At 43.3% G+C, this 72,089-nt stretch overlaps 2 protein-coding genes across 8 annotated transcripts in view; one reads left to right on the top strand and one right to left on the bottom strand.

Annotated features, from left to right (window-relative positions):
* The window catches only part of LOC132833688 (paired box protein Pax-7), a 214,967-nt gene extending 201,599 nt beyond the window's left edge, over nt 1-13,368 (bottom strand). For 2 of the 6 annotated variants that reach the window (XM_060852164.1, XM_060852165.1), the window contains exons 1-4: nt 12,954-13,368; nt 11,195-11,430; nt 9,661-9,790; nt 8,541-8,669 (exon numbers count right to left, since the gene is read on the bottom strand). In XM_060852164.1, coding sequence (XP_060708147.1) covers nt 8,541-8,669; nt 9,661-9,790; nt 11,195-11,430; nt 12,954-13,038 — 580 coding nt within the window. In that variant the 5' untranslated portion in view covers nt 13,039-13,368. Of the gene's footprint in view, nt 1-8,540; nt 8,676-9,198; nt 9,208-9,635; nt 9,791-11,194; nt 11,431-12,953 lie in introns of all 6 variants that reach the window. The other 4 variants (XM_060852168.1, XM_060852163.1, XM_060852166.1 and 1 more) reach the window with 4 other exon arrangements.
* Nucleotides 13,369-28,092: 14,724 nt separating this feature from the next.
* On the top strand, nt 28,093-53,587 carry LOC132833619 (sphingosine-1-phosphate phosphatase 2-like). 2 transcript variants are annotated; one of them, XM_060852023.1, is made up of 5 exons: nt 28,093-28,364; nt 33,109-33,267; nt 43,693-43,872; nt 48,726-48,815; nt 51,973-53,587. In XM_060852023.1, the coding sequence occupies exons 1-5, from the start codon at nt 28,152-28,154 to the stop codon at nt 52,513-52,515; spliced, it is 1,185 nt and encodes a 394-aa protein (XP_060708006.1). In that variant the 5' UTR covers nt 28,093-28,151; the 3' UTR covers nt 52,516-53,587. The 2 variants fall into 2 exon arrangements, with proteins under 2 accessions (XP_060708006.1, XP_060708007.1); XM_060852024.1 differs by lacking the exon at nt 33,109-33,267.
* Nucleotides 53,588-72,089: the final 18,502 nt, after the last annotated feature.

The raw sequence follows: 72,089 nt of genomic DNA, 5'->3' as shown, positions 1-72,089 counted from the left end.
AAGTTTAAACTAGCCTTCTCCTCTCACCTACAAAGATGTGCGCATAAATTCCGCAGTTCTCTGTTCTTTCACTCTCTGTAAAGGAAGCTTTACTTTGTACCTAATCCTTGTTGGGTCTGACCTGGGAGTGTTTGATGGAGACAATGTAGAGGACCTAGCTTTATGTCACATCGAACTTTTGATGTACGCACTATGGAAATGTTCGATGCAGACAATATAAAAGGAGCTTTACGCTGTATCTAACCTTGTGCTGTACCCGCCCTAGAAGTGTTTGTAACTATCACTGCCGTCCTGACATTAACCGGGTGCGCTCTCTCCTTCATCTCATTAACTCTGAGTAAAGGTGAGCAAGTAAAAGGCTGGTGCGTAGGAAGCAATGTTGCTGTAATATACATATTTAAATTAGGAAGTCTTCTAAATATTCAACAGATCTGGCGGTATGTCACATTGATCTCGGAATGTTAGCTCTGTTTCTCTCTCTCAAGATGCTGTCAGGCCTGCCGAGTTTCTCCAGCACTATCCGTATTAAATTCATCCCGTATCTATGTAGCATCCACGGTTTACGTTAAAGAGCAAAGTGGACGGGATTAAAACCCACAGCAGCGTTCTCAGGCTGCAGCTGAAACCTGTCCTTGCCCCGGGCGACCGTGCTCCACAGACCAGATCAGTGCTAACCCATAACACACCGACCGCCTTAACTTGGGGGGGACTAGCTCAGCAAAGGCACTAAAGACAGTGTTCACTTTCTGGCGGGAAATGCGCTAGGACCCACAGCTGTCCCATTATGGGGCAGCCAACGCGTTTGCCTCTTGGTGACCCTGGCCGTTTTTCCAAGAACCGGCGAAAATTAGTTTTACATTTGTGTGGTTGGAAAGTGTTTAAATACAGCTGCACATTTAGCAAGGGGCGGGGATTTATTCCGCACACTTTAATTCTGTTAGCACATCCTTCTAATTTCCTCACTGCGATCCTCCCCTCCCCACACAAAAAGGCCACAGATCCCTCTTTCACTGCGCACAAATAATGTGTGTGTGCTGAGATCGAGCCTGTCCCCAATGCAGACTGTCCTTAATGAGCTGAACACGGGAACCCCGCACGAAAGCGTGGTGAGACTGTAATATGATGAACTCCCTTTGTTAGAGTGTCACCATAAATGTTCCTGATAAGAAGCGCCAGTGGGATCAAAGGCAGTAAGCTTCTCAATTTCCTGACTCCGTCTCCTACTTTTCCTCACCTATTTTCCCCCCTTTAAACAACACTCGACAATCCGTCCTGTTCCTTGCCAACGAGAGTTCAGGGGTCAGCCAAGCACTTGCAAATAATTGCGAATTAATATCCTCCTGAAAAGACTTACCCTGGGCTTTCCTCGGATGACAAATGTCTTGATAAATTCACCACGAGATGACACCCATTTTTTATTATTTTATTTTGGTCACAAAACCGTCTGAAACCTAATCTGTTCCGGACTTTTGCCTCCCTTTACAAAGCGCTGAAGATGGGAAGCTCCTATTAAGTATTTCTCAAAACACAACATAATCAGTCTCTTCCCCTGCTCGCCCGTACACTACAGCAGGAATGAATGGGTTTAGATGCTTCCCTTATCTTTCTTGTTTATTAAAACTATCCTGAGCCTGTGCTTGGAGTTGGCTATCTGTTAATAACCACGTTTGCGGATTCTTTTATTTGGGCTGCAAGACCAGAATACTGCACACTTGTAGGGCCCAAACACACACACACACGCACCAAAAAAGGTTCAACTCTATTCTCCAAAGTAGAACGGCAAATGCATCCTCCTTTCTAAGCTTAAAGGTGAGACTTGGTAAATGCTCGAATGCAACTCATACCGAGACAACCTGTTGGCGTCTCTGTTATGTTAAAGTTATTGGGCCCATCACCCATTTTTCATAAACTCAAGCAACTCGAGATTCGTCCACCATCTGCCCAGTGTCCAGCTAGAATCAGACATTCGGCCTTTTCCTATGAGGGATTCCCTCAGATTGGACAGACCTTCGATTCATCCATTCCTCGTGGGACGCCCCCTCCTGAACACAGAGGCACCTCACCCACCAACACCCCACATCTGGGATCACCCCTCAGTCCTGTCACATTTCACTGAAAACGAGATGCAGAGCTGGCTGAGACATTGAGTTGAATCGATTTACCAGAACCGCTGCACTTCCAACGACAGATCAGTCCCGTGACTGTGATTCTGCCAAATAGCTAATACAATAATCCAATTAAAAACTAGAAACCCCAAATATTAAGAAACGCGATGCCATGGACGAACCAAGTTGCTAACTTTTGTTTTAGAGAACATTGAAATAAACAAACATCACCTTTAACACCAGAAGATTCTGGGTAAGATGTAACTAGTATTTTTTTTTAAAAAACGTCCAACTTAAATTCCGAAGTGTGGCTCTCGAATCTGCCATGGTTGGAATTTCACCATCGAATTGAAATGCTGGGTCATTTTTATTATTATTGTTATTATTTCATAAATTTGAGAGAGGATTTAGGGTTTTGCTCCATCCCAAAGACCTTTCAGCTTTAAGTTCTGGGTCCTATATGTTCTTTAAAATCCTTTCCATGTAAATTGCAATGAAATATAGAAGGGGTAAGAGGCAAAGCCTTGATGGGAAAGGGGAGGTTAATCCCGGTTTAATGCAGCGATGCAGCTATAGGACCGAGCTGCGCTGATTGTGTTATCTCTGCCTAACATTTGTATCTCGCTCAATTCCTGCAGCCAAATAGCTGGGAGAAAGTGGAGATGTATGGACTGCTGATGCCTCGGGAAAATATGTTATTAATATCTAAATAACGTTGCCATATTTGAGCTAAATCTCTCTCTCTCACTCTTTCCTGGTGTTGGATGAATTCGTTTGATGTGCAGTGCTATCGCTTTCTCTCATCCTCTTCCTTCGTTATGCCTCCTCACTTCTGACACATGAATTGTAGATAGTTTAACTCATGCAAAATATTTTTTTAAATACTCAATTTCCGAAGTCAGTCTGTCCCTTTCTTTCTCTCCTTCAGCCTTTATTCCTATCTCTCCATTTTTCTATCCTTTTACGTTCTCACATGCAATTATTCTGATTTAAATCATATTATTGGTTTCGCGTTTCTGTGTTCTGAAGAATTTCACTCTGTTTCTCAACATTCAAAAAAAAAGATACAATTCTCTTTCTCGGTTCCCTAAGCCACGGTCCTCCCAGCTTTATTAATTTCCACATTTCTGTCCTCTTTAAACCTCCTTGCCCATTACCTCAAACCTTCTCCCATTCCCTGCTTCAAGTTAACTGAATTTGAATTGCTCTGTTTTACTGTCCTTGCTTTCTGTCTCGCCACTTGTGTGTTTATTTATCTAAACCCCGACTAGTAAAGTATTCCGCGCCAGTATTTGCTTTAATAATTGCTCTCTCAGTGCTGTACCTTATTTGTCTTCGCTTTCTCTGACAAGTGTCATTCGTGTGGCGGCTATATCCCTTTCTTTAATTGAATATGCACATTACAATGAGTTGTAGCCCCTCAGTTTGACATTCCTCTATCTGTTCCCTGGCCTCTATTATTACAGCTAATCCCCCCCTCACAAACACAGAAATCCTCTCTGCGTTCTGTTTGATTAGATTCACAACTTTCAGGTGACCCTCGGTCTTCAAGTATCTATTGTAGCCTCTCTGTCTCTCTTTCGCTTACACATGAAGGTTTTTGGTTAACTCTCTGTGGTTACTTTGCCGGCTAGACACGTCAAACCAGGTGTGAAACACGCCTCACCCACCACGTACACACAACAACTCTAGTGGCTCTCTCCTGCATTTTATCTGTATCTCTATTTGACCAACTCCTGTATGTCAGCTTCCCTATAGTCATCCTGTCGCATGCGGTGTTACTACACTCTGCCAGATGCGACTGGCTTGTCTAAATGTTTACATGACCGCAAAATTCAACACTTCTCCACTGTCTATGACTAACTGCTACTGACCGAACACCAAGCTCCTCATCAAAACAAAACGCGGGCAACCAGCAAGTGGCTCCACACTCGATTCTCACTCAGAATTCCCAGTTGCCAGTCTCTGCAACTACAAGGCATTATTACCCTATTACATTGCTTCATTGTTTATTCGTGTGATGCAAATTTCTTCCGTTTAGTATTCCATTGATCTGCAATTTTGACCATTGTTCGTTCCGCAGTCTATCGCCTCTCTCCAGCCTTTTAAACTCGTCATCCAATTTAATTCTCTTGTGTCTGTCGATCTATCTCCCATTTATAATGATACCCGCACCATTTATTCTCGTAACATGTTGCAGATGCTCGCAAGTCTCATCTACATTTCCACTTCCATGCTAATCGATGCCCCGTGCTGTGCAGATTGTCATTTCAGATGCATCTCAGTGTATATTCTTTCATGAATTCCACCGCATTATTTTCTTCATCATTCTGTTTATTTACTTTTTTCCCCCTAATTGTGTAGAATTTACCCACAGTCAAGGTATTTTTGGAGTTTACCACTCAGAAATAAATCGACAGAAATTTGGAGGGGGTGTTGAAGCAGGACTGCTGAACTCCACTCCCTCCCACCCCAGCCCCCTCCCACCCCCAGCAAGTCAGTGGGAGACAGAACTTCATCTTAACCGCTCATTCATTCATTAGCTTTGGACATCTCTTTCTTTTTAGTTGGAGTTTTGTTGAAACAGGTTCCCTCAACTACGCGGTTACATTTTAAAACGTTCATCCCCAGTCTAAGTGATTGCTGTCAGCACGAGGTCGGAGGAACATGTGACAAAATGCTAACTCTGTCCTAAAACGATATATACATTTTATGAAAAAATCACGTCCTATAAAAGGGAACTGAAATCTGGCCAATTTCTGCCCGGAGCTACACAGAGCGAAGCGTTTAAAGATGAAAGTGCAAGAAATAAAAGGACTCAATTTAATCTGCTTTAAAACCCTTCAACATAACGTTTGTGCTTAAAAGTCCCCACAGTGGCTGATTGGGGCTAAATACACTTCTAACCATTGCTAGGAGCTATTACACTTCTCGGAAACACAGTCCCTCATTCACACAGAACAGTTTTCATTACTTTCTGTAATAAGCCTTAACATTATTAAATGTCAGAGAGATGAGAGAGAAAGGAGCAGTCCAGCAAAATCTTTGCTTTTTTTAAAAAAAAGAGAAAGGACATTAGAATCTCAGCCTTGAGTTACCACAGTAAAGGCACAGATTAAGTTAAGATATGTTTGGGCTTCCTGTGGTTCTGGGAAATATAAATAATTATTCAAAACAAATCGCTTGAAGAGATAGGGCCATATATTGGCACACTATACTGAGCTTGTACAATAGACAAACATTGGCGAGGCAGGGTTTAAAAATATAACTTATCTATAAAAGTCACTCCTTGTCAAAGATAGCTGTTGAATCCCCCCCAGATGTTGCGATGGGGTGTGTGGTTACTATAAGTGGGTGTGAGATTCTTCGGCAGCTGTTAACATGGGCTGCGATTGCACTGCGAGGGTTCGCGGTCGCCTGTGCAGTTTGCTACTTGAAGATTTCCACAAACAAAATCCAGTTTGGGGTGAGGGGCTGGACACGAGCGAAAAGGCTCCCACTTGCCCAATGGTTTAAATTAGAGACTCGTCTAAAAAAGATCACAGAGGTCGTCGGCCGTTTAAACATCCGGTCGTTATTAGGCTCAATTTAGAAAGTGAAAGAAAAGTTTTGTCGACTTTTTAAAACTCTTCCTGAAAGAAGGAGTTAGTCAATAAATAGAAACACCATCCTGTCACCCTGCCGTTTTAAGGAAACAATCGGGCATTTTGCTATTACCCAGAGTGAGTCTCGGGTCGCTTTTTAAAGGCGGATTGCTAAACGGCAACAGGCAGAATTCTCTCCTTCAAACATTTTAAAATATATATTAAAGTATTAAGATCCCGAGCTTTCGGCGATGCTATTGACATTTCCTTATTTGGATCAAGCCAAAGCAACTGAAAAATCACCTTCTCTAAGCTCACTCTTACCTGAAACTTAAGGTAAGTTTAAAGAGAATTAAAAGTTTTTGAAAGTTGGAATTCTTTAAATTAACAACTGATTTTTTTTTAAAAAAAGCACACTCCGGATGTTTTGCAAATTAAGCTACACTCCCCGCATCACTGTCCAAAATAAAAACAAACCGTAAATATTTTTACAGCAGGATTTTTGGAAAGCTAATCTCTTTTACCGAGTTAGCGAGTCAATAATTGATGAAATGCCCAGGATAACTGCTCACAAAATTACACAATTCAACATTCTTACAAACTTTGCTTTACCGAGATTTAATTTATCTGCATGGATTTAAAAAAATAAAAAATAAATGGTCCGACGGCCGAGGTCGCGAAGGGCGCGAAAAATAAAAGACATTTTTAAAAAAATATTCAGGAGGACACGAGTTCGGAACATTTTTTTAAAAAAAAACACCCGAGAACGAATTAAATAAAATTTGGCAAAATAATTTTTAAAATTATCTTTCTCCAGACAGTTCACGCAGAATAAAAACGCAAAAACGGGTTGCCCCATTTTCCGGCTGATGTGACTACCTCAGCGTGAAAGTGAAGGTATGTGTTTGTTTTTTTGATTTAAAAAATGAGTTAAATCTTGTGTGGGGTGGTTGAACTGTGAAGGGTGACTGGGGGGAAACTGCACATAATCTGCTTCGCAAATGAATATCGACTGTTTCCAATTTTTCCCCCCCTTTAAATCGTTTAGTACCTTCAGCTAGTTATTCTTTCCCAATGATATTACAAAACTCCGAGCAGCAGGGTGTGCTTGCATTATTCATACATTCCCTTTCTCCATTATTTCCTTGTCCCGCTCTTTTGTTCTGATGGTTTATTTTCCCCCCTCTCGCAGGTTTTTTGAATGAGAATGCCGAACTCTGTCCGCCTCAGAACAGGCTGCTTGTCTTTCTCTCTCTCTCTCTCTCTCCCTCCCTCTCTCCCTCCGCCTCTGTTCCCTTTTATGTTTCGGCTTTTAAAACATTTTCAATGGACTCGAAGCTTTTTGTACTCAAGTTCATCTCCAAGTCTGAAAATGAGTCCGTCTTCGAGAAACCCCTTTGTCAAGCCCAGAAGAAATGTTTGAACATCTCGTTTGACAGTTTTTTGTCCTTTTTTTTAAGGGGGGGAGGAGGAGGAAGGGAGCGAATGTGTTTGCATATTCCCGAGTGGGCCCCGAGGAATTAACAGAACAAACAAGCTTTATTTTTTTCTTCAAAAGTTTGACCGGGAATAATCTTGGGTTGGTACACAAGTCAGAACCAGACCTCACCCCCGACACCGCTTAAAAGAATCAACCGATTGATACAACTTATTGGCACTTGGCTTTGGAAAAGAGCAAGAGAGAGAAAGCAGGACCATGTGTAACAGACGCCATTTACTTAAGCAGAAACCCACTCTCACTGAACTGAACCAGCCGCATGCATGAAACCAAACATAGCACATCGTTTTATATACTCAGTCTGGCCAACAAAACAACAGCCGCACCACATCCACGATGGTCAGAACTTTCCCGAGTTACATTTTCTATGGTCTCCCTGCAGGTTCCAATTGATTCGCTGACGAAGTGATGGTGTTCGCACTCTCTCTCTCTCCCCCCACCACCCCATTTCCCACCCCCCAGTCTGTCTGTCCCTTGATCATCCGCCCACAGTCAATGCCCCCCTCTTCCTCGCCCTTTTATCGGCCGGCTGCACTCATCTCCCCCTCCTAATTGTTACTGATTGGCAGAGCGGGCAACTGTCAGCCCTGGTTTCAAGGGACCGTTTAAGAAACTCGGAGAACGATCTGTCCCACAACACAAATTAATTTAAGCTCCGACACTTGCCCTGAAACTCCATGGTGAATAATGGGTAGCTGCGGCCTGGGGAAGGGGAGGGAGACCAGCGCTGATTTCCCGCAGCAAAGCGTTTTACACTCGGCACCGTCTCCTGGGAGGGAAGTCTCCCCCCATCGCTGGACGCTGCATTCCCCCAAACCCTACAGAAACACTGAGGTCCTCATACAATAAAATATCTCCGCGAGGGGAGGAGAGCATCCGTGCCCCTTGCAAACATACAATTTGAAACATTGCTGAGGGTGCTTTTATGTGCGCGCTGTGGTAATTCGAAAGACAACAAAGGCCGGGTTGTGTGTGTGTGTTTAAATATCCTTTCCTAGATTTGCAATCGTTGTTAACTCCAGCATGAAGAAGCTACACCAAATCAAACAGGGAGCGCCCCGGAATGCGGTCAGGTGCGAGCAACTGCAGGTTTAGAATCAAGCCCTGTCCCCCCTCACCCCTGAGTGTTTTAAACCAACATCCCAACCGCGCAAAACTGAGGCGGAATTGAGACTTGAGCAGGGAATTTACTCCTCCCTCTTCCCCAGCCACCATTAACGTCCCAACCCCCCCCCCCCCCCCCAAGTCCAGCTATTCCTCCCCCTCCCCACCTCTACCCAGATACTAACAGAATGACAAGAGGAACTCAACTAATCTCCAACTGGGAGGAAACAAACCAAGAGTCAAAGTTACCTTTCTCCCCGAGGATTCCATCAATACTATGTTTAGTCTTTCTGCCCCCTTCTTCCTCCTTCTTCTCCATTTCTTCGTCATCATCTCTCTTTCCAAATTTGGCTCTTAACACCCGACTGATGGAGCTCACTTTCAAAAGGAAAAAAATAAATAAAATAATTATTTTTGGGGGGGGCAATCATTAGTTTGGGTGATTTTACTGAAGTGATGATTCAAAGCAGAGTCCATTTTCCTCAGGCCGATTGTTTACATGACTTCTGGCCAGTTAAAGTATTATATAATGATTTCAGATTTTAAAATAAATTCTCCTAAAATCTTATGAAATTTGATAACATTACAAATAAATCGTGGTGGTTCTTTTCACTAAAGTCTACTGTGGACACATTCAATCGTTTCATTATGAATGTTTTCTGATAGATGTTACTGGGATTTTTAAAAACAAAAAACAAAATGGTTAAAACTGAGAAAAAAAGGGGGTTTCCAGGTGAGGAACGAGCCGTTCCCAGAATTAATTCTCACCCGCCCACCCCACATCGCCCTCAAACCTGTCAATTTCAGCGATTGGGATTGCAACCGACTGCGGGCGCTTCGGCCCCTGGGCTGAATGGGTTGGGGGGGTAAATCGGTGGAACCGACCGGAAGAAAGAAAAATGATCACGAAGAAATGCTGAAAGACACCAAACTGGTCAAGAACCCAACCTAGCAAACACCCCGCCGCCACCCCGGAACCGAATGGTAACACATGCCCGGGGAGACTTCAGAAATCCAACCTGCACCTTGGAGCAGTGTAGCCGGAAAGTCAGTGTGTATATTCTGCCGGAGCAGCGCGGGAACAGAAGGTGACTAAACTGTCTGTGATCGTTTTCGAAATTCAGCAAATTGACTTTATTTTTTGCGTGTGTGCATTGGTGTCAATTTCGATTAAGTTCAAGTAAAAATATTGTACAGAGTTCAACGGTGACACTTCTGCAGTTTGTGTGGCGTTTGGCTTCTGTATGTGCCCTCTCTCTCTCTCTCTCTCTCTTCAAATGAATGATTGAGAAAAGTGTTGGAAATTGTGCACGTCTGACAGGTCCCTTTATAAATAGTCAGGGCAGGGCTGTTGGAAGTTTTCCCTCACCTGAAGGGACAGTGCTCCTGTCACAGATGCCGTCCTTGAGCAGTTTGTCTCTGATCTCCCAACTAAACATCCCGGGGTTTTCTCTCTTGTATTCCTCGATCTTTTTCTCCACATCCGGTGTTGCTACCTGCTTTAGTAGGGGAAACAGACACCGGAATAGACAGAGACAGACACAAGGGGGGGGGGGGGGGGGGGGGGGAAACAAACTTTTAATTTATTTGACGTGAGACTCACAAAGTAACTACAATCAGAGCTTTTTAATTCATACTCTGAAAACCACCACATTTACACTCAGCGGCCCAATTTGTTTTAAAACCAGAAGATACATTTATTAATGAGTTGCCATGCGTCTTGTCTAACTGTGACTCATGACATTGTGAGAGGGCAATATTAAGACTGATGCTCTTCCTCCTAAAGACTAGCATATATATATATATATATATATAAATAAAGAATATTATAGATTGCAATGTTTTGAGACAGGGGTGTAGTTGTTTTATGTCTCACAGAGTTCGCGTTGTAGTTAGTTCAGTGTTTTAATTCCAGTTGAGTTCCCTCTGTTGTCATTGCTGAGATTGTCTAGTTTAATGGGAAACCAGTCTCTCTGCAACTATGTCAGGGAGAGGAACAGAGACCCCTATAGTTTTGGCCCTTATTTCAAAGATCAATCGGTCAGTGCACTCCTGAGTTGAGCTGAATAATCGTGCGCCTACATATAATCGATTTGTTGGAATATACGCCATTCAGAAAACAAAAAGTTATCGTGATAATTTTTTTTTAAAAATCCTTTCATTTTCCGAGAGTTTTCCACTCGGATGATGCGGATTTAATGGGAAATAAATACAATGCATCAGCGAGAGTTGGTGCGGGGAATGACCGGGAAAAGGATCTCTGCTGGACTGAGGGTCACCGCTGGAGAGAGGGTGTCTCCTGGACAGAGGGTCTCTGTTGGGGTGGAGGGCGCACTGGCGCGGTGTGTTTTATTTTGCCCTTTCCAATAGTAAGATAAAGGTTGCGAATGATGATCTTTGTCAGGTTCATCCTTTTTTTTCCCCCTCCTTCTACTATAAATCGCCAAAAACGTGTTTTTTTTGTGCATGCATGTGGCTATGAGTACGTCAGTGTGTGTGTGTGCGTGTGTGTGTGTATGTGTGTATGTGTGTGTGTGTGTGTGTGTGTGTATGTGTGTGTATCTGTGTGTGTGTGTGTGTGTGTGTGTGTATGTGTGTGTGTGTGTGTGTGTATGTGTGTGTGTATCTCTGTGTGTGTGTGTGTCTGTGTGATTAGGAGTGGGGAGGGGAGAAAGTTTATGACCATATAAAGTTGAACTTTAGTGCTCTACATCTGCCGGTGACTGGAAAATGTCAGGATTTGTGGGGTTTTTTCCTGCCCCCCACCCCCCCCCCCCCCCCCCCTTCTCTACGGAGCATCGCATGAATGCTCCCCTTCCAAGGAATATTGCTTTAGTTTGCTCGGTGTCACCATTCTGACCTGTCAGAGGGGTCGCCTCGGCCCAGCTATTTGCTCCACTCACCCTGGGCTTGCTCCCTCCGATAGCCCCGGGTCGGATCGAGCCCGTTTCTTGATAGCGACACAGGATTTTCGAGACACAGCCGTGGGAGACACGCAGCTGCCGGGAGATGACACAGGGCCGGATACCGTGATGGGCCATCTCCACGATTTTGTGTCGAATGTGATTTGGCAGTGGCCTGCCGTTTATAAAAACGCCGCCGAGCTGATTTACTCTCCCCTGGCCCAGAGGTGTGGACACTGGTTAGAGAGAGAGAGAGAGAGAGGGGAGAGAAACTGTAAAACAGGGCAGCAGTCTACAAACCTCTCCCTGGACCCAGTGTTTGTGACTGGGAGATAAATTTCAGAATTCATTGCCCAATAACAGTTGCAGTTTTCAATTTTCATTCTGTTTTTTATTTTAATTAGGGACATTCCACTTCCCTTTAAGATTTGCAGAATCCAGCTCTCCCCACGACTGTCATCATTGTCGAAATCTGCTTTTCAAACAGGTGTGTGTCACTGACTCAGCTCCAGATTTAACTGCGCGAAGTTTAGGGGCTGCTGTGTTCAAAGTAGTGTAACATTAATTTAATTATAACTTGCCATGTGAACCTTTTCCTGTTAATGAGGGGGAAGTGGCGTGTGCTACCACAGTTCAGATGGTCACTAGCTACAGTGGAGCTGAACGCTATTTTAACCAAACAGCCTAGAAATGTAATCAAATTGAAGGCAATTAAAGTCCTAAGTTTTTGAACAAGGTTGACTTGGGGAGATCGGGCACAACACCTTTCTGCAGAGTTGAATCTCATTCTGATCCTAATGGATTGGCTCATTACGAATCGCGGCGGCCTCGCTTCGTAGAAATGCGCGATTTTCCGGTTAAAGGTGGACTTCGAGTTAACGAAATCGTCTTTGAATGAATTCGTTTTCCCAACAAAGGTTTGCTCACCAAATAGAGTGTGTTAGTTGTATTTTAAAAGATAAAAGGCGAGACGGAATTAAAATCCACAGAAGGCCGATGAGAGGCTGGTATCACCCCCCCTCCCCACCCCCTCCCCCCCACCAAGCTGCTTGGAGCTCCCTAGTTTTTTTTAAATCTGCATCAGGCATTGCGAATTTACAGGGATGAAGAGTCGCACATGCGGTTAGTTTGGACACGGCTCGTTCCTCCCAAACGTCGCTAAGTGGCCCATTTCTGCACTCAATGAGCACTAGAAACTGTAGCACTTGCCTCGCTCATTATTCGCAGTCATGTTGTGCAAATATTGGAGTAATCCCCCTTATCCCTTTCCTGACTATTCCTTCACTTCAGTGTGCTGAATGATGCACTTGACTAAATCCACCGAGCTTGTGTGTTTTGCAACCAGCCTGACTGATGGGCTTTTCCCAATTTCTCCTTGGTCACGAAATACACGGATGGAGAGCGGCAGTCGCTCAGTAAGTCCCGTCCCAGACCCTCCAACATCATCACTCTGTGCATGGCGGCACGTGCTTGGAAACCAGATCACAAAAATACCATTAGCTCGAAACGCCTGGTGCCAAATGAATTAAAGATACACGGATGTCTTATATTAAAGCAGGTGCACAGGACTCACACTAAACCCACACCCAAACCCTCCAACATGGTTAAGGAAATGTTCCTTTTTTAAGTAAAGTGATTTAAGTTCTATTCAAGATACACGACTTTTTTTTCCCCCCTCCTTCTACTAGACCTGTTTGCACTCCAGTATTTAAATACATCTTATTGAACGGAGGTACGCTGTTGTTCATAGCATCCATACCTTCCAGAGGGAAACCGGTCCTGTTGTAGCTTTGGCCTGGGCTCGGGCGCATCATCCGCGGTGCTGTCCCGGTTAGAGACGTCATTGTCGATTCGGTATGGAGACGAATGGTACTGGGGAGGGATGGAGGGGGAGTGGGGGTGGGGTGGAATGACTGAGTGGGGGTGGGGGTGGGTGGGGGGGGGGGGAAGAGATTTACACAGAGAGAGACACAAAACTGAGCGAATCCTCCTCTATTCCCTGGTTTCCAGTCTTTACTCGGTGCAGCTGCCTTCTCGGTTCGGGCTGGACTCGCTTTGTGCGCTTCCTGCAGGGAAGAAAAAACTTTCTGAGAAATTGGGATGAGGAGTTTGTAGGCTGAAGGGGGGAGGGTAGCGATAGTAAAGAGAACCCCTTCACTGTTCGCAAGGGAGAATTCCCCTCCCCGGTACAATGTTCTTGCTGCTTGCTAATCTCCCTCTTAACTTCGTTATTTGCTTTAATGCTGTTTTCTCTTTTTGAGGAAAGTTTTTTTTTTAAAAAAAGACAAACTCTCCAGGAAGCGGGGAGATGCCGAGGAGCTCAAGTTCGACGCAGTGTGGTGGAGGAGAGAAGTTTAAACTCTGATAGGGCTGGCGCTGATTCTTTTATTCATGAGGAGGGAGCGGATACATTGACAACTGAACGCGCCAATGACAGTGAGAGACTCTGGGCCCGATCACACATTGTACATTCACTCTTTCGCTGCCTCGCTTTGGACCAAACAGCTGTTTTATTAAAAACAATTTTCAAGAAAAGGTTTTGGGATAAGAAAACGACCACTTTAAAACAAAAGACTGAGAGCTGGAAGTTATTTGAATGAATAGAAACACATCCCGCCTTCTCATCAATGGGACAAATACGAAACAAACCTCATGCCGAAATATCTAATCTTTCAGTTATCCCTCAATGACCAAAGACACTTTATTTAACAACCTCTGCCATTCAACTGGACAACACCGACTCAAGAAGCATAACTCTGACTCCATGGCCGCTGTCCGCCTCACTGTCACTGAGCACCGTTGCCTGATGTTGTAGACAAATATTGGCAATAAAGGCGACCCTAATTTAAGTGAAATTTCACGTTAATTCGCTTTAATGTTGCAGTTTCGGTGACTGCAACTCAGCGAGAGTCAGTATCCCTCAGATTTCGAGGAGAATTGTAAAGGACCATTACGCGGTGGAACTGTATTTAAAGATGTAGTGTAAAAGTGCATGTCTTGATGGTAACAATAAGGGATTTGTTTGATGCTAGGATTTTGTTAGATTGGCCTTTTCTTCCATCGCGCGTCCACATGTCCCCTCGGATCTGCCCTGTCCTCTCTTACATCATTCGATCGTTTTCGCAACTTTTGTTTTGAATAGATTTCAGAATTAATTTGACCAGACAGCGGGAAGATTTTGTTCGGAGGAACTCGGTATCTTTAATTCCTGATGGCATTAACTCGTTAACATGACTTCACTAATACCGGGGGGACAAGGCAAAGGTGGCTGCTTTCAAGGTAAAGAGATCGGTTCATCTCAGAGCGGGGGCGCGCGTTTAGGATTTGCTTTTTTCCATCAGTTGAACCGCAGAAACGTTTTTGGAGAACGTGGTTGTTTTCGGGTTCAAATATTTTTGATGGATTTAAAAAAAATCGTTTTCTTTTCTGAGGAAACTGTGACGAAATCTCCTTCCCAAAGGCACAAACTGGGCATAACGATAGACGCTTCTGTCAAAAATATACTCACACACACAGACCCAAATACAGAAACACTCAGACCCACTCACAGACCCCTCCACACTGAAACACACAGACCCCTCCCCACACACAGAAACACACAGACCCACACACACACCCACACACACTGAAACACACAGACGCCCCCCACACACATCTGAAACACACATAGACCCCCACACTGAAACACACCCACCCACTCATACACCCCCCACACTGAAACACACAGACCCACTCAGAGACCCCCATACTGAAACACACTCCCCCACACTCAGACCCCCACTCAGACCCATGTACACATTGAAACACACAGATCCCCATACTTAAACACACAGACTCACACAGAGACCAACACACAGACCGACACACACAGACCCCCACACTGAAACACACAGACAAACACATATGCCCCCACACTGAAACACACAGACAAACACACAGACCGACACACACAGACCCCCACACTGAAACACACAGACAAACACACAGACCCTCACACACAGACCCCCACACTGAAACACACAGACCCACTCACAGACCCAAATACACATAGACCCACACACAGACTCATGTACACACAGACCCACACACAGACCCATATACACATAGACCCACACACATACTGAAACACACAGACCCACACACTGAAATACACAGACAAACACACAGACCCTCACACACAGACCCCCACACTGAAACATACAGACCAACACATATGCCCCCACACTGAAACACACAGACAAACACACAGACCCTCACACACAGACCCCCACACTGAAACACATAGACCCACACACAGACCCATGTACACACAGACCCACTCACAGACCCATATACACACAGACCCACTCACAGACCCATATACACACAGACCCACACATAGACCCATACACACACACAAACGGACCCACGCACATACTGAAACACACAGACCCCCACACACACTGAAACACAGACCCACACGCAGATCCCCACACATTGAAACACAGACCCGTGCACAGACCCACACATACTGAAACACACAGACGCACACATACATAGAAACACGCAAACCCAAACACACCCACATAAATAAAGAATCAGACACATATATACAGACTCACACACATAGAGAAACATAGACGAATATAAATAGTGACACGCCGATCAAACCAGGTAGGGGCACACAGACCGACACATACAGAAACTCAGAGACCTGTATACATTGACACATAAACTCACGCACACAGACACACAGACACACATACATAAGGACACAAATCCATAAACACAAATACACACATCCCATACCCATACACCACACAGACCGATCCATATGTGAATACTCCATAACACACGTATAGCCACATGCATATTCCTCATATACACGAATACATAGAAACCCCATACACATTCAGAAACAACTTCTCCATGTACACCACTTACAACAGCGCATACTTCCACAAGTACATATAGTCACACACACTCTCACGTGGACACATGCAGACATATAGACTGCCAGCACACATCCACACATGTAGATCACCTGCACACGGAAACACTCCCACACAAACAGACATACACTCCCATAAACACACACACACACATACATTGACACACAGGCGTGTACATGCAGGCAAACACAAAGACCTTACAACAGTAATAAACACACATGCACAATGACACACGCAAAGACAAAGATCCAGCCATCTCCTCCTCTCCCCGACCTCCGACCTCTCCCCCCACCCCTACCCCCGGCACACACACGGAACAAAACGTTGTAAGAAATACCAAAAATGAGTCACAAAAGTTTCTGATTTAATTTCCCCTCAGTGGCTGATCTCCGCAAGCATGTTAATTGTTCTAATGTAATACAAGACTGATCACTGGTACCAGGAACCAATCGATGATCCCTTTATTAAATGTGTTCTGTTATGGCTATTTTACAAAATGTCACCGATGTTAATTATAATAATAAGAATCTTAAAAAGTTGCGCTTTGCTTCACACACCCTCCCCTAATCTTCATTTAATTCGCATTCAGCTCTGCTAATAATTCGCTCGCCTAGTAATAACAGTGCGTGTATTCCATAAATAACTTTCTAAATGAAAATTGGGAACAAAAGGGGAATCTCGCTGTGTGTCAGACAGATACCCAGACCGGACGTGATATCCGTACAACCTCTGAAATCCACACAATAATTAATTGCAAGCATCTTTTCTGAATTATTTCTTTTAAAAGTTATAATTATTTTTGTGGCTCTGTAGTTGAGCATTTGAAAAGAAATCTCCCCAGCACCGGTTCCCTGGTAGTCTGCTGACTGTCCTTGCGCAATGTAAGCGGTGTGCTTAGAGACCGGTCAGTAATTTGAAATTTCATTTCTTCTATTCTCACGCTGAAATTAATTTCCATCCTAACTTTAACTTCACTCCCATTGCACCATAATTCAAACCTAATTCACCCCCAAAATTAAACATCAAATCTAATTCTAACCCCTGTTTTACTCGGATTAAAGCTAACTTAAATCTCATTATTTTAATATCTAAGACTATTCAAAGCACAGTTTCCAGTGTTTAACCTGCCAATTCAAGTACTACACCTCTGTCTTAGTCCTAGGATTCGTTTGAACGAATTGATATAATGAACAATATCTGGAGCCTTTAAAATACTGCAGGAGGAGCGGGGAGCGGAATGGGACTTACCTTGTGTTGGGCAGGAAGAGACTTATTCCTAAAGTTGCAAACCAGATTCCAGCCCTTGCGAGATTATCGTTCCCTTTGTATTCGTTTCCCAGCATTCAGGGTTAGAAAGATAGTCACTTAAAAAGACGGAGCTGCCCAGAAATTAGTGAAGCACCAATCCTTGTTAATATCACCCTTCACCGTCCACTCACTTCTTTCTAAAGTGATCGGTTCTGCTAATCGTTGATAGCAAGTTGTCACCCCAATATCTAATTATATCTGCCGTAAATATTCAGCTTTATGCAGTTTTTAGCTATACCAGGCACACACATTCAATCATCTCAGTCGCCAGCACACGGTAATTTTTTAACCTAATATCAAGTTATGGCATTTCTTAATATTCCAGTTACAACAGTGTGCACCGCTCAGTTATATTGGTTTCTAAAATCCAGCTGCATCAGTTCCTAAAAATTGCTATGTCAGCCTTCAACATATGTTCTGAACAACAGTCCAGTTCAGAGAAGGTTCATTCACTTAATTTTTGGGATAAAGGGTTTATCTTATTGAAAAATATTGTAAACGGGTAAAGAATGGGAATGATCGTATTGGAATATATTTAGAGGATGGAATAATATGGATATATTTTCATATCATGGATATATATATATGGAGGAGATTTTCGGTTGTGAGGGGAACTACAGCCAGCAGATGCAATTTAAGAATAGGAGGTCTCCTTTTTATGACTGAGGTTGGGATATTTCTTTTTTTCTCTGTCATAGAGCCATTAGAGTGTGGAATTCTCTTTCCCAAAAGCAAAGTGAGGCTGAATATTTGAATTTATTCAAGACGGAGTTAGAATTTTGATTGACAAGTGAGTCAAGGGCTGGATGGGGGTGAGGGGGGTGGGGGGGTGGGTGGGTGGGACGGTTTTGGAGGGGATGGTAAGTAGAAAGGAGACCATAACCAGAACAGACATGATCGTACTGAATGGTGGAGCAGGACCAAATGGCCTGTTCCTCTTCGTATTAGTTCCCAATGTTCAGTCACATTAGTCCGCTGTCTCCAGGATATTAACCTTAATATCAATTCCTAATATTCACTGTATCTATCACTAAAATCTATCACTGTATCAATCCACCATAGCAAGTGTTATATTCATTCTCAATATCTTGTTACTAGTTCCAATCCCAATGATTCAAAATGGCGCCTCCTTGAGACGACAAGTGAAAGTTTTTCACTGCATTTTATTGTATTCTTACTGTAAAATACGAGTGACAATTAAAATCAAAATCAAATCAAACTTCAGTTTCGTTGTTGCAATATTGAGTTACATTTGTTCCCAAACTGCAATTTTATTAATTCTTGTGGTTGATTTTATCAGTTTCAATAATCATTCATTCATCTTCACCGTCCAATTAGATCACTTTCAAATATTAATTCATCTCCATGTCCAGTTAGACCAATTTCCAATATTGAGGTTTATTAATCGACATTAACCTATCGAGTTACACCAGTTTCCAGTGGTATTGGTTTTTAGTATTCAGGTGTATTCGTTTCCAGTACTGTATTCAATATCCGTCAGATACACTTATACAGTTGCATTTCCCATTATTCAGTATAACTGTCTCCAATATCCAATTACATCAGGCCTCAGCATCCTGTCATATTATCCTTAATAATTAGTAATGATCAATTTCCAGTATTGTGTTAAATTGCTTTTTAATATGCACGTGCACTAATTGTGGATATATTAGAAGCAATATCATGTCCATCAAACTCCAATATCTATCCTCACTTACAGTCATTACTATCCCTCATATCCTGTTCTATTAATCTCCAATAACTCGTTATAACAGCCCGAATATCCAGTTAGGTTACAGTTAATCCCCAAATATAACAATGTCAGTTGCCAGGATCTGATTATAGCAACGCTCAAAAATCTGAATCCTGCTGAGTATAGCTGGAATTCCCTAAAATACAAACGTTGCTCCTAATATAACTTGAATAGTTGTGATCTCGATGCCCCACCCGTAGGTTTAATAATATTGGCAAAGTTTACTGACACTGGTTGCAGGGAACTTGAGAGGAAAATTCCTTCCTGCTTCCTCAGGTAATTTGTGTGGGCCCCACACAGTCTCTCGTTGTCTGCAATGTCAGTCGTACACCCACAACAGGTAAGAGACAGAAGTGTGGGCTCGCCACAAATCTAAAACTGTCACTGTTACACAAAACAGCCAAATCCAGAATCTAGTTTAATCGCAGTTAATAAACCACCGTGACCAAACAAATGTAAATGTATTTAAACACATTAAAACTTCAGTCAGGCTGTACAGGTGCGGGGTTAGAGCAGGGAATATCTCGAAGGCGTGTGCTCTCATCTGCTTCATCAAGCAAGAATATCAAGTTAGCACTGGGGGTGGGGGGAAGCCGGCTGTGGATGCGGTAGCATTGAGCAACACCAGGCACAAGGGGGTGAGTAGGCAAATTTCCAAAATTATTTCTCTAACACTCAGGTCAAATTGTGTTTTGACATAACAAAGGGGTGAGAGAAAGCAGGGAAGAGGGAGTAACAAGAGGAACGCGGAGTGAGAGAAGATGGGAAAGGAAGAGATGATGTGAGAGAGATCAGGAACCTCACTCCGTGTTCAACTCATGTGACGAGAAAGGCAGGCGAGAGTGAGCACTGAGATGCTGGAGATCAGAGTCAAGATTAGAGAGGGCTTTTGCCCGAAACCTCGGTTTTCCTGCTCCTCGGATGCTGTCTGACCTGCTGTGCTTTTCCAGCACCACTCTAATCTTAACGAGAAAGGCACACTGGGTTGGAAACGTTCTCTCTCCACAGATGCTGCCAGACACGCTGAGTTTTTGCAGCACTTATATAAAAAAAACCCAGATTTCCAGCATACGCAGTGCTTCACCTTTATTTCAATGTTTCGGCAACTTTACTGTGTCCAACCCCACGCCGCCCTGTCCCGGGAATGTTGACGGAGGTCCACCATGTTGAGGAACACATCATTCATAAAGAAGATGGAAATTTTACTTAAAATTGTCTCTCTGACGTCAAATGCCTGTGGTGCAGAACAAATTTTTCAGGAAAATCAAATAGAATATTCTTAAATGTCAAAATCTACGTTTCAAATAGAAACAGAACTATTTAAAGTAGAGACTCCCAAGCGTATCACAGACTGCAGGAAGAATAGAGTTTGAGTTACTGTTCAAAAGTTATTCCAGGTTGTCGTTAAAGGGATATAATCTGGTTGAAAGGACCTCTTAACAAGGTATGTTTACCGTGAAAATGACAATCTTGAAAGAGAAAAAAACTCTCACTGGCATTTTTATTTTATTTTTCAAATCCATCGCACAATGAGTCATTCCGTGAATCGTAACAAATGCAATCGATCCAGGATTTTTCCAGCTCTGTTTAAGGCAAAAAGATGTTTGTAAAATGCTTTAAACGCATGCTCCTTTAACAGACACCGTGCCTCACCATCCTCGCACAACCCGAGCTTCCGTCCATTGGGTGAATAATTATGAGATTAGCAGCAGTGAGAGTCAGATTGCATGCTGTTAAATTGACACACCGAAAATCCACTAGGGCTGTCTATCTGAGTGAGTGGGTCCCAATCTCAGTGAGTTTAACCCGACCCCTCGCACCCCGGGGTGTGAGCCGGGAGCTGAGAGTATACGGGGGTTAGCCCTGCGGAAACAAATGCTTCAATCTCCCACCTGCTCATGGTAAAGAATTAGATTCAGAAATCCAGGTGCGGAGACCCAGGGTTGTGAAGCCCATATAGTTGAATATCATCAAAATATCGGACCGATCATAACCGGAAACATGAACTCTCTCCACAGATGCTGCCAGAGGAGTTTGATGTATGAAATCTGACCTTCCCCTGAGTGGTATATTTTAACCTCCCCTTACCCCAGAGGGCTGGATAGAACCTTACTCCCGTCCTCTGAAAGCCCTTGTGACAATCAGCGATTTCGCCAATGTGGGATTCAGGATTTAATTCGGGCAAGTTTCGGACTGGAACCAAAAGTTGGGAATCTCCACTCGGTTCGAACCTAACCATTAACATGTTTACCAGAGACTGGCTTCCCTCTAATACAGGTCCTTCAGGCCTGACCTTCGACATTGAGCCCGGATCGGCTTTTTACCATGACTGAGTGTACCTCCCTCTAGGCCAGGGGTCTGTGGAATGCATGCACTTGCTAATTCGTTAATTCATTAAAGTGGCTGAGTTGCTGCAGGGTCCTGACCGTCTGGGGCTGTTTGGGCAAACACTTTCCAACTGTGTTTCGTTCCCAGTTCTGAAGAAGGGCCATTGGACCCAAAAAGTCAACTTTGCTTTCTCTCCACAGATGCTGCCAGACCTGCTGAGTTTCTCCAGATTTTATTTCGTTCCCTTATTGGGTTTTCACAGAGTCAGATTCAGCAGATAATAGAGAAGTAACACGTGTCAGGAGAGAGGGATGGGGGGGGGGTGGCGGGGAGGGGAGAGATGTTTGGTTTTGATACTCAGGACAGGAGTGATAGAGCAGGCGGCCTTTTAATGCACATCAGTTTAATATGTTCCCTCGGGGTCTGACTGCAACCACTCCATCCACCAGCACAGACTTACTCAGCACTGAACTGCACTCAGAGATCATGGTGAGAGCCTGACTATTGAATATCACCGAGATGATTGGAAATGGTGCTGTCATCTCTGTTACCACGGTTAAGTGACCGCACGTGAGCCCAGACAATGAGTTTAGTCAGGCTGACCAACTCTGAGAGGCATCACAAGGCTGGGCTGCTTCTGCCTATTTCATAGGATAGCCCTGGGCCCCAGAGACACACTGCAGCGCCCCCTCCTGTCCCAGCTAAGATCAGTGAAGGCAGCACCATCACAGCCGGTTACAGCAGAGCCTTTCTGTTAACACAACTACAATCCATTCTGTCTCTGATAAAAGATGCACGCTGCCCGGGATGGTATGTTTGCTACAGGATGTTCCTAAGTGGAATATTCCTTAGGAACAGTGGAGAATTAATAGATTCAGAGAATGAGGAATTAAAGAGAAGTCAATCTTTTATTCTTCTCTGCAGAGTGGCTCAGCCTATTAGATAATTTACATAGATTTTTAATAACTGGCTTGGATTACGCCAGCTCAATCATTTATGAAGCAATTATGAATTAAAGGTTATAGTGAGAGGTTGAACCCACCAGGAGGTGCTGAATAGGATGGGACCCTTACATCTAAAGAAGAGAATGCTGAGGGCTGACTCGGTGGTGATACTTAAGGCTCAGAAATGTGTTAGATCGGATACATACAAGGAAGATATTTAACAGGTGGGGGAAGATCAAAACTAGAGATTAGGAATTCGGGATAGTCACTAATAAATCCAATAAGGTGTTTAAAAGTAACATCTATATCCAGAGAGTGGGAAGGCATCACGTTGTCGTTAAGGGGAATAATATTGATGCATTTAAAATGAAGCTAGATTATGTACACGATGAAGGAAGGAAAGGAATGCTATGTTGATAGAGCTTGATGAAGCAGGGTGGGGCGGCCCAAATGGAGTGTTAGCTGCAGGATCAAGCAGTGTGGGCTAATCAACCTGTTCTTGTCCTGTAAAGTCTATAATTCTATGTATGGTTTCACAGGTTAGGAAACTCTGGCACACAGACCTGTAGCATATCTATTGCCCCAATAGTGCACAAGTCAGATACAAATGAGAAAGGCCATTCTATTCATAAGGAAAAGGATGGAGAGTCCTCATCACAGCACCTTACACTTAGTTGAGTAAGTGAAAGATTTCACATCATTCATTAATCTGGAGTCAATTCTAAATATTTATCAGCATCTTGGTTGAAACTTTAAGTGATTCCATCCTCTTGTTTGTTTTTCTCATCATGAATTAGTGTTCTGGACTTGCCCTTTGCAATATTGGTTGACAGCTTATATACCTTGTTCAAGGCTAAAACATGTTTCAAGGCTTTCCTCTAATCTTAAACACTTAATGCTGGGGCTCATTCTTACAACTATGTTTGCAGGTTACTTCACTCACCATCATGGTCTTACATTCAAAATGTTTTTCTTCAACCAATTTTTCAACAATGCTTACATTTATTACCCATTCATCGTTGCTCTTGCTGTGATGAGGAGTACTGTGCCCGGATTTTGTGCTATACTGTATGATTAAGTCGGATGAAGAAATAGAGTATTTTATCTACAGTTTGCAGGTAACAGTAAATTAAGAGATACAGGAGGTTGTATGAAAGCAAGAAGAACATTACAAAGAGACATACGAACACTAAGTGAATGTAGACAACAATGACAAAATGAAGTTCAAAAATTGAACGTGTGAAGTTATCCAGTTTGAAGCTGCAAACTATTTTCTTAAAGATGAGACACCAGGAATTGTGAAGGTGTAAAGAGATTGGACATCCATGTAAATAAATCACTAAAGGACAATAGACAATAGATACATACTTGAAGTAACAAGGAAGTAGGGGGATCTGAAATAAGTCAGTGTCTTAATATACAGTCATTTTATTTCAGTTGCACACAGTATTAATCAGATCCTGACTGGAGTACCATTTTCAGGTTTGGACACTGAACCTCAGAATGAATATATTGGTCTTTGTAAAAATAGAATGCAGGTACATTAGAATGATACCAGGGCTAACAGGGTTAAATTATGAGGACAGATTGTACAAAGTTGATTTTTGCTCCCTTGAGCTTAGAGAGTTGAAGGCTAATCTAATCATAATGATTACGATGATAAAAGGATTTGATAGGGTAGATGTGAAAAATAATCCTCTGACAGGAGATTCCAGAAGAAGAGGACCATCTGCAATTTAAAGCTAGGCCATTGTGGAATTGAAAATGACTTCCTCACATAAATGAAGTGGAAATCTAGAACCATCTCCCCTAGAAGACTAAGGATGTTTGGTGCCATTTGAAACTTTCAAGACTTAAATTAGTAGATTTTTGATGGGTGAGAATATCAAGAAATGAGAAGCTAAGGGAGGAAAGTTCTGGGCTGTAGAGCAACCATTGAACAGTAGAAGAGACTTCAAGGGCTGAATAGACCAGTCCAGTTCCTATAGTACAAAAGCTAAAGCAAACCAAGGCCTAGTTTGACATTTCAAGATTAATTACAAGATGAACTACACTTTAAAGTATATAAATGACTAAAAGATACTTTAGGACATTTTGAGAACCCAAAGATGCTATTTAAATGCAGATCTTTCTTTGACAGAATCTTTTGAGGACCAGGAAATTTTAGGGGAAATTCTGCATGAGTTAATAAATGATAGCTACAAATACAAGGGATAAATATGAAGAAAATAGTTTCTCAACTGTGATCACCTGAATTAACAGAGCAATGAGAATTGTAAGAGTTGTTGTTATCATTGGCTGCAGGTTGCAGGTGTGATTGACAGATGGCGCTGTTGGACCCAATTATAACGTTGCGTGCAGTAATCCTTCAAAGTGAAGAGTCTGGAGGGCTCCCTAAAGAAATTGACTGGGCTCCTCTGAACTCCCTACCTTCAGATATACTATGTATGTTTTAGGAGAATTTTATTTCCACTCCTTTTTGCTTTGCATTCCTTTAAAAAATTGTCCTCCCCAGTTTCCTAATCCCTCTCTGGTCCCTCTTGTCTGAAAAATGTGGGAATTTGGCCATTCAGTAAATGGATGGAATACAGTGTAGCTGATCCAATTTATTAAAAAATAAAATATATAAAAATCTTCACACAGTCCTTAAATGAATACTTAGGGTTTCAACATAATAGAACTCTGTCTATAACTCAGCCCAATGTATCTGTGCCAACACTTTCCTGAAGCAATCTACAATGAACCAACTGTCCCACTCTCTCCTTACAGCTATGAATCTTTCTTTACTTCAACTATTGATCTAATAGCCCCTTAAAAGATGGAATAGCATTCATCGGTCATTCCCAGTGGCAAAACATATCATTTTTCCACAACCTGCTATGAAAAAGCTCTTCACTTGAAATCTCCCTTCAATCTAACATCGACTTCCCAACATAAACAATAATAAAACTTCATGCACTCTACCAAGATGTTTCAAAACTTTGAACATCTCTTTTAAATCTTCTCTTGGCCTTCTATGCTAAGCTCCTGTTTCTTATCCCTGGCCTCATCCTTGGGAATCTATGCACCTCTCTTCCTGTGGCTTTAATATCTTTTCCATAACGTGAAGCTCAAAACTACACATAGTCTGTAACACTGGTCTAAATATTGTTGTGTATTCATTTATCAATAATTTTGTTCCTCTCATAACCAATGTTTTATTTTAATCATCTCCATCAATGTGTTAATGATTTTTATGCATCCACTTTCATACTTCTAAGGGAGTGTTCATGTGAACCCCACTGCCAGTGGGAAGCAGAAGTCGTAGATTATGATGCCTAGTGATGACATATTGGGAGTGCTGCAGACACTTATGGGACTGAATGAAGAACCAGCAAGAAAGAGAAAAGAAGGAAGAGGATAGATCCAATTCCCCTCAGCTCTGACTACACCTTCATCTATTCCCTCTGTGGAAGAATCTCAGTCATGGAGAGGCCTGTCTAGCCACTAGCAGATTGGAGATTGAAGACAACTGGAATCCAGGGGAATTTTTTCTTCTGGCTGGCTAGGGTCATGTCAAGCACAACGGAAAATGCTGATGTGTTTACTGAAGGCTGGTATTGTAATTTCAGTGCAAGGACATTGCTGCAGGATGTCCTCAGCTTGAAGTCCTAATCTAAATCTTCAGTAACTTCAATGGATTCCCTCAAATAGAAGGTCTGAACTGGGGATATTTGTGACTCTTCAGATACTGAAGCAGTCCATGCCCACACATAACATAACCCAGACAATGTCCAGGCTTCAGTGGATAAATGGCAGCTGTCATTCGTGCCATACATTTGCAGGTGTTATGGACTAGGCCAGTCCACTCAAAACATTCTTAAGCAGGCAGTCCAAGACCATAACTTTGCAATTTGTTTCGGTAAGTTTACAGTGAAAATTACTCGGAGTAAGATAGCTAGGTTGACTACTAGATTTTACAACAAATAAACATTTATTCACAAAATTACGCAATGAACTACAAAGAACAGAATAAAGTACCCCTACAGAACTTAACCTATCCAACTGGACTTAATTATGCTGTTCCTAATGTACACAACAATATGCAAACTCCCTTTAAAAACCAGTATAAATGGAACACATGTTTACAGGTTGAAGTTGAGAGGCAGAAAACAGAGAGAGAGCTTTCACACAACTCCCTGTTGAACTCTCCAGGTCAAGACTGAACTAAAATTGCTCAGCTCAGCTCCAGATCTGACCACTCCCCTTTCTTTACGCAGGTCACTTCTAAAACATGACCGCTTTGGCCTGAAGTCTCATCTGTTTACATAAATACAAAAGGTCTCTCAAAATCTTTTTCATCTCTGTACCAAAGCAAATGGCCTGGTTTATTTCCACTCTGACAAAATTCAAGGAAAGAGTCTCTTTGAGCCAAGGAACGGCCTTTAGAAATAAAGAGACCAGCTTTGTGACACAGGCAGTGATCAACTCCAACAGTCAAGACTCTAAACATTGCCCCTTGACATTTCTTTTGGTGAAGTCAACATGATCAACATCCTGGGTGTTAGTAGTTGTCAGAAACTGAACTGGACCAGACATATAAATACTGTGGCTGGAATAGCAGGTCAGAGACTTGGGATTCTTCAGGGAGTAACTCACATCCTGAGGCTGTCTACCAGCTATAAGGCACAAGTTGGAGTCCGAACACTCTCCCTTGGCCTGGGTCAGTGCCCCTTTAACAATACTGAAGAAAGCTTGACATTTGATTGATGTCCCTCCAATACCCTCAACATTCCTTTCTGCCACCTGGGATGCACAGTCACCCCAGCTTGTTTCATATGGTAGAGGGATGTTGTGGCACGGTGATAGTGTCTCTTCCTCTGAGCCAGGAGGTCCGGGTTCAGGTCGTACCTGCTCCACAGGAGTTTAATAACATCTCTGAACAAGTCGATGAGAAAACACAATATGTGTTATCTAAAAGATGCAGTGCAGCAACTCAACAATGTTACCACATTGAAGGACAAAGATGATAAATAAAGAAACACACTGTCACCTGCATGTTTCCTTCAAGCCACACACCACCCTGACTTGGAAGCACATCACCTCCTTCCTTGTTGCTGGGTTAAAAAGCTGGAACTCCCTTCCAAACAGCCCTGTGGCTTTACCTACACGAAATGGACTGCCGTGATTGGAGAAGGCGGCTCACACATTCTGCCCAAGGGCACCTGAGGATGGACAATAAAGATGGCCTTGCCTCCTCTCCCCGTGGAGGAGTGAAAATAGATCCTGTAGTGCAGAGGATTCACACAACAGGGTATGACACTGTAATGTATGGAGTTGTTGAACATCTGTGATCTCGAGCTAATGCGGACAGCGCGGCTACAACGCGATCAGGTATGACCTTGTGCCAATATTGGCCCCTTCATTGCCAGGGAATTGGACTCACCTCCCCCCAACCCCAACAGCCCGGCGACTTCTAGCCCCAGACCTGATTGTCAAAGTGACCTTTAGAAAGACACCCGTCTCCCTGAAGGTGGACGAGGCGCTGCTGTTTCCTGGTGACCTGTCAGTCATTGGCTCCTGGGACTGCCCCCCCCCAGCCTGGGAGGACCAATAGCAGCTCTCGGCTAGCTGGCCACGTGATACCTGTACAGGTAAACCCAGGTGAGCTGCCCAGGAGTTGCAGTTGCACTAGTCCCTTGGCCAACATTGACATGGCCGATTTGGTGAATAGACTGCGGGGGCCCGAGCTGGTGGCTCAGTTTCAGAAACTCTGTGGGCTCAGTCTGCTTCCCGAAGGGAAACCAACTCGGCGGCACTTCACAGAAACTGGCGGACAGGCAGATCATACACACCGGGTCCACACTGCTGCCTGGACAGGGAACCATACCAACGCTGCAAACAACGGCACAGTCCCGGGGGCTCCGGTAAGTGCATCGACCCAGTGCCGCCTGTTCTTTGACTTCACTCACAGGCGGACCTCACTCAGCGCTAATCCAATCCGATGGAATGCACCAAGTTTGCCCAAGGGCGTTCTACTGAAGAACACTGTGGAGATGCGGAAGGCCCGGTTTCCAACAATCCAGCCGCCCTGGGTGACTTGGTCTCCTCTGGGTGCGACTGAATTGGCCTCAGTACCCCGGGAGGAGGGAGTTCGGTGAGACTTCACACTCCTGGTCGCTGTTCAGTCACTCCTGTGCCTGGGGCCAGAAGCTGAAATGCTTCTGTCGTTGAAATAGCAAGGTCTGGGTGCAGCACACAGCTCCACAGAGACAGGTTCCTACACCTCAAGTTCTGAGCTATCTGAATAGGGGGATTATTTTTCTGCTTTTTTTTCGTTATTGCTGTCTCATCCTGTGCTGGGTTTATCCTGTCACAGATGCTCAGACCCCACGCCTATCAGAAACTGAATCCTGGGCCTGTCTAGTGTGTGCTGCAGACAGTCTCCTTACTCTCTGAGCAGGAGAAGGCAGCTAAACCACCTCTTTGGAGATGTCAAATAATTCATTGATAATCTGATGATATGGCCTAGTGCATATTCACTAGCTGCCTACCACTGAGAAAATGATCAGAACCTTCTTATAATTCTCCAATAGGTTTCAACAGCTCAGGAAGTTTACGAATTCTTCAAGGATTATTTTGCATTGAATATTAGCATAGGACCAGTCCCTAGATTCAGTCCCTAGAGCCTGTTAGAAATATACAAACATGTGAATAAGAGACAGAAGTAGACCATTTGGCATTTCATGTTTGCTTTTCCATTCAATAAAGTCATGACTGATCTGTTTGTGGTTTGAAACTCACATTCCCAATGACCTTTGACTTGTTTACCTAATGAGAATTTATTCAATTCTGCCCTAAAATTACTTAATGATCCTGCCTCCATCCCCATCTGAGGGAGAGTTCAAAAGTTGCCCAACTCTCAGAAAAGTATTCTCCTCAGCTCTGTATTAAAAAGATAACTCTTGGTTTTATAAAAATGCCTCCTAGTTCTGAACTCACCCACAAGAGGAACATTGTTTCCGTGTCCATTTTGTGATGACTGTTTAGGATCTTTTGCACTCCATCACTCTTTTAATTTCAAGTGAAATTAAGCCCAACTTACCAACTTTTCCTCATAGGAGAACCTGCTCATTCCAGGTATCACTCTAACGAACATTTTCTGCACTCCCTCCATTGTCTTTACATCCTTCCTTAAATAAGGAGACCAAAAATGTACACAACATTCAAGATATGGTCTCACCAATGCCTGTAGAACTGAAGCATAACATCCTTACTTATGATGCTGCCTGAACTGCTGTGCTCTTCCAGCACCACTAATCCAGAATCTGGTTTCCAGCATCTGCAGTCATTGTTTTTACTTCCTTACTTATACGTGCAATCTCTTTTGTCATAAAGGATAGCATCCCATTAGCCCAACACTACTATCATGGCTGATCATCAGTTCAATTGCATATACTTGCCTTTGACTAATATTCTGGAAACTCACCACTTTCTGGAGTAAATATTCTTTAGAACCCATCATGTGGGCGGCACAGTGGTTAGCACCGCTGCCCCAGAGACCCAGGTTCAATTCCCGCCTCAGGCGACTGACTGTGTGGAGTTTGCACATTCTCCCCGTGTCTGCGTGGGTTTCCTCCCACAGTCCAAAGATGTGCAGGTCAGGTGAATTGGCCATGCTAAATTGCCCATAGTGTTAGTTAAGGGGTATGGGTGGGTTATGCTTCGGTGGGTCAGTGTGGACTTGTTGGGCCGAAGGGCCTGTTTCCACACTGTAATGTAATCTAATCATTCTATGGTGTTGACTGGTACCTCACCAGAATAGTTGTTCTTCATTGCAAAATTAGTTACTGAGTGTTAGGAGAATATCAAATACTGAAAGACATCACTGTCAAGGCTGATTTTTTTTCCCCCCCTCAACCAATGACCCTGCTTTCCCATGGTTATCCTGCAGTCAGCTCAAGCACTGATGATGATATTGACACCAAGTTTCCTTGCTGTGTAACTGGAGAGCCTTCTGCACGCTAGGAGTGAATTGTGCCAAGCATTCAGTGTGAACACTTCAATTCCCCCAGATGTATAGCAAATACCTGGTAATATTTCATAGTTTGATCTCAGTCTATTATCAGAATAGAGACATGGAATGAATAGATTCCTATTTCTGATCACAATTGCAGATGATATGATAGAGAAAAGAAAGAATGTGCATTTTAGAGCACCTTTCACCCTTTCCCCCCAGATATCCTAAGGCATTTCACAGGCAGGAAATAATTTTGAATTTTTGTCACTGTTGTAATTTTGGAAAAAGGGCAGCAAGCAGAATAGCAAACTTCCAAACAGTAATGTGGTAATGACCATGATCGTCCATTTTTGTGATCCTGATTGAGGGATAAATATTAGCCAGGACTATAGAACTCCCTTGTCCTTTTGCAAAATCGTACTTGCTTGGGATTTTACTTGCTCACCTGAGAAAGTAGAAGGCAATGGATTAATGCACCATCCAAAGGACAGCAACTCTGACAATGCAGCACTCTGTCAGTATTGCAGTGGGAGCATCTGCCTGGATGATATGTTGTGGAGTGTGCTGGTTTTTCAGTGTATGAAGGGTGGGAATCTTCAACTACTGGTGAGTTGAAGTGCCAGCCGGTATGGATTCATGAATCGCTTTCCACATCCTCACAGGGAAAAACTCCAATATTGTGTAAATATTTTACAAACACAGGAATATTTTGAAGATTGGATGGGTGTAGTTATTGTGCACCTCTGCTGACATAGATTTCACATTTTTGACAATGTCTCATTGGAATGACAGCAAGCTATTGAGACCAGGTTGTTTGAATCAGCTTTTGTTCCTGGTTGAGATCATTAAATTGTCTGGTATCTTGATCCTGATTATTAAATGGTTTTTGAAGTGACACAGTCTTCTGTCTCCCTTTGTAGTCTTGCCCACGCAAAGTTTTGGCAAGAATCTAAAGGTTTTAAAAACAATAAGGTACAATTCATTCATATTATCTGTGCAATTGTGGTTCAGTGGCTAGCCCTCTTATCTTTCAGCCAAAAAGGCATTGTTTCTCTTGAGAATTGGGCACAAAATCTAGTTGGACATTCCACGTGCAGTACTGAAGGGTGTCATACTGTCAGAGGTGAGATATTAAACAGGTTTGTGTTTTCAAGTGGAAATATATATAATATCCTATGGCACTATTGAAAGACAAATAACAAATCTGCCCCCTGTGTCCTAGTAAGTATTTATCCCTCAATCAAGATTACTGAAACTGATTATCTAATTCTTACTATATTGTTTGTGCACAGATTGACTGCCATATTTCCAATGGTATAACAGTTACTGCATTTCAAAAAGTACTTATTAATTGATTATAAAGTATTAAAGGATGCCCTGACCTTTGGAATATAAATACAAGTGTTTGTGCTTTAAAGCATCATTCAAGATATCTTCTGGCTAAAAATGGAGATTGCGTGTGGTACTGAGCCATGCTAGCAGATCTTATTCTCAAGTCATGTTGAAGAACCAGTCTAAGCTTGGGCATTGGTTGGGACACTGAGATGGGAGAAGAAAACACTAATAGGCTTCCTGTACTTGGCCAATGAACTTTCTGTCAGAGAAAGTGTAAATTGACCAGGATTCCTTGTCCTCCTTACTGTCCAGCAACCTCCGTGTTCAGGAGAGGTTAGATTAGGCAGGGCTCCTGCTTGTGATGACTTCTGTGTTTGAGAGAGGCTAGATCAGCCTTGGTTCCTGCTCCTGATCGCTTGCAATGATCCCTACTGGGAAAGCACAAGTGTGGGTTTGAGGTGAGGACAGTCTTGGGCTTCTTACTACTGAACATTCCGCCGACACACTCAGATTCCCATGTGGGTAATAATAATTCAGGAATGTAAAGGTTAAATCACCATTGTCTTCCCAGACCATATGGCTGCTTTCTCATTAGAAAGAGACAAGTGGTGATAGTTGAACCTGAGAATTAGCACATGTTAGGCAAAGGGAGAGGGTGAAAAGGAAAGTCCTTCATGGTAACTGCAGGAATTGAATCTATGCTGTTGGCATCATTCTGCATCAGTGTAGCCAACTGAGTGAACCAACCCCAACAGCTGGAGAGTGGACAGACCCATGGAATTGGACTTCAGGGTTGGAAGCACATTTGGACAAAGGAAGGGAAAGAGTTGGTGGACAGAAACCAGGCTGATAAATTACTTTTGCCGAAAGTATTGGTTGGAAGAAAATATATTATTACTATGTTATTGAAGAGGTGCATTACTGCTGTTGGGGAAGTACGTTATTTGCAGAGAAACTCAGAAGATAGATAATGTTCTAACTTAAAAAAAAACACTAATGTAGATGCATAAATCTCTTAAAGACTAAATTCTTTAACTGAACACTGGATGAGTTCATCTGGAGGTCAAAGATGTTCCTGGGTAGTTCCATTGTACCAGTCTTTTAAATGCAGCACATAATTTTGGGTGTGATCCTTAGAATGCAATGGTTGGGTACAAGGCAACTTTTCTTATGACATTAGAAAAAATGAACATATTTTTACTGATATTTATGTTGCATTTTACCAGGTATGAAAGTCCCTCTCTGCTCCGCTTTTGTATATTCCAGTATCTGCCCCCTAAACTCTGATAACAATATTATGTGTACAATTTCTCCAGGTTCCTCAGAAGAAATACAAGATTGAGAATTACTTCCTCTATTACCTCTTTCTGTTTGCTGCCACCTTGGGCCAGGAAGTTTTTTACATCACCTTCCTTCCCTTTTGCTTCTGGAATATTGATCCATACGTGGCTCGGAGGGTGATCAATATCTGGGCAGTGAGTGACTTCATTTATATATTTGTGTGGGTGGGGGAGCGTGACGATTGAAATTACTAAAAACAGCTAGGTTCTGTGGCATGGTATAGCAAGGACAATGTGCTAAAAAGTTTTGACAATGTTCTACTCTATTATGGCAAAATCAGTCTAACTGAACTTCCTCTGTGGCATGATTTCAAATATTGTCCAACAATGCTGCAATAAAACCACTGTAATGTTTGACTAGATTAAGGTGGTAATGCATCATTCATGTTTGTACAGGTATTGGCAGCCATCCCATTACTTCCTTCAAATGATCAGCCTGGATGTGTGCCAAGAGGCTGTTAAGCTATGGTGTGCAACGCCATCAGTGTTTGATAGCTGGCAATAAGTGTCATTTCCCTGCTCAGACCCAGGACTCTGCAACTCAACTTGCTACTGTGGCTGAGATCAGTTGGACAGAGAAGGGATCAATGTTGGGTAATTCGTTCCTTCCTGAGCCAGGAAGGCAATAGTATTCCTCATTATTAATCCCTTAATCCTAGTTGAGTTGGATCTTGAAAATTGGCCCTGAGCATCTGATACCAGAATGCAACAGAAATGTCAGGGTTGAAGGGCCTGTGGAGTGTGAACTAATTAAGTCCTAGATGCTCCAGTTCTCTGACCCTAACACACGTGAGCCAAAGGAGGCATGGATTTAAAGACAGTATAATCTTCATACCTGATATTCATCGTCAAATGTCCCACAGCAGCTGATTCGTAACAATGATTAGGTAAAAAGAATATGACCTAACATCTCTTTGTGGAGATTCTCTTGCAAAAATGGGGCAAAAGGCAGTAACACAATTGGAAAGGGCAGGGGTGGTGCTACTCTGGAGACAAGAGCACTATGATCTCCACCCAAGTATTTATTCCCGATGAAATGGTATTTTCTGATTGCATATGTTCACACTTGCCTCACTTTAATTACAGTAAACTGCACATTCACCACACAATAATCCCTGCACATGTAGAACTTGTTTACCAGGATATTTCATGAATGGGTCATGATCAATCACAATGGCATACTAATTTATTTCCATATTCTCAATGCATTGAATCAGTCAGTCATAGAGTCATAGAGATGTACAGCATGGAAACAGACCCTTCAAACCAACTTGTCCATGCCAACCAGATATTCCAAATAAATCTAATCCCACTTGCCAGCATTTAGCCCTTATCCCTCTAAGCCCTTCTTATTCATATACTCCTCCAGATACCTTTTAAATGCTGTCACCATATCAACCTCCACCATTTCCTCTGGCAGCTCATTCCATACATGCACCACTCTCTGCACGAAAATGTTGTCCGTTAGGTCTCTTTTAAATCTTTCCTCTCTCATCCTAAACCTATGCCCTCTAGTTTTGTATTTTCCCCACCCCAGGGAAAAGCCCTTGTCTGTCTACTTACCCTATCCGTGCCCCTCATCATTTTATAAACCTCTAAGAAGTCTAAATTATTTATATATATCAAACTCAATATAATGTTGAACTACACAAAATCAGTCAAAGGATTTAATGAGTTACTCTGTGTATAGCGCTTTAGCCAGGTCACATTGCGAGTTCAGGAACAGGAGGCTATTCCCCTATGAGAATGTTTTACTATTTCATTAGATATTGGTTGATATGCATCCAAATTCAATAACCCACGCAATACATGAACTGAAAATCCATCAAATCAAAGCAAAATATTGAAGATAGTCTCCACTTTCCTTGATGGCAGTAGCTCCAACATAGATCAGGAAGCTCGACATATTTCAGGACAAAACATTCTGTTTGACTGGCTCCCAAGCCACCACCTTCAACATTCACTTCCTTCATCACTGCTGTGCAGTGGCAGCAGCAAGTACAATGTACAAGATGCCGTACAGCAACTCCCCAAGACCCCATTGATTGCATCCTCCAAATCTGTGTCCAGTCCAACCTAGAATGCCAAGGGCAGCAGACACATGGAAACATCACAACTTGCAAATTCCCCTACAAACCTATACTATTCTGACTTGGAAATGTCACTGGGTCAAAGTCCTGGAACTTGCTTCCTAACAGCATTGTAGGTGTACCCAACCCAGATGGACTACAGTGGTTCAAGAGAACGGTTCCCCACTACCTTCTCAAGGACATTTAGGGATGGAGAGTACATGCTGCCCAACCAGTGAGACCCATATTCCATGACTGCATAACATTTTCAGGTATCTGAAGCAATCTCCAAACACTCAACAGTTATCAGCCAACATCTATCAATCTCAATTTCAAAATGTTCAATTTCCCCTTGACATCAACAGAAGGCTTTCTGGAGGGCAGAAACAAAGCAATATTTTGCTTTTGATTAATTCTGGGAACTGAACACAACAGACTTTCAAGTTTTGGATGAAGTGGAGCGAACCACTAGTATCATTGCCTAAGACATGGAAAAAGATCAGGGCTTTCAACTTGGGAAGGAGGCAATCTTTTAAAGGGCATGAAATAGTTAGTAGAATGTAATGATGATAATTGTGCAACAGGAGTAGACATATGTTCACAAGTTCATACTCATAAAATAATTATTGACTGAAAAGAAATTCCTCTCCACACAGAGAACTCAGGAGTTGATCAACACATGGAATAAAATTGGTAGTGAAGGAATCATTTAAATAATTGGATGTACATTGGTGGGCCTTCAGTTTTCTCAGGGTGGGTGAGCAGAGATGAGCTGATTGGGCTTTCCATCTGTAATTATATTATACTTTTGCGTGATTTAACAAATGCTTGACAAAGGTTCTGATGAAATATCATCCTGACCTGAAGCATTAGGCTAGATTTTACCCTCATCTGCTGATGGGTTAGAAGGCCAGGAAATACGCATTAAATCCAGTTGGGGTTTACTCACTCCCTCTTGTCCCCACCACCATAAAGCAGCAGGAAGCAATCATAGCAAGTGGCCTGCCAACATGTGGTCCATTGGAAGCCAAGATATTGTCCCATAATATTATCTCATCTAGGTTGCCCTCTACCTATAGCTTCTCAAACCTCAACTCACCACCAATACCTCCACAGGGACCTGCTAGCTTAATACTCAGCAAGGCTCTAAACACATACTCAAACCTAGAAGCATGGCATTCCAACCAGAACTCTATCAAGAAACACATCAAGTTAGACCCCATCTACCACCCCTCTGAGAAAAGGAACAGGAAGTGACTTCACCACTGGAAATAACATCACCAAAGGAAATGACATCACTAACCCAAAGAACCCCAAACATATAAATAGAAAGCAGGAAGTTTCAGCATTACTTCACAGGAGGCCCACTGAAGATGTTACCTAGTAAGGCAACGAAACGTTTGGAAATGAACCTTTCAGCTCAGTGAGCAAGCCTACATCCAAAACCTCAACCTGAGCTATAAATCTTCTCAAAGCTCGCTATAACATACTCAAATACTGATCCAACGGCAAATGTCTCTGGTTCAAAGTGCTGGGGAGCTGCCAGCCTCTAACTGACGGGCAGTACACTGAGGTGGAGATGCCCTGAGCTGGAAGAGTGAACTCCTGCCTCCATGCATTCGGTGGTCCCCTCAATGAATAGCCATCTGCCCTTTTAGATGGTGGTTAGTAGCATCGTCTCAGGAGTCCGACACTGCATAACATTCAGCTTGCTAATTGTGTTTGTCTTCACAGATGCAGCCTCACCTACTAAGTATCTTCAGCATAGTGTTGAAGACCTGGTTAGAATGAGTCATAGAACAGAAGGCGGCTATTTGGAAACTGAATCTATGTCAACAATCTATGGAGCAATCCTGTCAGTGCCATTCTCCTGTTCTAAACCCATTACTCTGACACTTTATTTCCTTCAAGTATCTATCTAATTTTCTTTTGCTTTTTCATTTTTTTTGTCTCTGCTTCTATTATACCTGTAGGCAGTGAGTTCCAGATCATTACCACTCCCTGCATTAAATTTATAAAATTGTTGTTCTCATTCAACATGTATCTCTTACCTAAAATCTTAAATATGTGTCTGCAGTGCATGATCCATTAGCTAATAGGAATAATTTTTCTCTGTGTGCTTTATCTAATGCCTTCAAGTTTCCCTATGATCCAAAGTTGGGTAGGAATGTAAGCTGAAAGGGAGATAAAGGCTGTACAAAGGTATATAAAGTTATAAAGTGAACAACAACATAACAGAGTATAATGTGATGAAATTTTGTGAGTTTATTCAGTTTGATAGTAGGGACAGGAAAGCAAAATTACTTTTCAAAAAAATGTGAAACTTCTAAATGATATTCAGAGAGCCTTGGATTTCCTTGTACAAGAGACACAGAAAATTAGTGCACGGCACAATGCAATTTTGAACACAAATAGCATATTAGTCTTTATTGCAAGGAGATTATAACATAAGAATATGTATGTATGGAGCTTTAAAGGAGACCACACTTGATGTACTATACACAGTTTTGGTCTCCATATCCGAAGAAGGCTAAACTTATGTCAGAGGCAATTATAATTAAGACATATTGGATTGGTTCCTGGGATGAAAGAATTGTCCAACGATGAGATGCTGAGTAAATTTGGTCTATAATCAGTGGAGTTTAGAAAAATGGGAAATAATCTGAAACATACAAGATTGTGAAGGGAGTTTGTTGGGTTAGACATTATGATTTGTTTCCTTGAGCTGAGGAATTTGGAAGATGGGGGCATGGACAACCCTCTTTTGGAATCAAAAACCTTTTAAAAATGCCTATAATCTGTTCTGAGTTCAGTAAGCCCATCTTGATCCTATCCCTTCCTGCCTTGAATGTGAGTTGCATTCAAACGGAAGCAGGTCTCCTGAGCTGGGAAAATACCTTGATTCAAGCCACCCATGGGAGCACCAAAAATCCAGCCCATTGTCTCAGGACGAAGGAACAATCATTCAGGACTATGATGAGGAGAACTTTCTTCACTTAGTGGATTATGAATCTGTGGAATTCTTGACACCTTTGGAGCCTTAGGAAATCAAGGGAGATAGGAACTGTTGGACAAGCAAACTTGATGCAAATCAATCATATTTGCAATGAATGGCAGCCATAGTCATAGAGTCATAGCACCTTCGGTCCAAGAGGTCCATGCTGAACATAATCCCAGACTAAACACCCCCACCTGCCTGTTCCTGGCCCACATCCTTCCCAACCTTTCCTATTCATGTACCTATCCAAATGACTTTTAAATGTTGAGATTGTACCTTCATACACCACTTCCTCAGGAGGTTCATTGCACACACAGACCACCCTCTGTGTAAAACATTTTCTCTCTCCTCTCACTTTAAAAATGTGCCCCTTGTCTTGAAATTCCCCATCTTGGGGAAAAGACAACTATTACCAACTTTACCTGTACCTCTCATTATTTTATAAACTTCTAACAGGTCACCTCTCAACCTCCTGTGCTCCAGTGGAAAGAGTTCCAGCCTTCCTAGCCTTTGTTTATAAGTCAAATCTTCCATTTGTAAAGTGAATACATTCTGTATTATTCAATTAATTGATTGTCTGTCATGCAATGGCCTTCATCCGATCTCCAATATTTTACAACTAATCAAAGAAAAGGAAATCAAAGACAGTTCTTAAAAAATATTTAATAAAATGCTTCAGAGATTTTTTTTTCCTTGGCTTTGCTTGTAGCAGATACTGGAGATAGATAATCAATTCCTTCAGATTTCTGTCAATCCTATAGGGCTGATAGCCACCTTAATTGTTAGGAATTGATCTAAGGATTCAAAGAACTGGTTATTGTGATGCAAATAAGGCACAGTGAATTTACTGGATGTATACAGAGTCAAAGAGATGTCCAGCAAGGAAACAGACCTTTCAGTCCAACCTGTCCATGCTGACCAGATATCCCAACCTAATTTACTCCCACCTGCCAGCACCCGGCCCATTTCCCTCCAAACCCTTCCTATTCATATACCCATCCAAATGCCTCTTATATGTTGAAATTGTACCAGCCTCCACCACATCCTCTGGCAGCTCATTCCATACATGTACCGCCCTCTGCGTGAAAAAGTTGCCCCGTAGATCTCTTTTATATCTTTCCCCTCTCACCCTAAACCTATGTCCTCTAGTTCTTGACTCCCCAACCCCAGGGAAAAGACTTTCCTATTTAGATCTCACTCTATACCCCTCATAATTTTGTAAACCTCTATTAGCCCTCAGTCTCTGACACTCCAGGGAAAACAGCCCCAGCCTGTTCAGCCTCTCCCTATAACTCAAATCCTCCAATCCTGGCAACATCCTTGTAAATCTTTTCTGAACCCTTTGAAGTTTCACAACATCTTTCCGATAGGAAGGAGACCAGAATTGCATGCAATATTCCAGCAGTGGCCTAACCAATGTCCTGTACAGCTGCAATATGACCTCCCAACTCCTGCACTCAATACTCTGACCAATAAAGGAAAGCATACCATACACCTTCTTCACTATCCTATCTACCTGCGACTCCACTTTCAAGGAGCTATGAACCTGCACTCCAAGGTCTCTTTGATCAGCAACACTCCCTAGGACCTTACCATTTGATAAGTCTTGCTAAGATTTGCTTTCCCAAAATGCAGCACCTTGCATTTATCTGAATTAAACTCCATCTGCCACTTCTCAGCCCATTGGCCCATCTGGCCAAGATTCTGTTGTAATCTGAGGTAACCCTCTTCGCTGTCCACTACACCTTCAATTTTGGTATCATCTGCAAACATACTAACTGTACCTCTTATGCTCGCATCCAAATCATTTATGTAAATGACAAAAAGTAGAGGACCCAGCACTGATCCTTGTGGCACTCCACTGGTCACAGGCCTCCAGTCTGAAAAACACCACCACCCTCTGTCTTCTACCTTTGAGCCAGTTCTGTATCCAAATGACTAGTTCTCTCTGCATTCTGTGAGATCTAACCTTGCTAATCAGTCTCCCATGGGGAACCTTGTCAAATGCCTTACTGAAGTCCATATAGATCACATCTACTGCTCTGCCCTGATCAATCCTCTTTGTTACTTCCTCAAAAAACGTAATCAAGTTTGTGAGACATGATTTCCCACACACAAAGCCATGTTAACTATCCCTAATCAGTCCTTGCTTTCCAAATACATGTACATCCTGTCCCTCAGGATTCCCTCCAACAACTCGCCCACCACTGAGGTCAGGCTCACTGGTCTGTAGTTCCCTGGCTTGTCCTTACCACCTTTATTAAACATTGGCACCACGTTAGCCAACCTCAAGTCTTCCGGCACCTCACCTGTGACTATCGATGATACAAATATGTCAGCAAGAGGCCCAGCAGTCACTTCTCTAGCTTCCCACAGAGTTCTAGGGTATACCTGATAAGGTCCTGGGGATTTATCCACCTTTATGTGGTAGAGGAATATGATACTCCACTGATCAGAAAGAAGAAGCAGAGACACACACATTGCTGACATTACAAGTTAAACTGGACTTTAAACACTGGAGCAAATTAAATTTAAAATTAACCAGATCAAGAGTGAGACTAAAGGTTTGACAACAATTTTCATCAAGATTCCATTAGCCCTGAGTTAATGCTGAGTCGAGCATTTCCTGGGTAAATATCTGGTTAAGAGCAGAAAGTAAGATTAGGGATATTCCTGATGAAGGGCTCTGGCCCATAGTGTCGATTCTCCCGCTTCTTGGATGCTGCCTGACCTGATGTGCTTTTCCAGCACCACACTCTCAACTCTGATCTCCAGCATCTGCAGATCTCACTGTCCCCTAGTTAAGTCAGGACAGGTAATTAACAGCTTCACAGTCATACCGTAATAGTGGTCTATAGCACAGAGAGAGCCTTTTTTGCCCATTGAGTCTATGCCAGTCAGAAGGAACCACCTAATTACTCTAATCTTAATTTTCAGCACTTGGTCCAAAGTCTTGTATACCTTGGCAGCCCAATAGTACATCTAATTACTTTTGAAATGTTATGAGGGTTTATGCCTCTACCGCCATTGCATGGAGTGAGTTCCAGATTCCCACCATTCCTCTGAGTGAATTTGTTTTCCCTTGCATCTCATCTAAACCTCCTGACACTTACCTTCAATCCATTCCCCAGTCATTGATCTGTCCAACAAAGGGAAAGGTTTTTCCCTGTGTATGTCCCTCATAGTTTTATACGTTTCAATCATTTACCTCCCTCAGTCTCCTATGCTCCAAAGAAAATAACTCCAGTCTACCCAATCTCTCTTCATAACTAAGCTTTCCAGCCCAGGCAACAGACTAGAAAATCTCCTCTGCACCCTCTCCAGTGCAAACATATACAGCATAGGGTGGCACAGTGGTTAGCACTGCTGCCTCACAGCTTCAGGGACCTGGATTCAATTTCAACCTCAGGGGACTGTCTGTTTGGAGTTTGCACATTTTCCCCATGTCTGCGTGGGTGTCCCCTCCCACAAACCAAAGATGTGTAGGCGAGGTGAATTGGCCATGCTAATATGCCCATGGTGTTCAGGGATGTGTAGGTTAGGTACATTGTTTAAGGGTAAATATAGGGTAGAGGGGTGGGTTACTCTTCGGAAGGTTGGTGTGGACTTGTTGGGCTGAAGGGCCTGTTTCCACACTGTAGGGATTCTATGATTCTACATACATGGATTCTTGCTGTGGCCTAACTAACTTTTCATTCAGTTCCAGCATAAACTAGATTATTTACAATATGGAAACAGGCCCTTCGGCCCAACAAATCCACACCGACCCGCCGAAGCGCAACCCACCCAGACCCATTCCCCTACATTTACCCCTTCACCTAACACTACGGGTAATTTAGCACGGCCAATTCACCTAACCTGCACATCTTTGGACTGTGGGAGGAAACCAGAGCACCCAGAGGAAACTCACACAGACACAGGGAGAATGTGCAAACTCCACACAGGCTGAGGTGGGAGTTGAACCTGGGTCTCTGGCGCTGTGAGGCAGCAGTGCTAACCACTGTGCCACCATGCCTGCTTTTAAATTCAATGCTTTAGTTATTAAAGGCCAGTATCCCATATAGTTGACTAACCACTTTGTGTTCCTGCTACCATAAGGAACAAATCATATGTGCACCAAGGTCCCTCTGATCTTTGTGTTTCCTGGGGTACTACATTCATCATTGTCCTGTCCAAATGCATCACCTCAAACTTTCCTGGATTTACTTCCATTTGCCACTGATCAGCCCATCTGACCGACCCTTCTATAGTCTCCTGTAATCTGTTATTATCCTCCTCACTATTTCCCACCCTACCAGTTTTCATTTCAATCTGCAGAAGTGCACCAAGTCTGAACTGTTTATTTATATCACAAACAGTGGTCCCTGTGGAACCCCACTAGACACAGGTTTCCAGTCACATAAACATCGCTCAGCCATCAGCCTCCTGCCACTCAGCTAATTCTGGATCCAAGTAGCCAATTTTCCTTGGATTCCAAGTGCTCTTACCTTCACTATCAGTATCCTATGTAGAATCTTATCAAAAGCCTTGATAATGTTCAAGTAAACTGCATCAAATTCATCTACACATCTGGTTACCCTGAAAAATGTAATCAAGTTGGTCAGACATGACATCTCTTTAAAAAAAACCTTACTGAATGTTGTTGAATAATCCCTGCTTCTCCTCATGCAGATTAATTCTGTCCCTCAATAGTTTCTCTGCCATTGAGGGTGAACTGCCTGGCCTGCAGTTTCCTAGTTTATCATTTATTTCTTTCCTGAATATCAGTATCACATTGTCAGTCCCTCAGTCCCTTTGGCACCTCTCCTGTGGCCAGGGAGGAATTGAAAATGATAGCCAAACCCCTGCTATTGCCTCACTCAACAGCCTGGGATATATTTTACCTTGCCCTGGATAATTATCTACTTTTAAGCATGTCAGCATCTCCCATCTGTCTATCCTAATTTATTTTAGTATATCACAGTCCTTCTCCCTGATTTTAAGGCCACATTGTCAGTCTCACTAGTGAACACCAACACAGTATTTATTCAGAACCTTACCAACATCCTCTTGCTCCATGCACAGATTACCACTGTGGTCCTTAATGGGTCCTACTTTCTCTCTAGTTATCATTTTAGCCTTCATATAATAACTTTGGATTTTCCTTTATTTTACTTGCCATTATTCTTTCATGCCCATTTTTGCACTCTCTTAATTTTCTTTGAAATTTCCCCTGGCACATTCTGTACTCTTTGAGGATTACTGCTATTTTGAACCTTTTTATCTGCCATAAGCCTTCCCTTTTCTTTCTATCAAATCCTGGATGCCCCCGATAACCTGGATCTTTATTGGTACTCTCCTTATTTCCTCCTTGAATGTGTCCCACTGCAATTACGCTGCTTTGCTATGCTGAACCCTGACACCTGGACATTTTCCTGGTCAGTGTTGATGAGAAAGATAGGTGGAGTTTCTAATCAATTGATTCCTCCCTCCTTGTGTTCTCCACTCCTCCAGGTTGTAATGTACATTGGCCAGGCTTCCAAGGATGTCTTAAGGTGGCCGAGGCCTCCGTCACCTCCAGTGGTCAAGCTTGAAGTACGGGTGGATGCAGAATATGGAATGCCCTCCACTCATGCCATGGCTGCCACTGCAATCCCCTTCACCTTCCTTTTGGCTACAATGAACAGGTACAAGGTGAGATGGCGTTCAATTCTGCTTTGGTCTTTCAAGTGTTTAGGTGGCTCTTGTGGAGCCACACCTCTCACTTTCTTGTGGCAGCTTCAAATTCTTTTTTTATCCTCGTCACTGGTATTGACTCATCAGATAATCTATCGGAGTGGGGTGGGTGGATATGGCATTAAGTGGGCCATAGTGGATTAGTGATCCCTTGGACAATGTATTCCATTTTTTTTCTCTCCATTGGCTACCATCTGTTTCTATAATAGCACCAAAAGCAATGTTAACTCGGTTTATTTCCCAAATGATCCTATGAGTAAGCACTGAGGCTAAGAAATTCTCAGTTAGGCTTGGACAGAGTGAGCTCACTTTAGCCAAGGCCGTGGTTTGTGCAGCAGAATTGGCAGCAGTGCACCTGGGTCAGAATAATTAGAATACAGGGTGTTGTGGTTGCGGGGAAAGGCTGTTAAAGAAATTCATTCAAGTCTGATTTTGGGAACCTAATCGCACGTGTGTTTCTAGAGACTACCTGGACAGGGGAAGCCCAAGACATCTCAAGAATTGGTCCTCTGGCCTCATTGTAGCAATAGAGACAACCTGTCATCAAATGTCATCTCTCCAGAGGCATGTCCCTGAAAGTGCTGGCAGTGCTGACAGGTGTGACCAGTCGGGTAAAGAGTAGGGCCAGTTATAGAAGGGCATTGACCCTCAGGGTGCACTTTGATTCCTAGAATGTAGCACTCTTGCTCCTCCTGGAGGCTGTTAAGGAAACAGCAGAAACCACAGTAGAAGTAAGGTCCAGCCCTGTTCCGCTCGATGCTGTCCACTGTGTTGCAGGGTTCCTGGAAAGAACACAGGTCCCTCAAGGGTCGAATACCTGTTTAAATTGGTGCCTCAGGTTCTTTCAGTCACTGTAAGTTGGTGCAGTTTGGGCATGGAGCATTTCATCCTAAAATTACATCCAATAAATGGGCACAGGGAATTTTGTTGGTCTCCTAAACAGCTCTCCAAGTCAAAGCTCAGAATGCGAGCTTGACCAAAACACCAGCGATTTAACAGCAAAAGGAATGAAAAGGAGAGAATGGAGAAGGCAGACATAGGCAATAAGTAGGGAAACCAAAGAAAAGAAAGACTTGCATTTATATTGCACCTTTCATGTTTCATAGCATGTGACCTCTCCTGCCTAGAATGTTTGGGACCAAGTTAATTATGGATTTTCAAATTTTCTGGGTTGGAGAATGATGTTAGAATGCCTAACCTGTGTGAACCAGAAAAAGCATAGAGATAAATATTTACCTCACTACTAAACAGGAATAAGATACTATAAAGCAGTATTAAAACCAAACACTGTATTTTCCCTATTCCCATTCCCAAGGTACTGTACTAAGATGAGTGGGCCTACTCAAAACACAACCAGACAAGTGTTGTATCTGAACAGTAGATTCATGGACCATAGAGGTTACAGTATAGTCATGTGAATGTAATACAGCAACCAACTTGTACAAACATCCATTAACAGTAATGCAGTAGTGACCCCCAGATAATCCGGTTTTGTGATATTGATTGATGGATAAGTATTAAATTGGGCTTTCCTACTCTTCTTTGAATGGGACCTTTTACATCCACTTTGCACAACAGACTGGCCTCAGTTTGAAACTGCATGTAAGAGTGTAGCACTCGTGTCTGCCTGGATTTCTGCGTTCACTTTTCTGAAATTGATTTTGAACCTACAACCTTCTGAGTGCTGCCTACTGAGCCGCGGCTGACACTGTGGGAGACAAAGCGGAGTCGAAAAACGGTGAGAGAAAGTGAGTGAGAAAAACAGTGAGAACAAGGGAAAGATTTAATGAGAGGGAGCTTCTAGAGGAAATTAAAGTGAACCAGGGCCACAGAATGAAAGTGAAAGCGTAAGAGTAACATTCACACATGCATAAACCTGTATCAATGTATGTGCACATATGGACACCAACCCACTGTACTCACCCCTCCTTATCAACAGACCCAGACATTTATCTGCACATGACAAACCTTACACACAGGCCCAGATATCTTGCCTTACATGAACAAAAACATTGAGGGGGCCCATGCTCTTACAGTGGCTTGGGCTCACAGTGCTTTCTTACCCTGTTTGTTGTAACAGAATGGAGACACTGAACAGAGAAAGAAAATGTTTTAAAAGGATAGTAACTGGAACCACGTGTTTCCCCGATCAGAACTGCCAAGAAGCTTTTAAAAAAATTGGCAAGGTCATCTCCAGGCTCGATAAAATCTAATTACTGTGAAAGTGACTCTCTCTCTGGTTAATCAGTTACTACTGAGTATCACAAAAGGAATTTCAACATCCATGATCACTGAGTTCAGGAGCCCAGGAGTTCGGCTCTGTCACCCTGCTCCAAATCTGAAAGTAGTTTAGACAGAAAAAGGTAATCAAACAAGTGGCCAATTAGTAAAACCCGCCCTTTCAGTTCACAGATATGTCTCAGAAAGAGGAATTTTACTGGACAGTACCCGCTGCTTTTATTGTTGTAATAGAACCATAACAACAAGGTTAAGGCATGCAAAGAGGCCATTCAGCCCCTTGTTGTACCTGAACAAACTAACCCACATTTCATACTTCTCAGCATCTGGTCCGTAGACTTCTAGGATACAACGCTTCATGTTCCTTTTAGGATTTGAAATTTCCACCTCAACCACCATGATCTTTTATTCATTCCTGGGCTGTGACTGGTGCAGGTGAGGCCAGCATTTGTTACCTATAGAACGGTTAACATTCAACCTCAAAACTCTGGATCCGGAAAGTCAGGTTGGCCAGGAATGGCAGATTTCTCTTCCCCAAAAGACAGCAGTGAATCAGGTGATTTTTCTTTATGCCAATCACCCTGATTTCATGATCACCATTTGACTAACTTTTAATTTCAGACTTATTAATTGAAGTGAATTCCACCATCTGTAATGGTGGGACTCAAACTTGTGTCGCCAGCATTTTAGCTTGAGTTGCTTGATTCCAAGTCTAGTTATATCCCCCCACCACATGCTCCTCTAGTGGTGCTCACATCAGAACTGTAGCACCAATTTGTGTTTCACAAGCAGCAAGGCAATGATGAGTGAGTAACCTATATTAATCAGGGAGGAGAAAGTGAGGTCTTCAGATGCTGGAGATCAGAGCTGAAAATGTGTTGCTGGAAAAGCGCAGCAGGTCAGGCAGCATCCAAGGAGCAGGAGATTCGACATTTCGGGCATGATTCCTGAAGAAGGGCTTATGCCCGAAACGTCAAATCTCCTGTTCCTTGGATGCTGCCTGACCCGCTGCGCTTTTCCAGCAACACATTTTCAGCATCTATATTAATCATGTTGGCTGAGGGAAGCTCAGAGAAATAATTGGGCAGGAAATTACAGCGATCTCTCTAACACAATTGGTGCTACAGTTCTGATGTAAGCACCGCCAGAGGAGCATGTGGTGGTGATATAACTAGACTTGTAATCAAGCAACTCAAGCTAAAATGCTGGGGACACGAGTTTGAATCCTACTCTCGTATCCTCCTGAGAAGGCAGATAAGACTTTCATTGAACGTTTAATCTGAAAGGTGCACCTTCAATAGTTATGCACTCTCTCTGTACTGCAGCAGAGACTGGATTTTGTACTCCAGTCTCAGGAACAGGATTTGAAATTACAACCATCCTTAGGTGGTAACTCTTAGGTAAGGGAGTTACCCATTGAGCCACAGCTGAGATGCGGAGTGGACTCATAACTAACTGGAAGTGTCCCCACACCATGATCCTTGAATGCTTACACAAAGTAGTGACCAGACTGAGACATGTTTACTTCTCTGCTCAAAGCTTGCAGAAAGATTTGGTTTTTTTTGTTCAATGAAAACTCCATGCGTTAAATCAGCAGCTTAAACCATGAAATATCAGCATAGTATGGGTTTTATTTTGAGTTGTGATTGTGCAATCATTTGTTGGGGTTACAATTAATTGAAGTTCAGACCAACTCTCATCTGTCTTGTGCTATTGCTGTAGATTTTAGCAGAATTATTTCAGCTCTTGTGTTGTAAGAGTCAGTCTCAATGTAGTCTGCTCCTCTCATTCAAATGTCACAGACTCAATTCCTCATGAAGAACTATGTGCTTGGGTTACAAAAAGTATTTGATAGCCTTGGGGCACTACAGAGCAGAGAGCTGTGTCTGTAGTGAGATGTTTATTTCACACAAAAAGATGCAAGGAATGGGATTAGGCTGTGACATTGACTGGGACCGCAGGAGTCACACTGAATTGCCCGAGTTAGAACATACATTGCTAAGTTTCTGAAGATCAACTTTGAATTTCTCATTAAGTATGGCTTCATTGTTTTAAACAGTGAAGATTACATTTACACTTGACCAAAACAAATCAGCTTATTAAAGTTAAAGTTAAAAATCACACAACACCAGGTGATAGTCCAACAGGTTTATTTGGAAGCACTAGCTTTCGGAGCGCTGCTCCTTCATCAGGTGGTTGACAATCACCAGCGCTCCGATAGCTCGTGCTTCCAAATAAATCTGTTGGACTATCACCTGGTGTTGTGTGAATTTTAACTTTGTCCAACACTGGTACCTCTGAGTCATGTTAAAGTTAAGTACACTCAAAGTGTGTTCTGAAACCTCTGCCAACTTTAATAATACTGACCTCTGAGGAGAGTGGAATTTGAGAAGTATGTTATATTAAAATGATACTGTTCCTCTCCTGGGAATATTTGAGACTTTTAGGATGGAGCTTTACTCTGTATATGAACTGTTTTCCAACTGTCCTGGGAGTGTTTGATAGGACTGTGTAAAGGGAGCTTTTACATCTAAGCTGTCACTAAGCAAACCATCTCTCTGTTTTTATTTCAGTATCCTTTTGAGCTGGGACTACTGCTAGCTTTGGCTATTTGTACCTTGGTCTCCCTTAGCCGTATTTACACAGGAATGCATACAGTTTTGGTAAGTCAGGAATGGGCAGTGCACTGCATGATACGGTGGTAATCAGTGAAAAATCTTTTCTGTTAAATTAAAATCATCATAGTCCCAGAGAATCATAGGCTGCTCTCTCCTTAGTGAGAGAGAGAGATAACTGCTGTTGAGTTTAACTTGAAGACCAGCAGCCCTCAGGCATGGCTGTCGTGGTGATTTCAGCTGATACAGGAATTGAACTCATGCTACTGGTGTCAATCTCCATTGAAAACCAGCTAGCCATCCAACTGACCTAGTGAACTTTGGGTGGCACAGTGGCTAGCACTGCTGCCTCACAGCACCAGGGACCCAGCTTCAATTCCAACCTTGGCCACAGTGTGGTGTTTGCATGTTCTCCCCGTGTCTACGTGGATTTCCTCCGGGTGCTTCAGTTTCCTCCCACAGTCCAAAGATGTGCAGGTTGGGTGGAATAGTCATGCTAAATTCCTCCATAGTATTCAGGGATGTGCAGATTGAGAAGGTTAACTGTGGTGAATGTGGTGTTATGGGGGTGGGATCCTCTTCGGTGCAGAATTGATGGGTTGAATAGCCTCTTTCTACACAGTAGAGATTCTATGATTAACTCTTCAAAGGCCCAGGCTATATAGCAATGTGATCTGACTTACTCAACATAGGGAAAAAAAGCAAATCCCAGAAATCTGAATGAACACAGAAAATGCTGCAAATACACCAATATCGATGAAGACAACATAGCAGGATGATATTACAATACCTATCTGCACAGGTCTCTGTTCTGCTCCCGAAAATCAACTGGTGAAGGATAGCACTGGAGTCAGTCTGGACTCAGCCTTTTACAGAGCAAACTATTACAAGCATATATCTCCTAACTCAACCACACCACAGCTGTACTAAAGTGCATCTTTATATGCAGTAAGCCAAATCCCAATGAATGTCTCTACTTGCGTACAAACCATCTGATCACTAAGAACATTTATGGAAAAGGCTGAAAGCTCAACAGGTTCCTTGTTTTGACAGAATAATATAACTAACATACTTTCTCATGACATCCCTGAATCCCATCTAATTGTTTCCTCCTCATATTGACCTAATAGTTATGGTCTTGGTATTGGGGACCCATTAGTTCAAATTACACCATAACAAATTGTGAAAATAGAGTTTAATAAACCTCGCAATTTGTGCACTGTCAGAGAAGAGTACCCGTCATCAATAACCAGTCTGGCCTATACATGACTTCAATCCCACATGCTTCATGGTCAATTCTCCTTGCCCTCAGGGCAGCAAGTGATGAGCTGGTGATTAGCTTGCTATCACCTTATGAACTGACAATATAAAAAGCAACAAGAGGCAATGTACTTAAGTGGCAATACACAGGTTGCAAACTTTTTGACATCAATCTTAATTCTGAGAAAATGGCTGTGGTTTATGGGCTGTAGCCAAAGAACCTTAACACCACCCTGGAGTCACTGAGAACCTCAAACTGATCATCCTCTCCATCTATTCAGTTACCCTCGGGTTTGTTGACTTACTCCAGTCAATACCAACACAGTGCCTACCCATGAGTGTTTCCTACTGTGGTGCATTTAACAGCTTAAAGCAACAATGTTATAAAAGTCATCTATTCATTAATACTTCAGCTGTTATCCCAGTCCAAAAACACATACTCTTTAGCTGTAGGACAAGCTACAGATTGAAAAATGGACATCTATATAGAGGGTGAATTGTTTATGAATGATTAGCAAATGTAGAGTCTTCACTGGAAACAACAGTGAGTCAGTAGTCATAAACACTGTCTTCATAACTGCATAACGATTGTTTTAATTGCCTGATCTGCCTGGTCTCAGCTAAGGTGCACTTCAGTGTGAACTAGGAGGACAGAAATCTGGTTCTGGAGGAGTCACACTGGACTCTAAATGCTGACTCTGCTTCTCTCTCCAGATCTGCTGAGTTTCCCAAGAATTTTTTGCTTTCATTTCAGTCTGCTGGGGAGCTGAGCTGCTTCCCTGGTGTGTGTGTGTGTGTGTGTGTGTGTTGAACATGATTCCCTCCATAGTCAGATTCACAATCAAAGAAGGAGGTGGAGTTCATGGGGAGGGTGGGGAATGCCACATGTACAGCAGCCCTTTGGATAAAGTGCTGCGAAGTGTACTTCAGGTGCCAACTGATTTCAGATGAGACCTAGACAGGAATTTTCTACATTCAGGATCTCCAGGATTTGATTCAACTTTTCTGACTTCCATTCGGAGACTGAATCTTTTTTGTAAGCAACTATTCTGTGATGAAAGTTTCTGTCCAGTTTCTGAAAGTATGAAAAAGTGGTGAAGAATTTATGTGGATTTTAAGGATTATAGTCAGAATTATAGTGAAAGGTTTCAGTTTATTTTAAGGGTTATAGTCAGCAAATGGAGTAGAATGTGGGAAATGTAAAATTGTTCATTTTGGAAGGGAGTCAAAAGAACTAAATATTATTTAAATGAAGAAAGCCTGCAGATAACTGCAACACAAATGGACTTGGGGATTCTTGTCAAAATATAGAAAGCTAGCGCACAGGTGCAGCCGGTAATCTGGAAGGCTAATGGACTGTTGGCCCTTATTTCATCAAGTTGGAGTATAAAAGCAGGGACGTCTTACTGCAACTGTACAAGGTGCTGTTGAGACCACATCTGGAGTAATGTGAGCTATTTGGTCCTTTAATTAAAGGCAGTTCAGAGAAGATTAATTCGGATGATCTCCTGTGTGGAGAGATTGTTTCATGAGCAAAGGTTATGCAGGTTGGGACTCAACTCATCGAAGTTTAGAGATGATCGAATTAAGAATGTAGGATTCTGAAAGGGCTTGTTGGGGTAAATGCTGAGAGGATGTTGTCCCAACCATGGGGTAGAGTTGTAGAATTAAGGGGTCCCAGTTTAAGATGGAGTTGAGGAGGAATATCTTCACTCAGGGTTGAGTGTCTTTGGAAATTCTTGCCAGAGATGTGTGGAGGCTGAGTGCTTGTGTATTTTAAGGCTGAGATAAATTCTTCATCAGTAGAGGAGTAAAGGGGATAGAGTGGACATGAGGAGTGTAGGATCGGCCATGATCCTACTGAATGGCAGAGATGGAGGGGCCAAACGGCCTAATCATTTCCTATTATGGCCGGCTGTAACTGATTGCTCTTTCTCTTCTTCAGGATGTGCTGTGTGGAATTGCAATCACTGCCGTATTGGTGGCTGTTTCCTACCCTTTCTGGGATGCTCTGGAGAGCTTCCAGATGAGGAACAGTTTCGCCCCTGTACTGGCACTGTCGCTGTCGTTCCTGGTGTCTATTTATTACCCGGAGTTGGATCACTGGAGCACGGCCCGGGGAGACACCACCAACATTGTGAGTGCGGGCGGTGGTGCCGCTTTGGCCACCTGGATCAATCACCAGTGGAGCCTCCTTCCAGAACCTTCGTCTGCCCCACCCTATGACATTCCCACACTCTCTGCACCATTGATCTGCAGGATGGGTGCCAGATTCGCCATCGGCATCGTTATTGTGTTCATCGCTCGGCAACTGATAAAGTCAGTCGCCCTGACTCTGGTCTGCAGGTTGGCCGGAGTCTCCCCCAGGGACCGGGAGGCTCGGAAACTTCTGAGGGTCGAGGTGCCCTACAAGTACATCACCTACAGCTGCCTGGGGGTGGTGGGACTCGCTGTGTGCCCAGCAGTACACCACTACTTAGCGCTTTGAAGTTGATGCATGTTGGGAGGCAGGTGAGGAGAGTGTAGCACTGAAGGGGCCGAATGTTCCCGCTCCTTGAGTGTGAGGAATCGGGGTGATGGGGGAAATTGGAGCTGGATCCACTCAGGTCACAGTGTGAACTGTCCAGGGGCAGCCTCAGAAGCCCCACTGATACAACTTCCAGTGAGGGGCGGTTTTACCGGCAGTAGAGTGGGCACTGGAGTCTGAGTTGCGATTCAAATTGAGGGGTTTCCTTTATTCATTCATTTGTGTGGCTGGCTAGGCAGCATTTATTGCCTATCCCTAATTACCCAAAGGGCAGTTAAGAGTCACATGTTGGCCAGACCAGGTAAGGATGGCAGTTTCTTTCCCTAAAGAACATTCCTGAACATTCATGACAATCAGCAATACATTCATGGTCATCATGAGGTTCTTAACTCCAGATAGTTACTGAATTTAAACTCCACCATCTGCCATAACAGGATTCAAACGTGGGTCCCCAGAATGTTATCTGGGTCTCTGAGTTAACAGTCCAGCGATAATACCACTAGGTCATCCCCTCTGATCCCAACAGTGTGCTGCCTCCCCTCACTCTGGCCCCCTCAAATATTTCACAACCTTCCATTTCGGGGCTCCCTCACATTCTCAGACCGACCTCAGAAGCTTCTGCTTCTTACGTTTGAGTGAATCACCGATTGAGGCTGCCTCCAGGACAATTTGGCGAGTGGTCAGGGCATCTCGGAACAACCTCCATCTTTTCCTGAAATCAGCATTCTGAACTCCAGGAGAATCCTTGCCTTAGCTCGGATCTAGTCAGAAACCCGAGGGACCGTAGGTCATTGCTCATCAATGAAGATCTCAACCAAACCATTCTCTGGTAAAGGTGGACATTTTCTTCTGTGATTACATTGATCAAAGGATTCCTTGCTTCTGTCTTGCGCTCTGGGCTGAGACCATCGAATAGATTTACAATGTGCTTCAAAACTGCACTGACTGTCAACACTGTAGGTTCCTTGACTTTACCCCAGCAGCTCCTTCACACAATGAACATTCATTCAAATAAACTAATTCATATTGAGAATTCGAGCCTCTTCCCATTCACTCCCACTATTTTTGGAATTAAGATTTAACCTGATGTTTAGCTTGATTCAGATATGTCACCGGTTAATACTGAACAAAGTTCAGCCATTTTGATAATAGGATTCCTGGCACACTTCTTGATCAGAGTTGACATAAACCAGGGTGTTGATAAAAGGGTTCAGAGCCCTCAGTGTCTTTAGTGGGTGGCACGGTGGCTCAGTGGTTAGTACTGCTATCTCACAGCGCCAGGGACCCGGGTTCAATTCTCGCCTTGGGCAACTGTCTGTGCGGAGTTTGCACATTCTCCCAGCGTCTGCGTGGGTTTCCTCCGGGTGCTCTGGTTTCCTCCCACAATCCAAAGGTGTGCAGGTCAGGTGAATTGGCCATGCTAAATTGCCCGTAGTGTTAGGTAGGGGTATATGTAGGGGTATGGGTGGGTTGCAGGTCAGGTGAATTGGCCAGGCTACATTGCCCGTAGTGTAAGGTGTCTTAGTCAGGGGTAAATGTAGGGAATGGGTCTGGGTGGATTGCTCTTCGGAGGGTCAGTGTGGATTTGTTGGGCTGAAGGGCCTGTTTCCACGCTGTAGGGAATCTAATAGTGCACTGGATTGTAGAGGGGAGAACATCCATATATCCTCTTGCTGATTATTGTCCAATGATTGCTGAGTTTAGATCAGTGTGGTGCTGGAAAAGCACATCAGGTCAGGCAACATCCGAGGAGCAGGAAAATCGATGGTTCAGGGTGAGAATGGAGGTGATAGGTCAGGGGGAGGGCGGAATGGATACCTGCCTATCTGCTCCACCCTCCCCTCTGACCTATCACCTCCATCCCCACCCCCATTCACCTATTTTAGTCTTTGCTACCTTCTCCCCAGCACCCCCCCCCCAACCCCCACCCCCTCCCCCCATTTATCTCTCCACCCTGCAGGCTTCCTGCCTCTATTCCTGATGAAGGGCTTTTGCCTGAAACGTCGATTTTCCTGCTTCTCGGATGCTGCCTGACCTGCTGCGCTTTTCCAGCACCACTCTGATCTAAACTCTGATTTCCAGCATCTACAGTCCTCAGTTTTACCCAATGACTGCTGATACAATTCCAATCAAAACTGAATAAATTCCTTTCTTCTAGAAAAGAGAAGATTAGGAATGACCTAGCAGAGTTCATCAAAACAGGATGGATGCAAAGATATTTTCAGTTGCAGGTGAAATGAGATCTATCGACTATATAAAAAAAAATCACTGATAAATCCAGGAAGGAATTCAGGATAAGTATTTACCCTGAGACTAGAGAGAATCCAGTACCCATTACTAAGTGGATTGGTTGAGGTGTATTTAAGCGAAAGCTAAGTAAATGGTTAAGGAGAAAAGAAGGATTATACTCATAGAGTACGAGAAAGGTGTGCATCATTAACACCAGTATGGGATTGTGAGCTGGAATGGCTTGTTCTTATGCTGCATAGAGCGTGCATTTCTTTGTAATTGCTCCATATCCAGATAACAATGTTAAAAAGACCACGATAACCTCCTCATGATGACACTTATGTTGAGGCTGATGGGCAAAATGATAGCTGGATAGGGAATGGAGGTGGAGGTGCAAGTGACCCGTTGCCAGGACTTCAATTGTGTCATTGTTGAGTCAGTCAGAAACGGGGAACAGGCTGAGTGAAGCTTCCCTCTGATTTATGGAAACTGTCCGTGTTTATTTGGAGTCTCATGGTCAAGGAATCAGTTACCTTTACGCCAAAAACTAATGAACTGTAAATTTTGACATGAATGAAACAACTATTATGAACTCTGCATGAGGGGTTTATTGTAATCTGGAAGTCTAACAGATGCATACACGGGAGGTGCAGACTATTGAATTGAATTTTTGTATAAATAGTGCAACCGTGTGTTGGCATGACAATGAATGCCAAAACTGACAACATGTTTTGAAAACTAGAGAAAGTAGAACAGTAAAATGTTTGTAATTTGCACACCTTGGTCCCTCAAGGAATCGAACCTTGACACATAAACACAGGGTGTACAGGTGCTGGAGAGAGATTTATAATGACAGGATTTAAAATATAGATGAGTTTAGAAAGATGAAACAAAAACAGAAATTGCTGGAGAAACTCAGCAGGTCTGAGCAGCATCTGCAGAAATTTCTGTTTTTCTTTCAGACTTCCAGCACCCTCGTTTCTTGATTTTACTTTACCGTTTAGAAAGATACCTTTGTAAAATGTCGTGGTCTTTTTCAAGCTGTGTGCTGTTTCAGGTGAGTGAGGGACATTTGGTTTGGAGATAGAACGCTGCTCTTCTCTGCATTCACTCAAGCAATTGCAGACTAATTCGGTACAGCGCAGCCTATGGGCTGTGCCTTGATCAAGCACCTTCAGAACACCGCCCTCTACTGCATCTGTGTAGAATCCTCACGTTCTCTCCAGAGGTTTCTTTCAGTGACATTGACACATCGTTCTTGTAAATTAAATGGAGTCTCCCCAAACCTGATTCACACGTCATCCTGAAGAACCACTAGCTGCAAGATCCCCTCGAAGCCACATACCAACTTGCCTTAGAACTATATCACCATTTCTTTACAGCCACTAGGTCAAAATGCCATAACACCCTCCCTAACTACCTAGGACATGGACTGCAATGCTGCTTGAACACAATAAAGGATGGCCAATTAAACATTGTCTTTGCTGGAGGTGCCCATGTTATGTCTCTTGATTTACAGCCAGCAGAGAGAGGGGCCAGCATTCCATAACAGTGCTTGGTTTGATCCACGCTTCCAGAGGTGAAAGACCATTGTCTACCTAATGAACCATCCAGGTATACAGCATTGACTTTCGTGAAATCAAATTCTTCCCCAGTCCATAGTACTGACCATGTTTTGCTGGAACATAACCTGCTCCTACCTTTTCCCTCTGCCCCACCTTGCTTTCATCTCCTCCCTCTGTCCCTTCAGCTGATGACGGAGTCCAGGACAGGCAGTATGATCTTAAAATCAGAGCTAGGTCATTCAGGCAAAGGGAAACATTCCTCACACTAAGGGTAGAGAATTGTGTAACTCTATCCCACTAAAAGCAGTCACTCAATTCCATATGTAATGAAGCACTTGTACACCACACCCATTCACATTCCCAGACACTGGAAATCACACAGTACTGGGAACCCTCCTTAACTTTTTCCTTTCCACTGAAGAGACTAGTTGTAACGCAGCCACCATTAGGGAGGAAACCATCAGAGACAGTAGACTGAGGCAATCCACTTGCAGGGAGCTGACTTGTCTGAATGAGCTAGGGTTACTAAAGAGGAAAAGTGGAGGAAACATAGAAACAGACATTGAAAATAGAAACAGGAGTAGCCTATTTGGCCCTGCTCCATCACTCAATATGATCATGGTTGATCATCCAACTCTGTAACCATTCCCACTTTCACCCCACACCCTTTGAATTCTTTAGCTCTACGGACTATATCTAATTTATCTTTCTAAACAAAAAGCCCGCCTCCTGGATTTATATCAGTTGAATTGTCTCTTGTGTCAGCTTGATGACAAATATATATTTCTAGGACTGGTTTATTAAGCCAATCTAAATGCTCACCAATTACCTGGTCATTCTTCAGACTGATAAAGAAAAGCTGTATTGAGAAATAATCTGACTGGACTTTGAAGGATTTCCAAACCATCATCACAGGTCATGGATTGAACCTGGAAGTTGATACAAGACTGAGCCACTAGAGGGAGGTAAGGGAAGTTTTATCGACTGTTAACAAGATAAACCCACTTCTAATCTCTCTGCTGTTTGTATCTGAGGGCTTTGACTGAAACTAGTGATTGTTATCAGGCATCTGCAATACAAACATGATGACTCACCTTTCCGTAGTGACCTTGTGAGAGAATGGGCAAATTGCAGCTTTTTAACAGTTAAGTAGAGTGTTGTCTGCTACACACTGAGTTAACACACATTGAGTTCACAAACCTGAATGCCCCGGCCGACCCATTGTCTCAGCCTGCTCCTGCCCCACCGAACTCATCTCCGCATACCTTGACACGGTTCTGTCCCCTTTAGTCCAAGAACTCCCCACCTACGTTCGGGACACCACCCACGCCCTCCACCTCCTCCTCCAGGATTTTCGCTTCCCCGGTCCCCAACGCCTTATTTTCACGATGGACATCCAGTCCCTGTACACCTCCATCCCCCATCACGAAGGACTCAAAGCCCTCCGCTTCTTCCTTTCCCGCCGCACCAACCAGTACCCTTCCACTGACACCCTCCTTCGACTGACTGAACTGGTCCTCACCCTGAATAACTTCTCTTTTTAATCCTCCCACTTCCTCCAAACTAAAGGAGTTGCCATGGGCACCCGCATGGGCCCCAGCTATGCCTGTCTCTTCGTAGGATATGTGGAACAGTCCATCTTCCGCAACTACACTGGCACCACCCCCCACCTTTTCCTCCGCTACATCGATGACTGTATCGGCGCTGCCTCGTGCTCCCATGAGGAGGTGGAACAGTTCATCAACTTTACTAACACCTTCCATCCTGACCTCAAATTCACCTGGACTGTCTCAGACTCCTCCCTCCCCTTCCTAGACCTTTCCATTTCTATCTCGGGCGACCGACTCAACACAGACATCTACTATAAACCGACTGACTCCCACAGCTATCTGGACTACACCTCCTCCCACCCTACCCCCTGTAAAAACTCCATCCCATATTCCCAATTCCTTCGTCTCCGCCGCATCTGCTCCCAGGAGGACCAGTTCCAACACCACACAGCCCAGATGGCCTCCTTTTTCAAGGACCGCAGATCCCCCCCAAACGTGATCGACGATGCCCTCCACCGCATCTCCTCCACTTTCCGCTCCTCCACCCTTGAGCCCCGCCCCTCCAACCGCCACCAAGACAGAACCCCACTGGTTCTCACCTACCACCCCACCAACCTCCGTATACAGCGTATCATCCGCCGTCATTTCCGCCACCTCCAAACGGACCCCACCACCAGGGATATATTTCCCTCCCCTCCCCTATCAGCATTCCGCAAAGACCACTCCCTTTGTGACTCCCTCGTCAGGTCCACACCCCCCATCAACCCAACCTCCACTCCTGGCACCTTCCCCTGCAACCGCAGGAAATGTAAAACTTGCACCCACACCTCCTCCCTCACTTCCCTCCAAGGCCCCAAGGGATCCTTCCATATCCGCCACAAGTTCACCTGTACCTCCACACACATCATCTATTGCATCCGCTGCACCCGATGTGGCCTCCTCTGCATTGGGGAGACGGGCCGCTTACTTGCGGAACGCTTCAGAGAACACCTCAGGGACGCCCGGACCAACCAACCCAACCACCCCGTGGCTCAACACTTTAACTCTCCCTCCCACTCCACCGAGGACATGCAGGTCCTTGGACTCCTCCACCGGCAAAACATAACAACACGACGGTTGGAGGAAGAACGCCTCATCTTCCGCCTGGAAACCCTCCAACCACAAGGGATGAACTCGGATTTCTCCAGTTTCCTCATTTCCCCTCCCCCCACCTTGTCTCAGTCGGTTCACTCAACTCAGCACCGCCCTCCCAACCTGCAATCTTCTTCCTAACCTCTCCGCCCCCACCCCACTCCGGCCTATCACCCTCACCTTGACCTCCTTCCACCTATCACATCTCCATCGCCCCTCCCCCAAGTCCCTCCTCCCTACCTTTTATCTTAGCCTACCTGGCACTCTCGCCTCATTCCTGATGAAGGGCTTATGCCCGAAACGTCGAATTTCCTATTCCTTGGATGCTGCCTAACCTGCTGTGCTTTAACCAGCAACACATTTTCAACTTTTTTAGCTGTTTGGTACTCCACTATTCAGAGAGTGATGTTGGAGGTGCCATCCTTCAAATGAGAAACTAAACTGAGACTCTGTTCTCTCAGTTGAGCATTAAAAAAAAACACTATTTGACAAAGTGAGGACTGTAGATGGACTGGAGATTAGAGTCAGGATTAGAGTGGTACTGGAAAAGCACAGCAGGGCAGGAAAATCGGCATTTCGGGCAGGAGCTTTCAGGAATGAGGCTGGGAGCCTCTGGGGTGGAGAGATCTGTTCTCCTAGTCAATATTTATCCCACAGCAAAAATCACTACTCAGTTAAAGATAATTATTGTTGCCTTTTGTGGTGATTACTCAAGTTGGCTGCTGCATTTCCTACAAGTGTCTGAAATCAGAGTATTTCAAGATCATTGAGTTTTTTTGGCTTGTGAAAGATGAGATATAATTGTTCCTTCTTCACGGAGGCAACAGGTTGCAAGCTTTATAAGAAAAGGAAACTTAATGTACTGTGCTTGTTTCTTCATTTGCCTCCGTTGCTTTGTGTTACTCCTCAATTCAGTTAAAAATGGTCAAAGTACAATGACCTGTCTGGCTGAATGAACGGCAATCAAATTTCTGAGACATTTTAAGGTCAAATTCAGAAAGTGCAAAACTCCTGAGTAATTACACTGCAACAAACTTGGTAATTTGTTCTAAATAACTAAAACAAAACCTTTTAGAACTGGTTTTTAGCCAATCAGATTTAACTGACACTGCTCCAATATTGCTGATAGAAGTGTGCGATGATGAGCACAAAGAGCATATTAACCAAGTTTGATGCTGCCAATTGAAGGCAGAGTGTCGGTCAGAATGTATGCACGCAAAGTACTTTATCATCATTATTTTTCTTTAAACTGTCGTCACTGCGATAGGAAATTGTGGCAGATAATTTAGTCACAGCAATTTCTCACAAACTCACAACAATGACCAGATAACGTGCTTTGGTGATGTTGGTTGAGGGATGAATATTGGTTAATTTACCAGGGCAAGACAAATGTTTTTATTCAAAAATTCCCATGGAATTTCTTACCTTAATGTCAAAGAGTAGACAGGGCGTCAGCTTAATGTCTCATCTATAGCATTAACTCAGTGTCAGTGTCAATGTCAATTTGGACTAGGGTGTTAGTCACAATTCTGGATTCTGAGGCAAAAAAACTACCTGCAGAACACTACCCATGGATTGCTTTAAGCTAAAATGAGAAAGCCTTTTTTTAAATCTCTATTCCAATGTCAAAATAATTTATAATCAATAAACTTTTAAGATTTGTTGATGCTACCAAATTTGGAGGAGTGGAAAACAATGAGGATGAAACAAATTAATTGCAACAGATAGGCAACTGAATGGTCAACCTATTGGTAGTTGGAATATAATGCAGGGAAATGTAAAATTTGGCAGGAGAGGTAGGAAAAGGCAATATAAAATTCATGGCACAATTCGAAAGGGTGAGAGAGACCTAGGAGGTTCATGTGCATAGATCTTTGAAGGTGGCAGGACATATTCAGAAAGGTTAGAAAAGTAGAAAGGATCTTGGACTTCATAAATACAGGAATGAGAATAAAATATTAGTATAAGTAAAGCTTATAAGATTTAAAAAAAAAATAAATCTTGATTAGGCTGCAGCTGAAGAATTACAAGGATGTTGCCGGGGTTGGAGGATTTGAGTTATAGGGAGAGGCTGAACAGGCTGGGGCTGTTTTCCCTGGAGCATTGGAGGCTGAGGGGTGACCTTACAGTGGTTTATAAAATCTTGAGAGGCACAAGGTCTCTTCCCTGGGGTGGGGTAGTGCAGAACTAGAGGACATAAGTTTTGGGTGAGAGGGGAAAGATATAAAAGATTACCTTAGAGGCAACTTTTTCACGCAGAAGGTGGTGGATGTATGGAATGAGCTGCCAGAGGAAGTGGTGGGGACTGGTACAATTACAACATGTAAATGGCATCTGGATGGGTATATGAATAGGACAGGTTCAGAGGGTTATGGGCCAAGTGCTGGCAAATGTGATTAGATTAGTTGGACGCGTTGGGCCAAAGGGCCTGTTCTGTGCTGTACATCTGTATAACTTACAATGGCTCTATAAGTAGACTATTGCATCCATTACTGGTTGCCTCACTTTAGGTAATATGTGAGGGTGCTTTAGCAGTTGCAATGGGGATTTACCAGAATAATTCTGGAGATAAAGGTCTTTCAGCTAAAGCATCAATTTTGAGAAATTGAGGTTGTACTCCTTGGAATGAAAGACATTGAGAAGTAGATTTGTTAAAAGTGTACAAGATTATTAAATGGTTAGATAAAATAGATATTAACTGGTGGTAAGGGACCAGAGGGGACAAAGTTTTGGACAAAAGATGAAGTAAGAAGTCATAGTCGTAGAGTCATACAGCATGGAAACAGACCCTTCGGTCCAACTAGTCTATGCTATGTTCCTATTCATGTACTTATCCAGTTGTAACTGTACCTATATCCACCACTTGCTCTGGCAGTTCATTCCACACATGAACCATCTCTGTGTAAAACATTACCCGTTATGTCCTTTTAAAAACTTTCTCCTCTCAGGATGAGGAATAGCTATTTTTATGCAGCGATTAGTAACAGTCTGCAATTTAATGCCCGTGCTGAGGATGTAAGCAGAAAGGATTCTTTATTGCAAAAGAAATATATATGGAAACATACTTTCTGGACTTCTAGGATGGACTGGGGAAACAGAGCTGAAGGTTTTCATGACAGAAACCTGAGCTGGACATAACGGGGTGAATGGCCACTACTGGTGGCCTTGGTGTGTAAGAGCCATACGGCACAAGTTCACTCATATAGCACCTTTAACATTGTAATGCTGTTCAGGTCTCTTCACAAACGAATTAACGAACAAAATGTAATGGTGAGCTGCAGAAGAAGATATTGGAACAAGGAAAAGATTTATCACAATGAAGATGCTTCTGGGATGCACAAAGTTTTGGGCAGTGGATGTTTGCTCCAAATCATGATCCAAAAGATTGCAATGTTGCTCCTGTACTGATATACTTCATTTGGCTCAATAGGTCCATTCCAGCGTTTATTCTCCACAGTGTCACCTCTTACACTTTTACGTCTAACCCTATCACCTTAACCATCTATTCCTTTCTCACTCGCTTGCTTATTCAGCTCCTTTTGCAATACATCTATTCTTTTTAATGTATTTAACACAACTGCTACTTACGGCATCGAGTTTCAGATTCTAACTATCTTCTTGGTTAAAAAAAAGTTTCTCCTGACTTCCTTATTGGATTTATTTGTAGTACTTAACTTCATTAGTTCGGTTTATGATCATCCTGATCTCATCGCTGTGTACCTCACAGGGCACTGCTTCTGTTCAAACAAGAAAAGATCAAGAATTATGTTTGAATCCACTGAGTAAGCCAGTTGATGTGTAAAAAGTGTGTTTCAACCAAAAGTTATGGAAAATGTTCATTTATTGAAAATTGCAAATTAAAATTGGAAGGAGGAGCACAGTTTGATGGGTAGACTGGGAAAAAAGTGAAAAAAGTGTCCCCATTAGTCCTCAGAATGCTTACAGATCAGGTGGTTAATGCAGAAACTTTGGTAAGAATCATTTATAAATGAAACATTGCTGGTAATAATAGCATGCAGAGCACTCACTCTTGGAGGACTTGACCTGGAAATCCTGCTGAGTACTGGAATTGAGCCAGTATTAATGATGGGATATTGAGAAGTGGTTAAGTACATTTAAAACATTTACACAGATCCTTCTTCATCCCTTCCAAGCTTTCTACCAGGGCCATGCTGTCAGACGATGACACCTGCCAAAGTTTTACTCCTGTAAAACTGCCGATGAGGTTATTTAGTGTCATGTGCCACCGTTGGGAGCAAGAACAGATCATGGCAAGAAATGTACAGAACACCAGGTTCTGTGAGCCATTTTCTCTCTCGACCCACAGTAGCGGTAACACTAATTACGTAAGAGTATGATAATAAAACATCTCAAGGCCCCATCTCGGCACTATATTGGAAATTATTGTGTAGCCAAGTGCATAAACTTTCAGTGTTTGGATGAAGAGACTTAACTAATAAATCAAAGTAAGTTCTTGGTTTTATGCTGTGCTGGTATCTTGAGAATGAATGGAGTCTACTTTGTTTAGTTTTTAAGATACTGCAGACTGGTACCCTGGTTATGTACAACAGTCCTGGATACCTCTTCTCTATCTCGCTGTTGATAAGCTGTGGCTGTTTCAAGATGGTTGTGTTTTTATGTTCACATGATCCTTTTTTTTTTAAAATGGGAATCATAACTAAATCAAAATATGTCTTGGCCAGCATCAGAGAACATAACCACTGAGTATGATCAACATGAAAATCACTTTACTATACATTCCAGAAGGAAGATCTTCTAATTTGAAAAAAAACCTCCTATTTTGAAAAAAATTTCAATCAAAACTGAAAATGCAGACAGTGACACCAAAAATGTAAAGGGTGATAATACAGTTGTTGTATTTGATGTTGATGAATAAATATTTAGAGTATTAACAAACATTGGTGGGATAAGTGCAGATGTAGATTTTGACCCTGAGGATTTTTCAGTGACACTGAGGATATAGAAAGTGATGAGCAGGAATCATACTGAATTATAATTAAACTTGAATCAAGCCAAGTAAAACAAAAAAAAGTAAATTCATTATGAAAAGGAATACTTTTGTCAAATACTGTTCTTCAGTACAAAATTTTGTATGAATTCAAGTGTTTGTGTTTCATATTTGTGGGGCTTCAATTATTATTACAGTTTTTACCATTATTATATTTAATTAAAGTGAATTGCTGAATGAAAATAAGAAATGCGTCAAATAAATTGCTTAATAGGAACATCCCTGTGGTCTGATTTTCAGCTCTAATGTTTGTCCTATTTGGATCACATACCCTTGGGGCAAATATTATTTATTAATTCATAAAAAGTTTTTGTTATCACATTTTAAAAATCTTACGTTTAACTTTCACCCTTTTACTCACAGATATAAGATGAGTAGTGCAGATTGTTATGAATAAGAATTGAGTGTGACAGCTCTGTGGAAGTCTCTTTAGGTTTTTCCCATTCCACACTCTTCTCCATTTTCGCCCAGTGTTTACATCCATTCCTCCTGTCTATTTGACATCAAAGCAGACGATTTGTCTCTCAGAGCTATGAAGGGGATTGGAAGTGTGGTTTATCAACTCACTTTTTTCTAGGGGAAGTACCTATTTTATACAAAATCTGAAATTGCTTGAGAAACTCAGCAAGTCTACCAGCATCTATGGGAAGAAAGCAGAGTTAGCATTTCGAGCCTGGTGACTCTTCATTCAAAGTTATAGCAGCCAGGAAAAAAATGGCATTTACATTTGGAGTTGGGGTGGAGGTGAGTGGATAGGTGAAAATGGAACAGAAAGATATGAAAGAGTTTGGCACACAAGAGGATTATTGATAAGAGGTGAGGGCAGAAGAAAAGCTGAATAATGATAATGAGAATGAGCTGGGCTGTGCTAATAGCAGCCCATGTCATAACAGGACCAGGGTACGGAAGAACAAATCAGGCCGTAAAGTTATTGAACTTGGCGTTGAGTCTTAGAAACTGCAGGATCCCTAAACGGAAAGTGAGATGTTGTTCTTTGAGCTTGCACTGATGCTCACTGGAGCACTGCAGCAGGTCTGAGATAAAAATGTTGGCGAAAGGCCTCTGTGTCAAAGTGGCAGGCAACTGGAAATTCTGGGTCATGTTTACAGATAGAACGTAAGTGTTTTGCAAAGCGATCACCTAGTCTGTGTTTCATCTTCCTCATGCATCATAGAATTGAAACCCTACAGTGCAGATAGAGGCCTTTCAGCCCATATAGTCTGCTGTGACCCTCTGAAGAGTATCCCACCATATTCCCATACCCCCACATTTACCATACTTAACCCACCTAGCCTGTACATCCCCGAACACCATGGAGCAACTTAGCATGGCCAGTACACCAAACCTGCACACCTTTGGGAGGAAACTGGAGCAAACCCACACAGACACTGGGAAAATGTGTAGACCCCACACAGACAGTCACCCAAGGCTGGAATTGAACCCAGGTCCCTGGCACAGTGAAGCAGCAGTGCTAACCATAGAGGAGACCACATTGTGTGAGCAGCAAATACAGTAGAAAAGATTGGATGAAGCACAGGTGAATTGCTGCTTTACGTGGAAGGTACGTCTGAGGCCTCAGATCGTGTGGAGGGACGAGGTTACACCTTCCGCACTTGCATGGAAAGATGCCATGGGGGTTTGGGGATGTGCTAGGAATGGAGGATCAGTGTGTTCCAGAGGAAATGGTCCCTGTGGAATGCTAACAAAGAAGGGGAGGGGAATAGTCTTGCTGCGGCGTCCTGCAGGAGTTGATGGAAATTGTGGCTTATGATCTTTTGGATGTGGAGGCTGGCGAGATGGAAAGTGAGGACTAGGGGGACCCTATTGTTATTGTGGTAGGGAACAGAAAGGGTAATGGCAGAAGTGTGAGAGATGGGTCAGATGTGGCTAAGGGTCCTGTCAATCACGGTAGTGGGTAATCCTTGGTTGAGGACAAAGGTGGCATCATCAGAATAGATGCATAGAGACATTAGGAGAATGTGTTGGTGTCCTTACAATAGGTAAGATATGAGGATGTGTAGTTCGAAGGCTGAGGGGTGGCCTTACGGAGGTTTACAAAATTGACGGGCATGGATAGGATAAATAGGCAAAGTCTTTTCCCTGGGGTTGTGGAGTCCAGAACTAGAGGGCATAGGTTTAAGATGAGAGGGGAAAGATATAAAAGAGACCTAAGGGGCAATTTTTTTCAAGCAGAGGATGGTACGTGTATGGAATGAGCTGCCAGATGAAGTGATGGAGGCTGGTACAACTGCAACATTTAAAAGATATTTGGATGGGTATATGAATAGGAAGGGTTTGGAGAGATGTGGGCCAGGTGCTGGCAGGTGGGACTCGATTGGGTTGGGATATCTGGTTGGCATGGACGGGTTGGACCGAAGGGTCTGTTTCCATGCTGTACATCTCTGTGACTCTGTGACTCTGTGAGAGGAGAGGGAGCTGTACCCCAGGGACAGTCAGCACCTTCAGGAGGGGAGGGGCAGCTGTACCCTAGGGAAAGTCAGCACCTTCAGGAGGGAAGAAGGAGCTGTATCCCAGGGAGAGTCAGCACCTTCAGGAGGGGAGGGGCAGCTGTACCTCAGGGACAGTCAGCACCTTCAGGAGGGGAGGGACAGCTGTACCTCAGGGAGAGGCAGCACCTTCAGGAGAGGAGGGGGAGCTGTACCCGAGGGAGGGTCAGCACCTTCAGGAGGGAAGAAGGAGCTGTACCCCAGGGAGAGTCAGCACCTTCAGGTGGGGAGGGGGAGCTGTACCCTAGGGAGAGTCAGCACCTTCAGAAGGGGAGGGGGAGTTGTACTCCAGGGAGAGTCAGCACCTTCAGGAGGGGAGGGGGAGCTCTACCCCAGGGAAGGTCAGCACCTTCAGGAGGGGAGGGGGAGTTGTACCTCAGGGAGAGTCAGCATCTTCAGGTGGGGAGGGGGGAGCTGTACCCCAGGGAGTGTCAACACCTTCAGGAGGGGAGGGGGAGCTGTACCCCAGGGAGGGTCAATCAAAAGTGGTATTAACACTGCGATTCATTTTGCAGCTGTGGAATCATAAGGGGAAAGTTCACACAGCTACCTTGTTCTTTGATTATTAATTTTGTCGAATGGCCCTTTATCAGGTTCAGTTGCTTGGATGATGCAGCTCCAACAACACTCAAGAAGCTTGCCACATTCAGAGCAAACCAGCTTTCTTAATCAATATCTAATCCAATTCCTTCAACTCCGTATGGCAGCAGTGTGCATCATCTACAAGTCACACTGTAGCAACTTGCCAAGGATCATTCGACAGCACCTTCCAAATTTACGACCTCTACCATCGCAAAAGACAAGAACAGCAGATGCATGAGAACACCAAACATACAAGTTCCCTTCCAAGTCACACAGCATCTTGATTTGGAACACTTTTGCCAGATCAAAATCCAAGAACTCAGGGTATCTGGTCAGCATGGACGGGTTGGACCGAAGGGTCTGTACATCTCTATGACTCTATTGTCTATACCTACAACTCATGTACTGCAGCAGTTGGAGGATGCAGTTCCCCATTGCCTTTCCAAGAGAGGAAAGGGAGGGGCAACAAGCCAGTAACATCCAAATCCCTCGAAAACCTAGTAATAGAAGAGTTATTTTCATTTCTTTTATGCAATCACTATCTCGTGTGTCTGCCCTAGAAACTTCCCCCTCCCAACACACTTTCACACCAACATGAATTTCACAATGGCATCAACATCTGTATACTTTGGCACAGGAATTTCATCACCATCTTGTCAAGGGCAACTAGAGATGGACAATAAACTCTGGCCCAGCCAGTGACGCCCACATTCCAGGAGTGAATTAAGAAAAGACCTTCATCTCCCTAAGCTGATGCAGTCTGCACCTGCTTAATGCTGGAATTAGGTGGAATGGGGAGAGGGTGTGGGCAGTCACTGCTCCAATATCTTTAATTAGACTAGCCCCACAAAGACCCTGAGCAGGCACTCTGCTGCCAAATGGACTGGCAAAATATACAAGGGGAATTTCAGGGGCTCTGACCTCCTGCTTCGGAAAGTTAAACTTGACATAGGAGCTTAGCGGGTCCCTGGGGGAATGATCTGAAGTGTGAGAAAGTACAAATCCTGTCCAGCAATGAGTTGTGGACCGTGCAAATTCCAAGAATCCCACAAGGAATATCGGCTGGGAGATGACATCATCACCTGGGTTTGCCAACTTGCAAATCACATTGCAAACACGGAGCTGCTGTCTGATTAATTCTTTGTTAAATTATATTTCTAGGATCACACACACAAAACCTTAATTCTTTTCAGGATTTTAATGAGGTCTGTACCAGCGCTTATATTTAGAGCACTTTGAAGTCGAATCTCCGGATTAATGTACCATCTTTTTAAAAGCCTCGCTTAAAGAATGAAGCAAATCTTTTCATTTTAAGACCTAGCAAAAAAAAAAGATCAAGGCAGCAAACTACAGCTCACTCATCAAACTAACACCGGGCTTATGTGGCAACAGTGAAAGCACAATCTTCCAACAACTGGCTCCTGCTTTCAAATGGCCAAAGGCTTGGTCTAAACGTTCAGCATTGCCTCAGCCTCTGCCTATTCCTTCACATGCTTAAAGCAATTAAACAGATGGTCAGTCAGCGTCCAACACCTTCCCCTTCCTCTCCCCTCCCTACACCACCCTGCCCCAAATAGGTTGCTAGCCAGGGGATACCAGGTAAACACTGGGGACTTTCACAGTTGGAATACCCCTCCCTACCCAATGGTTGCCTGTGTGATGTCCAACCTTTGTCAGAAATCACACACCAGGTTATAGTCCAACAGGTTTATTTAGAAGCACTAGCTTTCGGAGTGCTGCTCCTTCATCACGTCGTTGTGGAGAATAAGATTGTTATACACAGAATTTATAGCAAACATTTACAGTGTGATGATACTGAAATTATATAATGAAAAAGACTGGATTGTTTGTTAAGTCTCTCATCTTTTAGAATGACCGTGTTGGTTTCAGTTCTTTCATAACACCAGCATCTCCAAATCATAACCTTTGTCAGGAAACAGTAATCCAATGAGAGACAGGGAAGGGGAAGTCAGGCCAAAGGCTTTTTTTTCTTTTTTGAGTGAACCTTGTGTTTTTTAGAATGAAAAATGTTAGCGCTGAAGAATGGAACAATGTGCCCACTGTTAACATTGGTACAATTTGGGTGGAATACAGAGTAAAGTTTTCCAAATATTGTCTCGCCAAATCTTTCCAGAGTAAGTAGAGTAATGGTTAAATACAATGTAAAGCTTACGAAGGGAGATATTTATCATACCCAATTCACGTACCGGCGCTGTACAATTTTAGGCAACCTCAGCAGAATTTGGCATCGCTGCCTCCAGTTATTGACAAGGTAACGAGAGGAGATGCCTTAGTTTTGGAATTTTACACAAGGTATTAGCTTGTGTCCAGGTTTACAGTATAACCCATTGACTGGACCTCACTTGTTCTAGGTAAAATAGTATGTAAGCACCTGCATTTCCAACAAACTAACCAGGGTATATGTCCCAAAAATCAAAGAAAGAACTCAAAGTTTGGGAGAAGATTTGTAGCTCGGGTGCTCGTTGTTGTGGTTCTGTTCGCCGAGCTGGGAGTATGTGTTGCAAACGTTTCGTCCCCTGTCTAGGTGACATCCTCAGTGTTTGTGAGCCTCCTGTGAAGCGCTTCTGTGATGTTTCCTCCGGCATTTATAGTGATTTGTCTCTGCCGCTTCCGGTTGTCAGTTGCTGTCCGCTGCAGTGGCCGGTATATAGGGTCCAGGTTGATGTGTTTGTTGATAGAATCTGTGGATGAGTGCCATGCCTCTAGGAATTCCCTGGCTGTTCTCTGTTTGGCTTGCCCTATAATAGTAGTGTTGTCCCAGTCGAATTCATGTTGCTTGTCATCTGCGTGGCTACTAAGGCTAGCTGGTCGTGTCGTTTCGTGGCTAGTTGGTGTTCATGGATGCGGATCGTTAGCTGTCTTCTTGTTTGTCCTATGTCGTGTTTTGTGCAGTCCTTGCATGGGATTTTGTACACTACATTGGTTTTGTTCATACTGGGTATCGGGTCCTTCGTTCTGGTGAGTTGTTGTCTGAGAGTGGCTGTTGGTTTGTGTGCTGTCATGAGTCCTAGTGGTCGCAGCAGTCTAGCTGTCAGTTCGGAAATGCTCCTGATGTATGGTAGTGTGGCTAGTTCTTTGGGTTGCGGCATGTCCTCGTTCCGTTGTCTTTCCCTTAGGCATCTGTTGATGAAATTGCGCGGGTATCCGTTTTTGGTGAATACCTTGTATAGGTGTTCTTCTTCCTCTTTTTGCAGTTCTGGTGTGCTGCAGTGTGTTGTGGCCCTTTTGAATAGTGTCCTGATGCAACTCCGTTTGTGTGTGTTGGGGTGGTTGCTTTCATAGTTCAGGACTTGGTCTGTGTGTGTGGCTTTCCTGTATACCTTTGTAGTGAGATCTCCGTTCGGTGTTCTCTGTACAATCACGTCTAGGAATGGGAGCTGGTTGTCCTTTTCTTCCTCTCTCGTGAATCGGATTTCTGTGAGTGTGGCGTTGATGATCCGGTGTGTGTTCTCTATTTCTGTGTTTTTAATGATTACAAAGGAGTCGTCCACATATCTGACCCAGAGTTGGGGTTGTATTTGGGGTGTATTTGCACCCCACAGCTCACCTATAGGATAAACAACACACTGAGGAATCTACAAAAAAATGGACAGATAACCAGGTGAAAATGTGTTGCTGGTTAAAGCACAGCAGGTTAGGCAGCATCCAAGGAACAGGAAATTCGATGTTTCGGGCATAAGCCCTTCATCAGGAATGACCAGGTAACCAGATAACCAGGTCTGACCTACAAAGAATGAAACATACATAACAGACAACAGGGTGTTGAACCTATCAACAAAGACGGCATACTTAAACTACTGAACCTGTGCCTCACAAACACCTCACATTCAACAACCAGATATACGAACAAATCAACGGAACACCCATTGGCTCACCGATCTCCGGACTCATAGCAGAAGCAGTAATGCAAAGGTTAGAACAAACAGTCTTACCGCAAATACAACCCAAACTCTGGGTCAGATATGTGGACAAAGAACTCTTACCAGTGCATTCTGGCTGCTCCACTCCATCATATGCTGCTCTGTGACCTTGTGGTTGGTAGGCAGCTGACATTTCCTCTTATCAGATTAGAAACTGATGAAATCCAGAATATTCAACAGTAAATGAACAATACTCAGTACAAAGAGGGAAATTTCAAAAATTGTAAACATTTTGATCAGGATTGAAATATTAAAAGGAAAAAAGACCCTTTTCTCTCTTTCACTCAGCACAAAATCATCACTGCAAACAGCGGTGCCATTGCCTGGATGGTAGTTCCATGTTTACAAACCTCGTGTGGCTTTATCATGCTTACCACCTCTGCCTGATCAATTGACCCAAGATATAAGGGACTGAGATGAGGAGGAAATTTTTCACTCAGAAGAAAGTGAATCCTTGGAATTGTAGCTCCATCATTAAGAATGTTAAAGTCTGAAATCGATCGATTTTTATGTCTTAAAAATATGAAGGGATACAGGGATAGTGCAGGAAAATGGTTTTGAAGCAGAAACTCATCCTTGATCCCATTGAATGGTGGAGCAGGCTCAAAGGCTGAACTGCCTCTTCCTGCTCCTATTTCTCACCTTTGGATAGTTCCAGCAGCAATCCCAGATCAAAGGACTGGTAAACATCACATATTAAAAATATTTTTTTTTAGATGTGAACTGGTGATGAACTCTCATTTTGAGGCCCATTTGTTTGTATGGTTCATGCAATTGGTACAATTGTGTGGCTTGCCAAGCCACTTCACAGAACAGTCAACCATCACCAACCCAAGTCTAAGATTAAAGAGGTGCAAAGCACTCAAAATGGCCATTATTCACAGGTCAATATGTACAACAACAAGCAGGTCATTGTGGACTTGTGCAAGGCTCTAATTTAGCCTCAGCACCACTACAGAAAGGATGCAGAGGCATTGGAGAGAGTGCAGAAAAGATTCAGG

Source organism: Hemiscyllium ocellatum, chromosome 37 (genome assembly GCF_020745735.1).
Source record: "Hemiscyllium ocellatum isolate sHemOce1 chromosome 37, sHemOce1.pat.X.cur, whole genome shotgun sequence".
In the NCBI taxonomy this organism is placed as follows: Eukaryota; Metazoa; Chordata; class Chondrichthyes; order Orectolobiformes; family Hemiscylliidae; genus Hemiscyllium; species Hemiscyllium ocellatum.
The sequence above is the reverse complement of the archived record's forward strand: the minus strand, read 5'-3'. Positions and strand labels throughout refer to the sequence as shown.

Excerpts from the sequence above, each read along its gene's own strand:
- LOC132833619 (XM_060852023.1), top strand. The coding sequence starts at position 28,152 with ATGGCCGATTTGGTGAATAGACTGCGGGGGCCCGAGCTGGTGGCTCAG. Across the intron at positions 28,365-33,108 it reads GCACAGTCCCGGGGGCTCCG|GTTCCTCAGAAGAAATACAA; the intron begins GTAAGTGCATCG and ends CAATTTCTCCAG. Across the intron at positions 48,816-51,972 it reads CAGGAATGCATACAGTTTTG|GATGTGCTGTGTGGAATTGC; the intron begins GTAAGTCAGGAA and ends TCTCTTCTTCAG.